The 60,948-nt window shown below is 36.8% G+C and overlaps 4 protein-coding genes, 2 long non-coding RNA genes and 1 other non-coding gene across 8 annotated transcripts in view; 3 read left to right on the forward strand and 4 right to left on the reverse strand.

Moving 5' to 3' along the window:
* The window catches only part of LOC131322709 (leucine-rich repeat receptor-like tyrosine-protein kinase PXC3), a 4,454-nt gene extending 3,204 nt beyond the window's left edge, over positions 1-1,250 (reverse strand). Inside the window, exon 1 of the mRNA XM_058354130.1 lies at positions 1-1,250. This exon is cut by the window's left edge and continues 1,897 nt beyond it. Within this exon, the coding sequence (XP_058210113.1) occupies positions 1-444 (444 nt within the window). The 5' untranslated portion in view covers positions 445-1,250.
* Positions 1,251-19,193: 17,943 nt separating this feature from the next.
* LOC131322712 (transcription factor JUNGBRUNNEN 1-like) lies at positions 19,194-23,873 on the reverse strand. Its single transcript, XM_058354134.1, has 3 exons — positions 23,270-23,873; positions 21,719-22,008; positions 19,194-19,817 (listed from the first exon to the last, which is right to left on the reverse strand). Exons 1-3 carry the CDS (start codon positions 23,541-23,543, stop codon positions 19,248-19,250), a joined length of 1,134 nt encoding a protein of 377 aa, XP_058210117.1. The 5' UTR covers positions 23,544-23,873; the 3' UTR covers positions 19,194-19,247.
* A 7,976-nt stretch (positions 23,874-31,849) lies between these two features.
* Positions 31,850-37,096, reverse strand: LOC131322682 (uncharacterized). Of its 2 annotated transcripts, XR_009198916.1 has the most exons (5): positions 36,987-37,096; positions 34,181-34,276; positions 33,999-34,094; positions 33,765-33,908; positions 31,850-31,984 (listed from the first exon to the last, which is right to left on the reverse strand). It is a non-coding gene; the product is annotated as an uncharacterized LOC131322682 (long non-coding RNA). The 2 variants fall into 2 exon arrangements; XR_009198917.1 differs by lacking the exons at positions 34,181-34,276; positions 36,987-37,096 and adding an exon at positions 34,888-34,964.
* Positions 37,097-47,570: 10,474 nt separating this feature from the next.
* Positions 47,571-50,865, forward strand: LOC131322849 (protein DUF642 L-GALACTONO-1,4-LACTONE-RESPONSIVE GENE 2-like). Its single transcript, XM_058354383.1, has 3 exons — positions 47,571-47,768; positions 48,519-49,016; positions 50,038-50,865. The coding sequence occupies exons 1-3, from the start codon at positions 47,681-47,683 to the stop codon at positions 50,556-50,558; spliced, it is 1,107 nt and encodes a 368-aa protein (XP_058210366.1). The 5' UTR covers positions 47,571-47,680; the 3' UTR covers positions 50,559-50,865.
* A 102-nt stretch (positions 50,866-50,967) lies between these two features.
* Positions 50,968-57,734, reverse strand: LOC131322843 (magnesium-chelatase subunit ChlH, chloroplastic). Its single transcript, XM_058354360.1, has 5 exons — positions 56,327-57,734; positions 55,844-55,926; positions 53,123-54,925; positions 51,971-52,447; positions 50,968-51,554 (listed from the first exon to the last, which is right to left on the reverse strand). Exons 1-5 carry the CDS (start codon positions 57,732-57,734, stop codon positions 51,177-51,179), a joined length of 4,149 nt encoding a protein of 1,382 aa, XP_058210343.1. The 3' UTR covers positions 50,968-51,176.
* Positions 54,935-57,971, forward strand: LOC131322851 (uncharacterized). Its single transcript, XR_009198976.1, has 2 exons — positions 54,935-55,917; positions 56,318-57,971. It is a non-coding gene; the product is annotated as an uncharacterized LOC131322851 (long non-coding RNA).
* A 2,578-nt stretch (positions 57,972-60,549) lies between these two features.
* LOC131324997 (U6 spliceosomal RNA) lies at positions 60,550-60,648 on the forward strand. The gene has a single exon (XR_009199570.1). It is a non-coding gene; the product is annotated as a U6 spliceosomal RNA (small nuclear RNA).
* The last annotated feature ends 300 nt before the right edge of the window (positions 60,649-60,948 follow it).

Consider the following 60,948-nt stretch of genomic DNA (forward strand, 5'->3'; position numbering starts at 1 on the left):
TACCAGAAAATTATTAGACAAGTTCAATGATCTAAGGTTTGTGAGCCTCCCCAAATCAGCAGGGATTAAGCTTCCAAATCTATTATACGACAAATCAAGAAACTCAAGCTTAGATAGATTCCCAAGAGCTGGTGGGATTGATCCTTGGAAGTTATTGTATGAAAGGTCAAGCCACTTCAGTGCATTGAGCTCAGAGATCAGAGTGAAATTACCTTGAAGTCCCCCGTGAGAGAGATCCAGCTTTACAACCGTGGAATCGTTGGAGCTACACCGAATCCCTTCCCAAGAACAGTAATGTGAGCTGTTAAGACCCCAAGAAGTTAGTCCAAGCTCTTTGCCAATGGCCACCAATGTGGTTTCTTCCTCGGGGAGCTGAGCAAACACAAGTTTAGAGCTTGATAGGATCCCAAACAGGAAGAGAGAGAAAAAGGGCAGAAATGCCATTTTAGGGATTTCTTCAGTGAAACAAAAAACCCTTCTGTTTCTCTGAAAACCCCAAAACAGCAATCAAGAGCGCATTAAATCAAGAGATTCCAACATCAACTTCTCTCTATTTTTTCTTTAAACACAAGGGCTACTGATGAAAACCCACTTCATTCTCCAGAGATTGATACTACTAAAAAGTTTATTCCTCCAACACTAGAAGGGACTGACCCAGAAAAGCCCTGCCCAAATAATTCTTCAGCAACCCAAAGTTTTCCACTTTTTGAAGATGACCCATTTTTAGAAATCTTGGTATTAAAGTAGTAATTCAGAGGACAGGGAAGCATTAATTTCTGGTGAGAAGCGTAAAATCAAGAAGGCTTTATGATCAAAACTCAAAAAACACAGATTGAGAAAAAAAACGGCTTTCAATCAAAGAGGACTTTCGAACAAAGGAAATAACTAAAAAGGGAATGTATGGTATTATATCATACGAAATGGGTTCATCTGCAATATCAAAAATTGGTTGGAAAGAAATTAAAAAACCAATCTTGACAATGACATCAAAGAGTACACTGCAAAACCAAACAACACAAATGGGTTGCAGAGAAGGAGGAGAAGGTTGAAAACTTCTGCAAGACGAAATAGTAGAGGAAAGTAGAGTTGTACAACGTTTAGTACGGGTCTCACGGGGCAGGTGTTTTTCTCTCTGTCCTAGGCTCCTCTAGAGAGAGAGAGAGAGAGAGAGAGAGAGAGAGATGGGTATTGATGATGGAGGGAAGAAGAAGTGCTGCACAAAGTCCAGTCCTCTCATATAGCGTCACGAGAAATGAACAGCCTAGGAGTCAATGTAGAGTCCGACTGTAAAGGACCATTGGGTTCTTTTATACAGTATAATTTGATTTTTTAATATTTTTATGGAATCCCATGGAAGTAGACAAATTACCAGTATTTTTTTTCTTCTCTCAAGCTATTTTCATTCAACTAAAAAAAAACTGATTATTTTAGTTTCGTTGTTGCTCATAAAGTCAGAAAGCAAAAAACATTACTCCAGGACTAAAAAGAAATAAAAACTTTTACTCAGTTTGTCCGGATTTAATAATCTCTTGTTCAATTTTAACCGGATAAAAAATGAGTTATATCTTTAAAATGGTAATAATTTTATATCCAATATAAATCTTGTTTGATAGATCTCAATTAGTTATATAAGACAATGTTTTCAAAATTATACAAAATATTATAAATTACAAGATATAATCGATTGAAAAATAGTACGAACTCTCAAATAGGAGTATTAAATCCGAATAGAAGGAGTATTTTATTTCAAACAGGTGGAAACTACTCTTGAGAACAAAACAGAGACCTCGTTCGTTTTGAGATTTTGGATTTATAGGTAATGAGTGTAAAAGAAATACAGTAATGATTGAAAATACGAGTAATAATTGAGAAGAGATAAAAAGAAAAATGAAAATAATGATTGAAAAAAAATATGATAATGATTAAAATTCAAAATTCAAAACCCTTAACCGAACAAGGTCATAGAATCATCTTTATTGAGCAAGGTTCGAACTCAAGACATTTATAAGGAAGTCTGAGATCTCACCACTTGTGTTAGAGATGGTCTCTATTAACAGAGCTGTGCCGGTTTAAGATTAACTTGATTCTTATTTATGTTCCGTTCTCCTAAAATTCTTAAAAATTATTTATTTTTTGTTTTATAAAATAGATCATTTTTTTTTACAATACATCACCGTTAATTTAAAAAAGAAGAAGAAGAAGTCATGGATGCCTCTCACGAAAGAGACAACCCTATACACCGATAAATAAATATTTGGGTTTGATTTTCCTTTCGACTGTTATTCTCTCATTGTAAAATAGAAATACAAGATGGGATTGTGATGGGCATCTAGTTTTTCGTATTCGTTTTTTGAAAAGCACTTTCTGGAGAGTTATTTTTTTGTTTTTGTCACGTACTAATAATCTTTCATCTCATTAAAGAAACAAAGAAAAGAAAACTAAAGTTTTTTTTTTTTTTCTTTTGGGACAGTAATGAAACATAAATTTTCTACGAATCTTAATGGTCTACGGAATGCCTACTCTACATAGATATCAATCTCTTCAACAAAATACGAGTCCTTGGAACAAAAACCTTCCCATAAAAATAAAAGATAAACATTTTACCAATAAATTTGGACCTTTTTAAAATTTCAACAAATTTGGAATTCAGGATTGACAATAACACCACCTTCAAGAATCAAAATCACATTTTTAAGAAAAGAGAAGATGATAGTGAAAAAAGTTTTTTTTTTTTTGTTAATGCTAAAACTTTAGCTTATAAAAGCGTTGTACATTCACATGGTATAAGTGTTTTATGTCTTATTGATTTTTGACATTAACAAAAATAATTTTGGTATTATCAACACCCAAAAAGATTAAACAAAATCATGTTGGGGTGTTGCCAAGAAAATTCACTACTCTATCCACTTTGCATGTTTCCAAGGTTGAGCTCCTCTCCAGTTCATGAAAATAGACTAAACTGTCCAGTTTGCCCATTTGTGGGCATTTTTGGACTCATTTTGATGATCAAAACCGTTCACATTTTAAAACTTGTCGAGAACATCAAATCACGCCAAAAATCAAGTTGATCGAATCTCATTTGATATTTCAGAAGATATTTGTCTTAAGAACATAACAAGAATTGAACCCGAATCGGAACCCATTTATCGTAAGATAAATGCATTCCAAAATTATATCAAACCGTAATCCACAATCTCCTCTCTCTCTCTCTCTCTCTCTCTCTCTCTTTAACCCTAGCCGTCGCACCTCTTTGTTTCTCCCTCCCCCTAGGGTTTCCACCCTAAAATGGGTGTGTGTGTGTGTGGGGGGGGGGGGGATCTCCCCTATGGAGTTTTTTCTCCGACGGCCTCCGATTGGAATCTAGCTCTTTTTCCCTCTTTTCATCACTCTCCACCCTCATCCTCCCCTCACGCCTCCCGACGCCTTGACCTCCCCGATTCCTCTACCACCGGACCTCCTCTATCATATTCGTCGTTCGCTGGCGACTCGTCTCTGATTGTGCGGTTCAAATGTGCAGCTGTGGGTGCGGAGCTTTTGTGCATAATTGGGTCGCCGGAGTTGGAGATCTATGTTGGTGGATGGTGATGACGAGGTTTTTTTTTTTTCATTTTCTTGTTGGTTTGCGATCCTTTGCTTATTCTTCTTTCTTTTGTGGATGTTTTCTCTCCGGTTTCTTACCGTGAGTTTTTCTCTCGACTGGTTTCTTTCAGTTGGGTTGTTTCTTGTTTTTGCAGGGAAAATATTTAATTGGTTTGGAGTATAGTCTATGGGATGAATCCCCTCTGTCGTGGTTAGTTGATCCTTTGTCTAAGGATGAGTTTTCATTTTAATGTACTCTTTAGTTGGAGTTATAATATCATCTGTTATCATTTGGCAAAAAAGAAAAAATTCTATCAAACCATAATCGATCAACCTGATTTTCTTGGCTTCATTTTTTTCATCTTAATCGGTACATTTATCTTAATCCAAACCGTTCAAATTAACTTTTTGGCTTCAATTTCTATAACTTTAAAACATTCTCAAGAAATCAAGCCAAAAAAAGATTGTCATCAAGAATCCATGCACAAACCTAGGATTCCTTCCAAGTGGGGCTATTTTATGAAAAACAAGAGCCGTATGTCCGTCTCAATAATATTGGACATATCAATCTAGCTTCCTATTTCACTCATTTTCCCCCAATTTGGTTTAAGCTTGTGTCCATATTTTGGAGTGAACTGTGTGGTTTAACTTGGGCCCACAGACGAGTCTATTATGCATATGTATTGACAAAAAGTCATCCCTTTTGATGATATGATAAATAATAAAAGCTTTCAATCTCAACTTTTTTGCACCCAAAAGTAATAAATAAGTCTCATTTCTTACCAAAACATTTTTATCAACGAGTAAAAAATAAATCGCTTTTAATAAATTTTATCCTTGTTGATCAAAATAGCTCTTTCAATGGCTAAAACAAAGTCATTTTGATTCAAATTGATTGTGATAGTTGATAAATTTTTAATACTTGTTATTATCCGAAAGGGTGAATTTGTCCATATAGGCTACTTTTGGCTGATTTCATTATGTGTTTGATTGAACAATGGTGGGTTGGGGTGTCGGTTGAATTAATGAACGTTGAAACCCCAGGGGGTTTATAGTCATTTCTAGGGCTGCTCAAAAAATCTGATGAACTGTGAAACTGGTCCGGACCGAACCGATTCGTACCTTTTGGATTTTGTTTGTAGATTAATGGTCCGGACACGGATTGAAAATTTAGAAAACCGTGACTCGCGGTTCGGTCTACGGATTTTCATTACGAAACCGTGGATTAACCGAACCGGACTGTGAGATATTTATTTTATATATAAATAATATATATGTGTGTATTTATATAATAAATTGTTAGTAATGTTAACACTTTTTTCCACCAATTTTAATATTTTATCTTAATAATGGGATATAGTATAGATGTACATTAAATATAAGGAGTAAATCGTAGTTTTTTCGTAAAAATTACGGGTAACCTTAGTTGAGTTTCAGTAGTTCGTTTCTTTTCTGGTTCTTTTATGTTATGAAATGTACTATAATGATACAATCCTACTAGTGTTTTAGATTCTTTTGAATTTGATTTCTGAAATAAGCCTTCGGTAGTTTATGTAACAAGTACTTTCTGGTGGTGTTAAACTTAATTCTGAATGTAACATTCTTCCCTTTTATTGTGGGATATATGCTGAGCTTTATTTTTGCTAAAATCCGTGGACAAAACCGTAACCGATCTGTGAGTCACGGATCGGATCAGAACCGAACCGTAAGACTTTTGGTCCAGACACGGATTTCATTTTGTAAAAACCGTGACTAGCGGTTCGGTCCTCGAATTCCTAAAAATCCGAACCGAACCGGACCGCGAGCAGCCCTAGTCATTCTCATACGTGAATGGGGTATCTGTAATTAATGGAAATCTCAAGTGGTGTTAGTGGAATTTACCCTAAAAGAAATGCTGCTAAGATTTTTTGGCTTTGTTCGTTTGCCATTTTAGTTTAGTTTTAGTTTTGTTTTTCAATCATTACCCTACTTCTTTCTTCAATCATTACCTTATTTTTTCAATTATTACTTTCACATCTCTCTCTATCTCTCTCCAATCATTACCCCTATCTTCAATCATTACTCTATTTCTCTCTCCACCTACTACCAAAACTAAACTAAACTAAACTCTCAACCAAACACAATCTTTGTTGTTTCATCTCATTGCTTTCGGATTAAAATATATATATATATCATTGCTTTTGACCAACTAACTATAAGTTTTATAATATAAAATTACCCCCCACTACAGCTGATTTTTTTTATGGAAAAATGTAGTGGATAGTATTTTAATCAACATAGGTCCTCCCTGAAAATGATTGAGCCCAAGGAGTGATGAACAATCCATTGCTCAATAATTAAATAAATAGCCCATCATATGAAAAGGTGTTTAAATTTCTTTCAATTTATTTACAAACTAGAAGACCTATAATAATACCACGGCACAATTTCTTAGTTCCCCACAAAAACAAGGTGTATTGCAAAAAGCGCAAAAATACATTTATTAGCGTAAGCTTTACATAGACTTTTCTATTTTCATCTGACTTTGTCGGTTAACTTGGTTTCCAGAATTACCACCCTCTTTCTCACAGCACGGTTCGTAATAAGTTTTCTCTCAGATTATTACGTACTTTTATTTCTCTATCTATCTCTCGCTACTCATTACCCAAAAACTTCCCTCAAAATCTAAATCAAACAAAGTACTTATATTAATGGCATCTTTTCAAGACAATCACAGAAGAATTCTAAACACCAGCAACGACATACTAATTGTTTTAGAAAAACGTTCTACAAGGGTGATTATGAAAACAGCAACCATACCATGACATTAAAGTTTCCAAGTCAAGTGGCAATTACTCCACGGGGTTTTGCCGTTGGTTTAGACTAGAGACTTAAGGGTTTGTTCTATCATAAGTTTTAGGTTCGAAATTTTTTATTTGGTGTCAACTCGTACGGGATCAGTCCATCTAGAGCTTTTCTAGGACTATAATTGAGTCCCTTGCTAATGAACAGTAAGAATGTTTCCTCATAGATTAGTCGTGATAGGCGTAAGTTAACCCGGACACCCTGAGTTATAAAAAAAAAAGCTTCCACGTGACAATTTTATTTGGACTTCAATTTGATCAGCTAGCTGTTTGATTAGCTTCTCTTTCTAGAACAGTTGATGGGAGGAAAAATCTGGCCGTGGTGTTGAAATTTCTGATTCTTGTTGGTCCTTTTGAAACAATTAACATAACTATGTTTTGATACCCCACCTAGTAAAAGAACAAAGAAGGGAACATCTTTGTGAAAAAAGACAAAATATAAGTGACAAATTTTATGAATAAAGGATTGCATTGAACGATCGAATAACAATTTTCTAGGATTAATTGCAACATCGCATGGAGAATATTGTTGAGAAATTAATTAGGCATAAATTACTTAGGGGTTTGGATTCTCTCCGGTACAAGTTTAGAATTGGATGGGACAGTCGAAATTTCGACCATACATTGGTTAATCAATGGTTCGGATTTGCTGAGAGTCTTTGAGGAAATCCGAGATTTGGAATGTCCTGTCCAGTCCAAATTAAGAATTGGAGAGGATCCAATTCTTAAACTTAATTTTATGATGACAATTTTTAATTATTGACATTCTCCTCAGTAAATGTAAACTTAATTTGTTCCTTGTTTCTTTTTCTACTTTTGCCACTAATGCATGGATCTCAAATTTAGCATGGGGCCGATAAATAAAAAAAATAAAATTACGTATAAATTTTCATTTATTTTTAAATCTGCTCATTTCTAGTAAATTTGTTCTAACCCAACCAAACCAGAAAAATATACTCATAGCTATGAATGTTCCTTACATGCCAAAAGTTTTTGAGAGATTTTCATTTCAAACAAGAGAAGATAACAAAGTTCCCTTCCTTAATTATGGGCAATCAAATGCATCCCAATAAAGTTATAGTACAATACTATTTTTTTTATAGCTAACAAAATTTTATTAGAAACTTAACAAAGGTACATCGAGGAAGGCCAAATATTGATCACAGAGATTGAAGGACCATAAGAGGCCTACGAGAAAAGAGAAAAGAGAAAAAAATTACATGTAATAAAGATTGAATAAACCCAAAGTTACAATGGCTCGTAGTACCACTCCAATAAACTCTTCCTGAAAATTCCACAATGGCCATGATCACCACTTCACACGGTCCTATGTAGGTTGATAAAGTCACAACTTGAAGCAAATTGGCAGAAGCATCCATATCAGCATCAATATTCCAACAGCATATGTGTTTGGACGGTCTAAATTTTTAAAAAACTCTTCCAAAAAAAAATTTTAAATTTTTCCAGAAAGAATTTGAGCGAATCCCAATAATTTATTTCGACAATGAACGAATAAAGATTAACTGTATTTTGTGTTTTAACACAATTATTGTATGTGTAGCATTTTTCATTTTAAAGCACCACCAATCCTATTAGCCCCCCTAATCTTAGGAGTTGAAAAGAGGTATGACAATGAATAACCCACAGCTTTTGAAGCAATAAAAAAGCTGAGGGGTATATTTCACTGACCTCCTCTGAGGTTTCTGAAATTTCAATGACCTCCCTTACTTTGTTGACATTACTAAAAGTCCCCCTTCTATTACCAGTCATTACATATGCTAACAGAAGTTGCTGATGATGTCATATTATGTGCTCTGAACTGTCAAAAATGCCCTTTGACCCCTCTTGTTCTTCTAAACTCATGTGTGCTTCCACCCATATTACAATCCAGATTCTAATTTTGCCACAATGAGCACTTATTTGGATATTAGATAGAAAGCATATGAATCTATCAATTATTCTATTTCAAATGCAAATATTTAATTGAAAATATTGATAATAATGACTATATTAATAAGCTCAACAAAGAAAAATAACAAATCATTTAGTTACTTTGTAAAATAAACCAAGGAGTGACTTGGCATAATAATTCTTTTGGATTTTTTTGGGTCTTTGTTCAAATTTTTTTTTTGCCTTAGTTGTTTTGCTTCAATTTTTGATGAATTTTGATTCGTTTCGACAAGAGAAACATAAAATGTAAAAAATTATGATCAAAACCTTCTAAAACTAGATGACTAAGGACATAAACAATACAAAATACTTTTTATCACGCTTTGTCATTCTAATTCTTTTAATTTTTGTTCCTATTTTTAAATTTTTTTTTATTTCTTTGATCTATATAAATTAACAATCTAAAAAAATTGAATGCAAAACTAAAATGTTTTAAACCCCAAGGGGTTAGCCTGGTGGTCAAGACTTGAGACTTAGGAGTTTGCTCCTTCCTAGAGTCTCAAGTTTGAAATCTTTCAAGTGTTATCAACTACTTTCAAACCACCCATTTCTGCCTTTAGTTGGGCTCTCTGCAAAAGGACGGTGGGATTCGGCCCCCAAAATTATTCGAGGTGCGCTTAAGCTAGCCCGAACACCTGAGTTATTTAAAAAAACCTAAAATGTCTTAAATAAGAAATTCTAGAAGAATATGAACTTGCTGTATTGAGCAAATCTATCCATTTTTCTTGTTCAATACAGAAAATGAATTCTCAAAACCTCTAACCCAGCCTAAATTGTAAACCTCCAGAAATCTCTTCCATCACGTTATCACCACCCAATGCCTCATCGTCAAAATTGCCCAAAACCACCGCACCCAATTTCACCACAACGCACCTAATTTTTACCCTTATTTTACCAATTTCGCATGCTGCTCACTCCATTTGCTAAAAAAGAATAATTCTCTCGATTATACAAAAATATGTGTATGTTTATTTTACTCAAGCAGTAATTACGTATACTAAATAAGAGCACAATTGGATCAAAAAGTCGGAGTAACTTTTCTTTTTCTCTATTCAAATATTTTTTACATTTATTAGTTTTGCGTCAAACTTGTAGATGGAAGTCTCAGAAAAGTAAATTTTTTTTACTTTTACCCAAGTATTTTAAAAATAACCATTTTTTAGCGCAAAAAGTGACTTTTCTTGCTAAAAAGTGGTTATTTCTCGAAATACTTGGGTAAAAGTTAAAAAAATTTACTTTTCCGACTCCTCTCATCAAGACGAATCAATAACGTACAAAAGTTTAGCGCAAAACTAGCAAATGCGAAAAAATTTCAAATAATAACAATTTTCAGATTTAAGTTAAGTTTAAAAGAACGGAGCCTAAGTGAGGTTTAATTATTTCTCTCCCTTGTGTTCTTTGCTTATGCCGGCATCCAAATCGGTAATTTCCATTGGGTTTCGCTGCAAATGGGGAGAATTATTCAGTAGAGGGCAAATGGAGATACAAGTAGAGGGCATATATGTCATTTTATCACAATAGTTAACGTTGTTTAAGGTTAAATTAACGGAATGGGAAATCTTGACAATGTCAGCAAAAGTAAGAAAGATCAGTGATATTTCAGAAACCTCAGAGGAGATTTCTGTTTGTGTCAGAAACCTCAGGTGAGGTAAGTGAAATTTAGCAGCATATATAGTACAATAATAGTCCAACTCTGCTTTTGTTACTTTGTGAATCATTGATGAATCCATATGGATCGATTGCACCTTTCTTCCAAACAAAAACAAAACAAATAAAAAGGGAGGGAAACAATTCTTTATTGTGTGCTTAAAATGAAAGTCTAGGTACAGTACTCAGTCACCTTAATTTGCCGAGAAATAATATTGTTCAATCACACCACACCATGCTTTGCAGGAGATTTCACTGCCACCTATACATTGAGACCATGTCTTAAGATCTTACAACGGGCGGACGGTGTAAAAAGTTTGTTTAGCGCCGATACATGACTATAAAAACTTGGGTCTCGTCCAATCCGAGGGAACCAACCCTGAAATGGATTGCTCGTGTAGCCCTATGGGGAGTGGGGACCAGCAACAATGGGAAAAGTAGGAGTGGGACTGGCAGCAATGAGAAAGGGTGTGGTACCTTTAGACAAGTTGGGGCAATACCTCCTTTATGTTTTGTTGGGGGAAAAAGGTGGGCTATATTTACATTTCTCTTTTTCAAAACTCTTCTTCCTCTTTCATATTAGAGCATTAACATAAAAAAAGAAGAAGAGAGAGTACAGGTATAAACAGAAGAGATTTTGTATACATCTTCATGCGGAATTATGTCACATGTGTTTCGATATATTTTATTTCAAACTAAAATACGAACTATTGTTGCTTACAATTTCAAAAATAGAACTGTCAATCTGCTGCTTACCCTAAATTTGCAATGGATATTTTTTGCACATTTTTTTTCTTCTTCTAGTAAACATATTGTCTATAGGAAAATACTGTATGTTCTAGCTTGCAAGACTATTTGCTTATAACAACCTCGTAGTGGTAGCATATGTATGATCATACCCAACTTTTCCTGGAGGGCATGATGGTCATTAGGGCTGTTCAAGAAAAATCGAGAACCGTGAAACTGGTCCAGACCGAATCAATCCGTGTCTTTTGGATTTTGTTCGTGGATTAATGGTTCGGACACGGATTCAAAAATTAAAAAAACCGTGAGATACGGATTAAGATTGGATTTTCATTTCAAAACCGTGGATTAACCAGACCGTGAGATATTTAATATGTGTGTGTGTGTGTAATAATTATAACTTTACTAATTGTTATGAATTTTTTTTAACAATTTTACATTAATGTGACAATATTATAAACTTAAGGTAATCTTTACCAAAATTTGCATATTTTGTTGGTAGAATTTGGACAATTCTTAGCCTTTATTTGGTCCCTACCTATTTGGTCGCTGTCTTGAAAGATTCTGGACTAAAACAGTGGAACTAACTTGCTATCTGAAACTTGAAACCAGCAAGGCTGCAAACACTTATTAGTTGTTACATTCCATAACACTAATAAGTGTTTGCACTTTGCATTTTTAGTCGGCAGTAGCATCATTTTATTTTTATGGAAGGAAATCTGTGGATAAAATCGGGACAGAACTGTGACTCGCGGTTCGGATTGGAACCGAACCGTGAGACTTTTGGATTAGTATTGGATTGCATTTTCTAAAAACCGTGAGATACGGATTAGGATTAGATTCATAGGAATCCAATCCAATTTATGACCAATCCAATCCAGACGGTGGACAGCCCTAATGGTCATACCTCAGGGGAGTTCTCTGCATCTGTCAAAAACTTCAGGGGATTTCCGTGAAATTTGCCCATAATTTTAGGATAAATAAATACTTTGCCATTGTGTTGAATGACAGTAGAAGCACTAATGGGATTGGGAGCATTTAAAGAAATTGTTTTCTATAGCTTTTAAGTGCCAAAGATGAAAGAAAACATCATAAGATGCTCTTAATTTCCTCCTCCTTTAATTTTCACAAGAATAGGGTGAAAGGAAATTGATACAGTATAAAAATGGGATATTAAATTCGAAAACAAGATGCACAAAACCCAATTAAGTTCTAAGACTAAGGCCCCGTTCCGGAACGATAAATAAGTACTTATTTTTTAAGAAGGCAATTTGAAGCTCAAAAATCATGTGCTTACGCAAATAATTTTCCTATCATTATGGATCTTGTTTGATAGATCTCATTGAGATCTTTAATATGGTGCAAAAAAAATTGAAAAATTATTTTTCATTTATATTATTTTTGAGTTTGAAAATGTGAAATAAGTATTTATTTTTTAAGAATGTGTTCTGGAACGGAGCCTAAACTATGCTATAAATTAACCTGGCTAATAATCATGCATCATGATTGTTGTTGAATACTTGAGGCTAGCTAGCCTTCTGATCAGCTTAATAACCACTTTTAGTAGGATCGAGTATTCAACATATGATTATTAACGATGATTTAGGCGAGAATTAGGCAGGAAATCTGGGATTTTGCACGACACGTGGAATACAACTACATTATCACGTGAATTCAATGGGGGAGCCTGGATTGAAACTTGGAGGAGACACCCAAAAGTAATACTTATGAAAAAGGGAAATGATTTTGCCACTTTCTCTTTTGTTAACGCCACTCTCATGCAAGTGTAATACACTTGCAAGGGAGTGACGTTGACAAAAGAAGAAGTGGCAAAATCAGCAACCGATGAAAAATACACTATTCAACTCAAAAGAATGTTCGATCAATATGCAAATCGATAACTTTTAAATAACATACATATTTTTAGGGAATTGATTTTGCTACTCCCCTTTTGTTAATGTTACTCCATTTCTCTCACAAAATAAATCATCTAATCAAGACACAAAATGAGAGTAACATTAACAAAAAAAGAAATGGCAAAATCACTCCCCTATTTTTATAAATTAATTATCCATCAACAATAAATAAACAAAACAGTGACTTTTTGGTGGAAGGTTGAGGGCAGGGTGCCCCGTGACACCCCGCCACTTAAAGGCTCCGCCCCTGCACATGATTAAGTGATAGAATGATTTCATTCCATATAATTGGCATGGTCTAGCCATTGGTGTCAAGAAATTCAAAAGCTTAATTAGAACTTTAGAAGAATGACTCACATATAGATATACATATCACATATGATCAGTGTGTGTCCTCTATGTATGTATGTATATCAAGGAGATAGATTTATTCGTGGAATCGCGGTATTTCGGTCATTCGTTTTTGCTTTGGACGGTCCAGATTTAAATAAAATTTTTTCGGGGAAGAGTTTAAAAGAGAGTTCAACTCTTGTTCGAAAAAGTTTCATTAACATCCGAAACGTCCAAAACACTCTTAGACGGTCACGAATCAGTTCCGGAACCCTTCTTTAAAAAGATTTTCTCGTATATCAAGACCACCCAAATAAAGCTAGCTCAATGCACTCATTGAACTGTGAGCAACAACTTTGTTTATTCAGCGGTTGAAAGATTTCCAATGATCATTGCTTTTCTTTTTCTTCAAATATGTCTCACAACACGATTTTGTTTAGATTTTTCACATTGTTGTGGCCACTCTAGTTCTCTCGAAGTTTGGATTGTACAATCGGGTTCAATTGTGACTCGACTATAGAGCTGTTCCTCGGTTATCAAAAAAAAAAAAATCCCATTAATCGACTCATTCAAGTTAAGAATGGTAGTTTCGATTGACTATGTAACGATCAGGATTTTTGACCCAATTTTTTTTAATACAAATTTATATTTTTAAATTTCTAATTCAATAATTAATTAGATTGAATAATTAAAATATATTATTATGTGTATAATTGATATTATTTGCATTATTGTATAAGATATGTATTTAAACTTTAGATATACAGGGAATCAGTGATTCATATTCATCTCTTATCTTTTCTATCTAAACCCTAAGTAGAACTCTATTCAAACTAACTCTCCACTTCTCTATCTCTCATCCTATACATAAAAGCGTCCAGATACATTCTCACTATGTACATATATGCGTCCACATACATTTGAATTGAAAACCCCCCAAATGTGGCACTTGTCACCCATCTTTTTATCATTATCAGTATCACTCTCCTTCCTCATTCCACCACTTCTACACTTATCATCTCACATTCTCACTACTTTATTCTCTCTCATTATACATACCCACATAATCCGAAAATTGAACACCAGTATATTATTTCACTCCCAATTTTATTGTTGAGTCTAGAATAGAGAGAGAGAGAGAGAGAGAGAGAGAGTTGTGGCCGTAGGTGCGTGCACACCGCTGCTGCGGGCCCTGTCGGAGTGCCGCTGAACGCTGCCTCGAGATTTCAAAACCACCATAGCGATCTACGGACACCGCATAACACTTATCCGAACTTAGAATCGCGTTTGAGGTAGTTTTCCGAAAATCCAAAACCTTTATCTGCATTTTAATGGAGTTACTTAGATTTAAAGTTTATTGAAGATGATGATCTGCTGTTAAATTGTTAATTTATTTTTAGTCCTGTTTATATTAAAATTTAGTCTGGTTGTGCTGTAATGATTAGTGTTATACCCTGTGAAAATTTATGATCGTTTAACAAATGTTTGATTGTGAAATTATTATTGATGATACATTGTTAATTTGTATTTGAGTGGACGTTTACGTGTTTAATAAATTATTGGGGTAGATAAATATTTATGAAATATTAACAAGAATATTTTATTAGTAAAAATTTATTTAGATTGTAAACAAGAAATATTTTAGATTATATATTAGTTAATCTTTAACTTTAATAAATATTAACTAGAATAGCCTCTCATAATTTTGTTGTTATAAAAATCTCATATTAATATTTAATATAGTTAATAAATACTAAATTTTGCAATAAGTATTTTTTTTCAATAAAAAAAATTAGTTTGTAAAATCTATAAATAGTATGAGAGTTAAAGAAAATGTTTAAATAGTAAAAATGTTTTATAAAATTTCTAAATGAGAGAAATAAACTTAATTTTAAGTGTAGTAATTAATTGTTTGACTGAATATTATTTTGTTACTCGCATGATTAATTCTATGACAGGATTAATTTTATCGCATGGTTATGTGTTGTTAGTACTTTTAGTTGAAATGTTGAACCGTGTGATATTTTGTTGTGGCTGTAGATTGGACAAATAGGTTCCCTGGGTGGTTACGAGTAGTGACTCATGTAGACGATGTTAAGTAAATGAAAATTGATAAAGTGTTGGAAGTGTGATTGTGTGGATTGTGATTTGAGCCATGGTGATGGCAAGGGTAACCTATGGGGCCCTGTGTTGAAATGGATTACCTGAGGGGCCCGGTGTTGTGACACTAACGTATGATACGTCATGGAAAGTTTCTCTTCGAGGAAGAGAATGGGTCCCATGAGACGATTATAGTTAGTGAGACGTTAATGTATGATACGTCATGGAAAGTTTCTCTTTGAAAAAGAGAATGGGTCCCATGAGACGGTTATAGTTAGCGTGGGGTAGTGGATGTCCGACCCTAATGTACGATACGTCATGGGATGACTCGATCCTCCTGTTATGGTCTTAAGTGAGAACATACTCGGTACATAACTTAGATGCGCTCACCTAGGACCCTGGTGCAGGACAAGCAAGAGGAATGGTGGACCCATGAGACGATTGTAGTTAGTGGATGTGGGAGGAAAGGATCTCGCGGAGAGAATCCTTAGATTACATGTAAGATGATGGATAGTAAAGAAAAAGACGATGTGTTATTATTTTGTACTTTCGATGTATTATGAATTATTATATTGTTGATCTGCATATTGTGGTATTGGGTTTTAGGATTTCTACTTAGTGAATTATCACTCAGGATACGTTTGTATCCTGGCAAATCGTTTGCTTCGGCGTTCAATTTGCCAGAGTGTGCAGAATTCCACAGTGGAGCAGTTGATACAGATGGGACCCCTGAAACGGAGTCTGGGCCAACAACATTGCTTGAAATTTCATGTCAAAACTAGAGTCGCTCTGGAGTTGCTTTTGTTAAGTAAATGTACGTAGATTTTTGTATTATTTTGAAATTGTAATTTTTGTATAAGGATATACAGGGGCCTAATAGTTTGTAAAATTTAATGTATTTTTGGGTTAATACTTTCGAAATTCTTTGAAAAATCGGGGCGTTACAGACTAGGTAGGCCACATGTTACATACACATTCAAGTTAAGAATGACACGTAATTTGATCCATCCCTATTTATTAGTCTCTTCTCGTTATCCTAAAAAATTGTTCCCGTTCAACAGTAACTAGCTAAAGTTGATCATTTACTCTTTCTTTTCAAAATTGATTACTAGCAACAATAAGAGATAACGACAAATGTTTCTAAAAGTCTTGAAGGATAAAAAGAAAAAAATAAACATAGGAAAAGCGCAATGATGATACTTTACTTATAAGTTGGAAGTTGGAACCCTAAAATGATCCAAGGAATGGAGATGGAGGGAGTACTTCAGCGAGAAAGAATGTAAATGAAAGGTTGATGTTTCAAGGATCTTTGATGGAGCACGTAAAACCTTAGCTGAACCTTCAAATTTTTAGTTTGATATTTGATATTGCATATACGCCAACTGCTGTTAAAATCTCATTTATACGAACTATTAACGTGGTATATGAGAATACTTGTATATTATTTCCTGAAGCCTCATCCGCTATCTACTAATTCTATGAATCTCAAAATTTGAGAATACCTACAATTAGTTGATTTTTCTATCATTTTTGTGCAATTGAACGGGACCTTACCCTTACAAGAGAGTGATTTTGGAGCCGTTTTTGTTAATGTGCAAAACATAAAGATTAAAACTCTATTTCCTCGTATTAGTTAACACGATTCTTGATGGAGAGAATTCGAACAGGAGGGGGAGAATGATTCATATGTTTTGGGTGGTAAAAATTAAAGCGTTTATGTAATTTGTTCCAAAACGACACCGTTTCTTGGCGCTGTCAGTTGCGGCGGATCCTACTTACTACCGGGACCCGGAGTCCTACATAGACTATTCTTCCCTCACCTTTGCCAACTGGATAAAACATATATGCATTTCAAGAAAATATAGTGAATTTTTTTTTTTTAAACCCTCAAGAAAATACAGTGATCACATCAACAAAATCCTCCCTTGTACGATACAAACACTACTAAAACAGATTGAATTTCCTTATTTCCCCTTGGCCGGCCCCTCTCCAACTCTTTTTTCCCACTTTTTAGAAAGACAAGACACCACTCCATACCTTCCACCAATGGCATGTGCATGGGTTATGGGGGTTGGGAACACTTTAGTTTGATTCAACTACTGTAGAATCTCTAGTGATTGAGATTGGGCTCTCTCTTTACCAGACATGCATCATGACCCTTGTATCATGTATTGTCTCACCTATCTTATGCATTAAGGGTCCCCTCCCTCCCTCTCTCTCTCTCTCTCTCAATGCAGAGCTAAGTCTACATGTTGGTGTTTATCAAACGGTTTGGTGTATTTTCAAAAATAACAAGTGACAATATTGATAAACAGAGTTGGTACCTTTGACGCATCTCAGATTCAAATCATTAGATTAAATTTATTCCAATTTTTCAAGCATAACACATGGCTTGAGCGATTAAGCAAATTTTGACAAGGCCAAAATTGATCACTTGGCTCGACTGATGTTAGTAGATTTGGCAAAGTCAAAATTGATCTGTACTTGGCTTGGCTGTCGTACCAGATTTGGCAAAGTCAAAGTTACCAAGAATGACTTTGCCATCTTTGACAATGATTCTCAAAGCTATATGACTTTTGGTGGACTTTCTCCATTTGGACTATTTGTTGACCAGCCCAGTAGCCCACTGCCCATTCAGCCCAGTCCTCTATCAAGGACTTGAGATTAATATTCAAGCCTGTAGGGCTAGCTGGCTGTGTAGAATTTTAAGGCCCGTTTGCAAAATGAGAGGGGTTTGAAATAGTCATTCAAGCCACCTGACAATGGTCCGTGTAGTTCGATCTTTGTGTTACTTTAGTTCCTACTCTTTTCAATTGACTCATTTTTAAGGGAAAATGACGGCTTGATAATTAATATCCGCCAAAGACATTTTAAGCATTAACAAATGTTCTCAGTATGTCATTGGAGGGTATTAATTATCAAAACAAGTCATTGACTATCATTTTCCCCGATTTTAATCCTGCAATTTCGATTCCGTGCCAATTAGGGACAATGGATATCTTCCCTCAGCTCCCCCATTAATGGAACGGACTGGAAAAGTTTCACTTGACCCCATACAGTTTGGGCTTTGTGCAAATTGACCCTTTATTAAAGTCAACATCATCCATATGTGATAACAGGAAGCGCGGGGGCCGCTGCCCCTTGGGGCAGCAGCGTGCTGCTGTGCCCTGTTTGTGGGTCCACTCCAGTCTCGCTCCGATGATCGGAAGCATTCACTTTGTAGAGCTCATTGAGTAGAACAACTATGCAAAAAATCAGCTTAATTGGATATTATTAAGTGCCTGATCGAAACCTTTTTAACTTGAAGAGAATGGATCCGAAATACTGGATCAAATCCACTGTAACCCATAGACCGAGAGTTATATGGGCTCAGATCATACACTTAATGATATCCAATTAAGCTGATTTTTTGCATTAATCTACTCGATGAGCTCTACAAAGTGAACGCTTTCGATCATCGGAGCGAGATCGGGGTGGGCCCATAAACGGGGCACAGCAGCACACTGTTGCCCCCTTGGGCAGCAGCCCCCCGCTCCCTGTGATAACAGTATTTAATATTCGTCCACCCAATATTAAAGTCGTGATTCCGTCCTTGCTTGACCTTCGAACCAAAAGTAGTACCTGCCTATACTAGGCTAGCAAATAATTCTTCCCCGTTTGATTTTCCAAAAATCCAACATACTGTTTCAAATCTCTTATGAAGTTCTGATCATTCTTTCTGATTCATTTCGAATTGGCGAAATCAAAAGAAATATAGAAACACAACCAAATCATATTAAATACACCACACTAAAAACCAAAAGATATTGAACCCCAAAATTTCCAGTCTTCTGTGTCTTTTTGTGGATTGTTTGTATCCACATGGGACCAATATTCTTTCTTTCCAAGTTTCTCAAGCTAAGATAAACTCAAACTAAAAATGAAAAACTCATTAATAAAGAACCAAGAAAACGTACATGAAATTTTAAACGTCTCCGAAAATTAAGAGTGAGTATTTTATGCTCCTGGAGCATTACTCTTCAAGGCATCTGAACCACCACACAAATATGTGCTGCAAGGCCCCTGTGGAGCAATGCTCCAGGAGCATAAAATAATTTCTCCAAAATCAGGGAGATCTCCTTTAGTCTGTACACTTTGATCAAGGGAAAAGATCATAATCGAAGCTGTCAAACTGAACAGGAGCAAGCAGGTAATCAAGCGGCTGCATATAGTCAACTGAGCCATTGAAGCAAACATCATAAGATCTAGGATTATCTTGATCATAACAATTGTAGTAGTCCAGTGTATCGGGAAATGGCAGCAGCCGAGGAGATTCATGGTGACTCATGTTGTGATGTGGCTGTGGATCACCTGCATTTGGAAACTCTTCCTCAGCTACAGCAACTTCCGTCCCTTGATAATCCTGATACTGCTGAATGTTCCCTGGATTTTTCGCGTTTTGCAGCAGCTCTTCATTTTGAGTTGCAGTTTGCATCCCTTGGGCATAACAGTACTGCTGGATGTCTCTTGGATTTTCTGCATTTGGCAGCATCTCTTCAACTCCTTTATGTGAACATTGTTGGTTCTTGTCAAGGCATTCTGTATTTGGCCACTCTTCATTGGGAGTTGGAACTTGCATCTCTTCATCCTCTTGATCCTCGTCGTTGTTTTCTGGATTTGCTTTCGCTTTTCTCGTTTTGTATATCTTACATAGGACGCAGTCATCCAGCTGCAAGAAAATAGATGTTCTTGGAGTTGTTCGTAATGATATTTGATGATCAATCAAAATGACTTATAATGGGATTCTTCTACAAAAAAATACGTCAAAACTTGGAGTGCCATTGGTTAAAGTAACCCATAAAGCAATGACTAAGATTCGATAGTATGTTGTCATATGTATATGCGTGTAAAAGTATGTGGAAGTGCACTGCAACGTATCAAAAAGGATTGAGTATGTTCTAATTTCTGTGGCATTAAATTTGGGAGCAGATTTTCGGGAGATCGATCTTCCCTTGACGCTATACATAATAGGGAAGGAGTTGAGACGGTCGAGAAGGAAGATTAAAAAGAAGAAATTTCTTATGGAGCTTGGGGTTAAGGCCGACTAATTAAATCACAAAAATAGGAAGGTCCCAACTTCTTCCTTATCTTCTGATGACATTCGGAATAGGAGTTCCATTCTTTTTAAGAAAGCTCGTAAGACGTTGGATTTTGGTCCCACGTTGGGTATTGAAGTTAGAGGAGGGAGGAATTATATTTTAATAAAATTTGTTGAGATGCAAGAGAAATAATTTGAGAAAAGGATACATGCTCTCGATAACTTGAAGGAAGAACGAGGCTGAACCGACCAAAAATCTGTACACGAAATTTTTTGGTCTTTGATTTGGTTCGGATTTGGCAAAGAACGAGGCTGAACTGACCTATTGCCATTCCCAATATTACGTGACATTAAGACCTTGGTTTTTGACTTTCTCTCAGCGCACGGTTCCTAATAAAATTTCTCTCAATCATTACTCTTATTTATCTCTCTATCTCTTTCTACTCAAAATCCAAAATCTAAATACCAAAATGAACAAGGTCTTAAGAGTGCATCTCGTACACATCTAATGTCATATACCTAGGGCTCTTTTCTTGCCAAATTATTGTTTTCCGTATTTGTGTTCGTATTTGTTCTAATTTTTTGTTAGGATTGGGTCAATTTTTTTGGATTAATCATTCATTTTGATGAGAGAATTCTAAAAAGTAAATTTTTACTAGCAAAAACAAAAAAAGTTCTCTAAGGATGGAAAAAGTTCAAAATAACTATGCTTTTTTCTTTTTTTTACTTTTAGTGGTATGTTATTTGCACTCTTTTCATCTTTACTTTATTTGTTTATACTTTTCTAATTTCTCTCGCTATGATGAATTGTTGCTCTTAAATTTTTTGACAAAAACTAAACAAGAAAATCAGTAAAAGAAGTAAATAATGTTGACCACCTTTAAAACAAAATAGTTTTAAAAGAACAGGGCCTAAGTTTGTGTATTGTGTTGTGTACATCATTATGCACCAATTCATATACACAAATAAACATCTATCTATCTATCTATACTATAATATAAAAAAAATGTAGTTGAGGCCAAAAACCTATCAAACCCTCAATTCTAAATTCCTAGAATTTTGAGGTTTTTATTTTAAAAAAATTGAGAAAGAGAGAGGAACGTGGGGGGAGGGAGGAGAGAAGGGGGAGAGAGAGAGAATATAGGGAGGGGTCTTAATGTGAGGGAGTGATTTTAGGGGGAGAAGTTGAGTTTTAGTTCTGCAAGACCCACATGATGTTTTTTTCTAATCTATATGTTTTAATTATCAATCAAAGTTGTGTCCGTTTGACGCATGAGACAAACCTATATCGATGAGTTTTTTAAATTACCTTTTCTATCGATCAAAATTGTGTTCATTCGACGCACGAGACAATAAAAAATTCACATTGATGTTTTTTTTTTCCTATCAACTAGTTGCGTGCCCGTTTGATACACAGGAACGAAAAGGAAAAAAAACAATATGAATTTTTTTTTCCCGTGCATCGAACGGGCACACCACTAGTTGAAATCTAACAAAGTGGAGACTGGAGAGTATACATTGAAGTTACGTACCTTCATGTCACCAGGTTGGCCCCTAGAAGTGGATGGAGTGTCATGGTTGGCAAGCCTATACTCTTGCATTTTCCAATCAGTCTTGACACCACATCTTGCCGGCCCTTCGTAGTATACTAGTGCCTTCTTGTACCCAACGATGCTACCACCATTGCTAACTTGGCTATCGGCTCCGCTAGCCTTCCAGAAGCCGTTACCTGTGGCTCTGTTCGGCCTCTTTCCTTTAGGGTACTTCTTGTTTCTCGACGTGAAAAAGTACCATTCCTCTTCTCGTTTTAGCTCGTACATCTCTGTTATTGTTCATTTCGAAAGAAAGATAAACCCAGGTGAGTATATGGATTTTCAGTTTTTGGAATGTCAATGCAGAAGAAACCGATTCAAATAACTTGAAATGGTCTAAAACGAAGTATATAGTCTTGTACGCATTAATTTGACATGAAACCTTTTTTTTTTCGTACAATCGTACGCAATCCACACAAATGTGTGTTGGAAATAGGGAGTGGGGCAAGACACTGTCCTTGACTAAATGATCTCTCCCTCCTCTAACCCAGAGGTTATTTAGTGCTCATGGGTGAATGTTCTGCACTAGTCTTGTAACAACTTCAAGATTAATGAAATTTTCTTTTGCCGTTAAAAAAAAAAGTGTAACCATCCTGGCCTTGAGTGGCCTATGATCATCGAGTGTAGGATGCCAATTTTGTTGGGATGTTATTATCTCGTTGTGATGTTGTTGCTCTTGTTTCTTTTAATCGTTGTATCCTGTACGATTGATTAATAAAGTCTCTCTGTTAAAAAAATTTTTATCAGCAAATACTATATAAGTATACTTTGAATAGGAAGCCGTTCAACAAGAAATTTAGCCGTTCACCAAAAAAAATATATATATACTTTAGAATAGAAATAACAAAGGGAAGTGTTTATATCTAGTTCAAGGTTTCGGGTTTAAGACTCATCTTCAGTCGATATGTCGACTACTATTTTATATATTTTGTGTTTCTGTTTTTTTTTTCTCACTCGAAACAATTACTCAAAACTCAAAAGTGTTCTACAAAATCTTCTTGGAAATTGCAACCAAAATACAATCTAATTCACAAAAAACAAGAAAAAAAAAAAAAGCTACTATAAACTTTAGGGTTTTGGTGTATGTATGTATATTAAAAAAACTGTTAGGAGATCCCAACTTTCTTGTAGTGTTTTGTGCCTCTTTTCACAATTCTTTTTATTGGCAAAGAGCCTATTTTCACATATTACTCAACATAAAATACGGGTGCAAATGCCTGCACAAATTTAGATACGGATGTTTTTGGAACCAATGTTTAACGTGTGTTGCCTCCATGTTTATTATGTAAAACGCACATGCTTAGACGATTCCAAAACTAACTGTCTTTGAATCTGTACACGAAAGGGACTGTATGATTGCTTGTATATTACTCAAAAGCATTGTAGATAACATTCTTGAAAATCTACAATCTACTCGACAAAAAACAACAGAGAAAACCAAAAACAAGAAAGATAAAGAAAAATATAGAGCTAGAGAGAGAGAGAGATGACCGGAGAGTTGTCGAGGGCTGCAGGAGTAAAGGTCGACGTCCATTATCCTGTTTAACGGCAAACGCTTTCTCCCGACCTTCTCCCTCAAGTACTCAACCACCAATTCTTGATCCGTGGGGCAGAATCGATAACCCGGTGGAAACGAATCGATTACGCTATCGACATGATTGATCCTTTCTTTCTTACCACCCACATAATCACTATTTGGGCAATTGATTATCTCCTGAATAATTCCTTTTCCCTTGTCAATGTGCTTCACCTCAAGTCCGCGCATCCTTTTCTCAATCGTATCCTTGTTTGGAGCGATTACGAGGGAGAGAGAGAAAATAACGGAGAGAGAACAAAAGAATGTGGACAAGAGAGAGGAAAAGTAGGATGAGAGAGAGAGATATTTATTAATTAAGGATTAGCACAAGTGCAGGTGGGAGGAAATCAGAATTCAATCCGAATAGCCATAGAAATTATCGAGGTTTCCCTCTGATATTTGGAGTACCGAGTTGTCACTTATCACTTATCAAGTTCTCTTGGGAGGGTAGAGCCGCTGGACTAAATTTATGGTAATTTTTTTTTTATAACAGACAATTTCATTACTCAAGAAAGGACAGAAAACTGCCCGCATGAAGCTACACAGACCTCAACGACCGGGTTATCCAAGGACAAATCCCCAAGGCAAAGGGTGGACACTCACAGATGCACATGAAAATAAGTTCCACACAAGGATAATACGCTACAGAAAATGAGGACGATAACGGAGATTTGACCAGCCTCACCATCATCCCCTTCATGCAACTCACTAGGGGAACAGAAACACCCACAAAGGGTGGGATAGGTTTCATGCAGGGAACAAACCACTCCGAAACCAGAGGGAGACAAGAAACGACATAAACTAAAAACAGGAAATAAATCCTTCGAGCATAGCAGATGCCACTGAAACTGCCGCCAGGAATCCAACAACTTATTCGTCGGAGGAGAAGCCGAGCCACCCAAACTACACCACAACATTTCAAGAATTTTCCTCTCAATTAAATTCATGATCAAAATACAATTAAAGGAATTTCTCTATTCAGTTATTGGTGATAGATTTATTTTTATTGTGAGAATTGTTTTAATTCGTATTGAGTCTTATTTATTTGTGGTTAGCTTTGGTTATTGCCCTTTGCATCTAATTTGTGAAATTTTCTATGTTCTTATTTCGATCAGACTTCAAAAGATAGAAAAGCATGGCTCGCAGTGACGAAGTTCATCATTTCAATTACTTATAGAACAAAAAGGGTTCATCTATCTTAATATGATGGTTTGTTATTGAACATAAAACGCTAGACGTATACATCCATATCTGGTCCTAACCAAACCAACCGTACATTATGGTTCGGATTAATGGTTGGGTTCCAGTTGCATAAATTTGAACACCATATAGGGTTCTGTCCATTGTTTTTTGACATGGAACTATTGATTAACCAAATCGGATTGTTCATATATATACGGGACGGTTCAAGGGACACCAAAAAAAACACCTAAAAAAACACCCCAAATCTCAATCTCATAGTTTCCGATCAAAATTTTATGATCCGAACCGTTCAATGTGTGCAGAATATGATTTTAAAAGTGCGAGCGAGAAATCAGCAAAAAAAAAAGACCGGAAAAGGCTTGATTTGAGCATTTTTTATTTGAACCGTTCAATAAAAAACTATTTGAAACTGTTCGGATCAAACTCTTTCCGGTCATAATAGTTGTAACATTGTCCTTTAATTTGTCAAAAAAAAAACAAACCCAATCATGAAAATACAATACCCCAAAAAAGTGTGGATATAGAAATGGGGAGTGTCAAAATTGTCGCCCAATATTTGACACCACCATCAGAAGGATTAGAATCATTGATGTAGAAACGAGGTTTATCCTTCAATGAGGGAAATCTTCTTCTTCTTCTTTCTTTTTTTTTTTCGTTATAGATATAGATAATAAGTGATTCTCAATGAAATTTCAAGTGTAATGCATGCATAAGATAATATAAGTTGCACATCAAATTAGTAATTTTCAAAGATGAATGATAAATTGCTTGTGCAGTTCATATATAGTTGCAAAAAGAAATTTTCAATTTTCAAAAGTCTATGTGGTCAATTGCATGAAGGTTTTTTTTCCAAAAAAGAATACTAATAGTTGCATAAAATTATATACTAATTCGCCTAATTTGTAGTCCATGTGTCAATTTCTTATATGTTTTCAAAATTAATTCAAAAAATGAAGAAAAATTCGCTTAATTTGTTGGTAGTGCTTCACCTTGATCTTCCTTCTCCCCCTTTTCCATGCTATTAATACCCACAGTTCTTAAAAACCTACGATACACGATACATATCCTACGATTTGTATCGTCTAGCTCTTTCGAAGAACGATACCTATCTCACCCTGTATCCTTTTTGTATAGAAATCCTATGATACGACCGCGTATCCTACGATTTATACGTGTATCCCAATTCGGTATGTATCCTATGATTACTTATTAGGAAAAAGTCGGACCTTATTTCTGAAAGTGGAACCCCAAATGTATTAATCTAAGTCATTTGATCTAATTATGACATCTTTCAAACCATTTGATAAAATTCAACCTTAATGTAGGCTTGTATAGAAGAAAAAACTGTAGTTCGATTGTGTTTTGTTGCCAGACCTTTCTTTCCCTAGCAAAGGGAACATGAAATATTAATGTAGTAGGCTCTAGTTGAGAGACTTAAAATTTTGCTTCTTAAATTTTTTTTTTTAAAAGTAACATAGTTTGTTGGTGTTATTAGGTGTATCAACTTTTTAATGTATTTTTATATTAATTATGATTAATGTTGTTGAAGCATAAACTAAATTTAGTATTTTGACACAAAAAGTTAAGTCCAAACAAGTCCAATTGACAAAATCCAAAAATGAAAGATATTATTGAAGAAAAAATAAATATCTAGTCTTTAGGAACACGCACTAAAATATCTATCTCTATAAGCTCTAGAATATCCTTGCGAAATGTCTAGAGCTTTTTTGTGAGAATTAATCACATGTGTAATTCTAGAATTATCTCAAAGTTTATCTTGTATAAAAATATCTTTGTACTAGAGCCTTCTATGGAGTACTATAAATAGGGATAGGTCTAGCTATTTTCTACCAAGCCAAAAAAAACTTTGAGTTCCAGTGTAATATAAATAGTCTCATTCCCCACTCTTGTCTTTAGTGTTTTGCTCTTCCGAAAATCTTGTCCAACTAAATAACAGAAACTCACGTATCATACGTTAGGGGTGTTCAAGAAAATCGCCCGAACCGTAAAACCGGTCCAATCCGGACCGAACCGTCATATTTGGTTCAGTTCTGCGGTACTATGGTCAGGTTATGGTTCAAAAAAATAAGAACCGTTAATTTTGGTTTGATTACTGGTTCTCAATTAATAAACCGTGGTTAGAACCAAACCGGACCGTTTAAAACTAAGATAAATATAGATATACATATGTGTGTAATTAGATAAATATATATATTTGAATTTGGTAAGTTAATCTTTTTCTTGCTAAACTTAATTTATTTAGAGATGAAATTTCATTTATTAGGAAAGTTTTTATTTTCTTCTTTCCTTTCCTATTCTGGCAGATTATCTTCTTATTTTTTAATTTTATGAGTTCATATTTTGTGAATAAGTGTTTGGATGCTTATTGGATAGAACCGAAACCGAACCAAAACCAGGCGGGTCTTGTGATTTGGATCAAGTTAGATTCCATGCATATATTAGTTAGGTTCTGGTTCCAATTTTCTAGAACCGTTTGAAATGGTCCGGTTACTGAATTTCTAGAGAACCGGACCAATTCGGACAGTGTACACCCCTATCATACGTGATATGTATTCCGATACAATGTATACAACTGAAAAAACGATATAAGATACATATCCCGATTTGAAAATATTGTTAGCACTGCACCTTATGCTACTAGTCTGCAGGCCCACACGATTCCAAATTGGATGAATTAATCAAGTACTTATCGACGGTTGATGAGCACCCAATAGTATAGATATTTGATGCTACTAATCCCATTTTATGTTGTTTTATCTTGCGTTTATTTATCTTTTATAGTAATATTGCACGTAAGGTGTATTTTTAGTGTTTTCAGATAAAACGTGCAAATAAGGTGCATTTCAACGCCATGCATGGCTCAAGTGCTTCCAAGGAAGACCCTATCGGACCCTTAAAATCTGTCTAAATATGAAAAAATGACTTTATGGAAAAGTATCGATTTTCGATATTAAAAATGGTGGTAATTGATCCTTGAATTTTTCTAAGAGTACCTACAAAGTTGCAAGGTTTTATTTGAAGAGTAAGGTCATGTTTTGAGCCATTTCCTCTAGAGAAAAATGTGTAGTTTTCTATTTTACACTAAAAGTGGGGGTTGACATTTTGATATAATTGGAATATTGAAATTCTGGTAATGGCATCATTGTTTCTAAAAGGTAAAATAAATGTTTAAAATGTAGTCTTTACTTAAATTTAGAGAATAAAAATAAGATGCTGAGGAGCTGTGAAGTTGCTGAGAGCTATTTGCTGAAGCTGAAGCCTCAGTCTGAAATCTGCAGTTTTGCAGATTGTTATCGATAACTTCCACAATGGTATCGATAACTTTTTGTTCCATTTTAGTCCAGAAGTTGTCCAGACGTAAGGGTATCGATAACTATTAATAAAGGGTATCGATAACTATTAATAAAGGGTATCGATACCTATGACTTCCAGGCAGATTTTTGTAGTTTTTCAATCTCCTATTTATGGAAAGTTTCCATTAGAAGTATACTTTTGGGATATTTGTGTAGAGAGAGGATGTTTTTGTATAAATACTCATCTCTCTCTCTCTCTCTCTCTCTCTCTCTCTCTCTTTACAAGGATCCTACTTTATTTTCTAGTTTTAGTTCTCTCTGTAGGAGAGATCTCTATTATTGTTCAAGCTTAATTTCTTAAGAACTCAAATAAGTATTTGCCTTGTGTTAATTTCTCGTTTATTAATGTTGTAGCTACGATTTGGATCTTTGCATAAATCAAGTTTATTTTCGTTTTCTTCGGTTAAATCTTTTGCTTTATTTTTTTACCATATCTAGTCTTTTAGCTATGGTTGAGTAATCTTTTAGCTAAGTCTTGGGCTAATCTATCCCAATGACTTAGGTGGTTAGTTGGTTCTCAAACCCTTGGACTTAAAATCATAGTTTTCATAATTGAATTAACCTAGCCATTTTGGTCTAAGCGAGGGGTGTTAACTCCTTGATATGTTGTTTAGTCAAGCAGTCTTGGCAAACGACACATTGAGGGCTCATGGCCTCCTACATGTTAGATACATTAGCGAAAATAGGATGGTTTAGCTCGTTAGATCTCATCTTTCGATAAACGTAGTCGCTAAAGTTAAATCTTCCGGGCGTGAGTACGCGGTCGTGACTCTCGCTTGAGTTATATTGAGAACCGGTAACGGCCTTTGTCAAGGGTTAGACTATCCTTAGACTTGCCTCTTTTAGTTTTTAAAGCAAATTTCTAGTCTTTTCCCTCAGTTTTCCACCATTTCAAGCAAAACCAAGTTGGCCGTCTTAAACGCCGAAATCCACCGTATAAAACCTACAATCCGATTAAGCTATTTTCAATTCTCCGTGGGTACGATCCCGGTCTTACCGGTGATTATGCTATCAACGACCTAGCCCTACGCTTAGGATTTTCAACCTTATATTTGAAGGCGAGATTGTGGTGTTAAATTAAGGCGGCCTAACCTAGCCCTACGATTGAATTTATTTTTCACAAGAATGCTTTATAAATTAATTGTTCTATGCAAAATCAAGGGTTGTGATTATTTGGATGGGACTCTAGGACCTGAAATGAACCCAAATGTCTGTTTGATTCAAAATCTATACTCCTTAGTCGGCACTCACAGCATAATTGTTGGCCCAAGGATTTTTTGAAGGGAAAAAAAATAATGTGGACAAGAGAGAGGAAAAGTAGGATGAGAGAGAGAGAGAGAGAGAGAGAGAGAGAGAGAGAGAGATATTAAGGATTAGCACAAGTGCAGGTACGAGGAAATCCAGAATTTAATCCGAATAGCCATAGAAATTATCGGGGTTTCCCTCTGATATTTGGAGATATTAAGGATTAGCACAAGTGCAGGTAGGAGGAAATCCAGAATTTAATCCGAATAGCCATAGAAATTATCGGGGTTTCCCTCTAATATTTGGAGTACTGAGTTGTCACTTATCACTTATCAAGTTCTCTTGGGAGGGTAGAGCTGTTAGACTAAATTTATGGCTTTTTTTTTATAACAAACAATTTCATTGTTCAAGAAAGAACAGAAAACTGCCGTGAGGCTACAGACTCCTAGAGACTAGTGTTCGTTGTCTGGTACACAGACCTCAACGATCGAGTTATTCAAGGATGAATCCCCAAGGCGAAGGGTGGATACTCACAAATACACATGAAAATAAGCTCCACACAGGGATAATACGCTACAAGTAATGAGGACGGCAACGGTAATTTGACCAACCTCACCGTCATCCCCTTCGCACAACTCACTGAGGGAACAGAAACACCCATAGAAGGTGGGATAGGTTCCACGCAGGGAACAAACCACTCTGAAACCGGAGGGAGACAGGAAACAACATAAACTAAACACAGGAAATAAATCCTCCGGGCACAGCAAATGCCACCGAAACTGCCACTAGGATCCAACAACATATTCGCCAGAGGAGAAGCCGGGCCACTCAAGCTACACCACATCATTCACTACGACAATAAAGCATAACAATCACAGCTATTGGCCGTGATTGTTAGTCTTCCATCACACTCCCGCTACTGTGATAGATCTGGGAGTGATTGTAAGTCACTCTTTTTTATCACTGTTATAAACCGTGATTGAAAGATAGAAATAATCACGGCCAAAAGGCGTAATCGTTTCTAGGCAAAACCGAGATGGAAACTCATTTTGTGTGTTCTTTCCTGGGTTTTTATCACGCTTTTCCTGAAAAACCATGATTATATATAGATAACAATCACCACCAAACACCGTGATCTTTCATGTCTAAAAAATGAGATGGAAAATAGTTATGCTTGATCTTTTCTAGTTTTTAGATCACGATTTCGTCTAAAAGCGTGGTTAAATGTTCTTATCATTACAGTCTAGAAATGTGATTGAAAGATGCATCTCTTTTTTTCTTTTTCTTTTTGCATTTAAAAAATACCCGAATCTCTAACCAATAATAAATACACGTAAAATATATATTCGGCCCGTAGCTATCTTCTCCAAAACAAAAGACATAGCAATACGAAATATACATAACTGATACTGCATCTTGCACAAAACATGTCATAGATAGAAACATCATGTCAGAAAGCCTACTTTCAATCTAAGATCAATCAAATTTCTAAAAATGCATAAAAAATATAGAACAAAAGCTTCAACAAGAATAAGGACAAAGAAAACTTGAACCACAAGCATAGAGTTATGTCCTAATTAAGCTACAACAAATAGCACTTTGTCATTCTCTGAAGCCAATTTCAAGCACTTCATCATTCTCAGAGCATGCCTAAATCCAACAGAAATCTTTAGAACCAAACTCAGGCATATATAAGATCAAGAACTCCAAGCAAAAAGTAGCAGCATCAAGAGAAGTAGAAACAGCAGCAAGCAAATAGAGCACTTCACATCAACATCATGGCAACAGCAAAATTAACATAAGAAAAAAGTCTTCTCCTTTTTCAGAGAATGTGTAAGCACCCTATAGAATAGAGGGGGAGGCGCATTTCCTAGCCTAGTTTTAAGCAGAGCAGCACCATCCTAGTCCAGAGCAATACCTCTCTCTTCTCTAAAGGGCTCGAGGCAAGACCATGCTTACTCAGAAAATGAGAGAATTGGTTGAGTATCTCGGGTGAGCGGTTCTCCCTGAAGCGATTACTGAATCGCTTACATTGTGGGCATTTTATGGTGATGGCTTGCAGAGTTACAGCCATTCTTTGTGTATAGAACAACTTTGATATTTTGTGTGAGACCCCAAAGTGGGTCCCAGAAACCCCTCTATGGAAAATCTATGCACAAATGAATGGTTCGGATAGTTATTAGACGGATAGGAAGACAGAGAGAAGAAAAGGAAGTTGGTTATGTTTTCAGTGTTGTCTACTAGGTTTGGAAATAACTGCTGTGCACAAATGAATGGTTTGGATAGCTGTTTTGAAGCATGTCATTGTCTGACCACTTTCAGAGCAAACTGTTGGAATAGTAATGTGATTGTGAATCTGCAATAAATTAGGGCTCTCACTTACTAGTTTTTCTTTCAGAAGACTCTCAGTTGAATCTCTCGTCACTATCTATAGAGAACCATCTATATCTATATTATATACTATAGCAAAATGACTTTTCGTGAAGAGGAACATGGATGCGACAAGTGACACGCAATTTTTACACTTTAAACTTTGTAAATTCCAAAAATGCCATTATTGAATCGCTTCTTTTAACTTTGTAACTCTGTATGGCCTTTTCAGGTTTGGTTTGGCATTTTCTAAGAGGGAGAAGTTGACCTCGTCTTTTGGTTCTTTAGAACCACCACATAAACTACGTGAAACTCCAATGAATAAGTTAATAGCCACACCACCATCTAGTAGCAGCCCCCCCAAAACTGATCATCTAAGACTCTCCAAAGCTTGAAACTAATCTCAACACTCCCAATGCAACACAATTAACAAGCTTGCTTAGCCAATAACCTTACCTTCAAAAAAGGTTGAAAACCCCAAGCTTAGGGCTAGATCGTCGATAGCATAATAACTAGTAAGACCAGGATCGTACCCACAGGGAATCGGTAACAGCTTATTCAGAATGTAGATTTTATATGGTGGATTGTGGCGTTTAAGACGGCCAACTTGGTTTTACTTTGAAAGTGGAAATACTAAGGAAAAAAGACTAAAAATGTGCTTTATGAACTAAAAAAAGGCAAGCCTAAGGATCATCCATCCCGTAACTAAGGCCGTTATCGGTTCTTGATTATAACTCAAGTGAGAGTCACAACCACGCGCTCACACTCGAAAGATTTAGCTTTAAAAACTACGTTTATCAAAAAATGTGATTTATCAGAATCAAACCGACTTGTTTTACTAATGAATCTAACACGTAGGAGGCCACGAGCCCTCGGTATGTCGTTCACCAAGACCGTTTGACTAAACATCATATCAAGGAGTTAACACCCCTCGTTTAGACCGTATGGCTAGGTTAATCCAATTCTGAAAACCATGATTTTAAACCCAAGAGTTCGAGAACCAACCAATGAACTAAGTCTTTAAGATATATTAACCCAAGATTTAGCCAAAAAACTACTCACACATATGTAAAGAACTAAGCATAGCATAAAAATGAGACATGCTATTTAACTGATAAAAACGAAAACAAACTTGATATTCAGGAGAATCTAGTCCGTAGATACAACATTAATACACGACAAAGTAAATGAAACCAAATACTTACTTGAGTTCTAAGGAAAATAAGCTTGAAAACTTGAGCAACAACAATGGAGAACCTAAAAAACTAACCTAAACTAACTACGTACCTACAAGTGAGAGAGAGAAAGGTATTTATACAAGAGACCTTCTATCTCCACGCAAAATATCCTAAAAGGTATCTACTAATGGAAAGTTGAAAATTGTCAAAAAGCTGTCAGATAGCCTCCCGTATCGATACAAGAACTTTTGTATCGATACCGAGCAGTTTTGGCTGCAATCCAAAGTTTCCTGTAGTGAACCCGTATCGATACAAAAGTTCCCGTATCGAGATGCTGAAGCCTGGCTTACTCTCCGTTTCATTATGGCCGGTCAAAAGTCCTTGTATCGATACCGAGCAACTTCCTCAGCATCTGCATCTTAGCCTCAGCTTTAGCAGGCAGCTCCCAGCAGCTTCACAGCTCCTCAGCATTGTATTTTCTTTCTCTAAACTTAAGTAAAGACTATATTTTAAACCTTTCTTTTACCTTTTCTTTACTTTAATTTATTTAATGAAAATAAGAAAGTACCACCCATTTGGAAACGTGGCATTACCAGAATTTCAAGATTTCAATTAAATTAAAATGTCAACCCCTCACTTTTGGTACAAAACATAAAACTGCACATTTTTCACAGGAGGAAATGCCTCAAAACATGACCTTGCTCTTCAAATAAAACCTTGCAATTTTGTAGTTACTCTTAGAAAAATTCAAGGATAAATTACCGCCAGTTTTTAATCTAGAAAATCGATACTTTTCCGAAAAGTCATTGTTCCAAACTTAGATAGATTTTAAAGGGCCGACAGGGTCTTCGGGTACTTAGAAGTACTTGGGTTATCCATGGTGTTGAAATGCGCCTTATTTGCACGTTTTATCTGAAAACACTAAAAATACACTTGACGTGCAATATCATTATAAAAGCTAAATAAACGCAAGTTAAAACAACATAAAATGGGACCAGTCGCACCAAATATCTACAATATTGGGTGCTCATCAAAGCTACAACCTACATTCTTGATCAAAGCCAGCTAAACAAACGAAGAGCTAACTTACATGTATAAGCTGATTATACTTCGTTCATGGACTTTATCCACTCGGCTTGCACTTCATCAATTTCGACTTTCGTGTAAGTTTTTTTTCCATTGAACTGCAATAGATTGAAAAAAAAAATACTTACAAGTTAGCAGTTCTATTCATAAAGCAATATAAAGAAATACAGGTTAAAAATAAGTCTCACATTTCCTCTGCTTAAGATCCTCTCATCTCTAATCAAATCTTTCATGTATTTCATTACATAGAAACCATATTCTATGTTTGTAGGTTGTTTCGGGCACTGTAGACAAATACGATAATTTCAATCAGAAAAAACAAAAAAAACAAATCCAAAAAAACCCAAAAAGAGGGAGATTCCATTGATACCTCGATTGTTTTCCAATTAATAATTCAACTACTTTGTATTTCCTTACTGTTGTCGTAGATTTTGAATGCACTTCAAGGAGGCAATACTTGTAAGTACTATCAACATAATATGGTTAAGAAAAGGGCTCAAACAATAATGCTCAAAGTCCAAAAAATCTCGAGTGTTTACACTTTGTGATGCCCTACCGGTGACTGGTTCTCCATGCCATATCCATGTACTATAACTTCTATCAATACCATTGACAAACAAATGATTTCTTATCTCTGGAATAGGTTGTCTTATCAAGTTCCCACATTGTATACATGGACACCGAATAGATTCAAGATCATTTGCATGAATGGTAGCAAAGTTTAGAAATTGTTGAACTCCATCTTCATAGTCTTTTGAACTTCGGTCCTTAGAGCATCCAAGATCTATCCATCTTGGATGGATTTTTCTATCCCAATATATACGGTCCTTAGAGCATCCAAGATCTATCCATCTTGGATGGATTTTTCTATCCCAATATATAACTACAAAAGAGAAACACATTTAGGAATATCTCGTACAAAAATCGTAAGAAAAACTATCATGTTGGGAAACACAGACACAATTGAATCAATACACTAGGAAGGCCTCGTACAAAAATTGTCATGTAGGAAACCAAATTGGAAAAGAACACACAATGTAGGGAACCAAATTGAAAAAGAACACATAGTGAGCTTACCAAGGTCTTTGGAATGAATGGAGCTCTTTGGCGACAATCACTTTGTTGTTTGATGCACAATTCTGTAGTTCACAGTCCCTGAATGTAGAAAAACGTATAGTTGGTTAAGTGCTTCAATTCAAAAACTTGACTGCAAGGCACAATGTTGTACTCCATCTTCTACATTTGCAAATTAGTTGACACTTGGATATTTCAAAGCAAGAATACAAGGCCTGTCACATTTGGAAACCAATCCAATGTTGTTGACTATACATATCATGATATAGGTTCTAAGGCATACTAGAACGAGCACCAATTGCCAATGTAAGCATATTCTGCGAATTACAAAAGGCATGACAAACATTAAAGATGTTTTGTTCTACAGCTTTAAGAAAAGAAAATTCAGTTGAACAAAGGATGAGCATTGGGTCTACTGTCCTATTTAGTGGCAGCCCAATTTGGAATTTAAGATAGGAGTAAATTTAAGAAAAAAATGCTGGGTTCAAATGTTTCAAACAACAGAAATCTTGACTAATTAAATTTATAGTGGGGCAAATGGGACCGTATAAAAAATATTGTTCAGCAATCAGTATTAAACTCCCTCGTAGTATTATTTAACATCGTTCTTCCAAATACCCCTACTGAACACACATCTTTCAACAAGCTATGAAAACAGTGAACGAGATGATGCATGCCCACACAAGGCCAAAGCTTTTAATATTAAACTCCCTCGTAGTATTGTTCAGCAATCAATATTAAACTCCCTCGTAGTATTATTTAACATCGTTCTTCCAAATACCCCTACCGAACACACATCTTTCAACAAGCTATGAAAATAGTGAACAAGATGATGCATGCCCACACAAGGCCAAAGCTTTTAATATTAAACTCTCTCGTAGTATTGTTCAGCAATCAGTATTAAACTCCCTCGTAGTATTATTTAACATCGTTCTTCCAAATACCCCTACTGAATACACATCTTTCAACAAGCTATGAGAACAGTGAACGAGATGATGCATGCCCACACAAGGCCAAAGCTTTTAATAGTCGGATTTCCGAAAGAGAAGTCAACGACGGAAGCCCAGCTCTGTACTATAGGATAATCTTGAGAAAAGATATATGATCAAGGTAGGCGCTAAACTCCCTCATTAAGATAGGATTTGTTTAGTGAGCCGAAAACCATACTGAAAACAAAATCTCCAAGGAGGAAATTCCCACATAAGATAGATATACATTTGATGTTTGACTGGAGTGAGGATACCTTAACTTCCGATTTGAACTTTAAATCTAAAATATAGAATTAAAAACTCACATGCAAAAAAAAAAGAAAAAAGGAACCATTGATGCATCACATCCCTATTCACTGAAAAAAATAGTTTTTTGGTTTTGCAAACCAAAGGGAATGCTGATCTTGCACTTCTAGAGTCTCATATTTAGTAAAAGCAATTCCCGAACTCTTTCTTCTGTATCGAGGATCATCAAAATAAGTAATAATACGCCCAATGCAAAAAAAAAAAAATGCATGTTGGGAATGGATAGAGCCCTATGGCTTCAATTTTTCTAGGTAAGAAAAAGAAACGAGCTTTAGTTCTTAATTTGAATGATTTCCCGCGATCTAGTAGACGGTGGAGTAAATGATTTGATCAATAAATATGCAATTTTTTATTCAATGACAAATAAAAAGCCAAATCTTAAAGAGTTGATCTCTTTTTTCCCTAGGCCCTGTCTGTTAGAGTGCAACAACAGTGAATGAGCAACAGTGAAGGGGTAAAACCAGAGGCCTCGTTTAGAAAAAACAAAAGCTATTAATGCAAGGGAAGACTAATTAAACTACAAGGCTTTGCATGGCCATGCAGCCCATTCCATGAGGAGATCTAGGAATAACGATTCCATTCCTTCTCTAGGAAACTAAAAACTACCTAAGTCATGTCGGTAAATTCCATAGCAACAACATGTGAGTCTACTGAATGTGTAAAGTACGAAAGGTTGACTACATTAATGAATAAAAATACATGAAAATCTTCATCTCCCATGCGATTTTCCATGCCAGTGATTAAATCAAAAGACATTTTGGAGAAGGATAATGGACGAATACAAGAAATCACAGAGAGGGAGCGCACCGTTTCTTCCTTCACAGTGGTGGTGGAGAGAGAAGAGGCGGCAGCGGCGGCGTGTGAGGATGGGAGCGAAGAGGCAGCAGCAGCGTGTGAGGATGAAGATGAAATGTGTATCGAAGAGGCCAAGAGAATGAGTGAGCTTCAACGTGTGAGTGGAGAGTGTAATTAGGGCTTATTTTGGGCTAACGTGAAATGACGTCGTTTTGAGCACATAACCTTTAAATTACTTTTCCAAGCACGCCTGAATGAGCACAAAAATTTAGAAGTTCTCGGTTTTTATCATAATCTTTTTTCTCGCTACAAGAGCGATATCTTTTATCTCGCCATTTTTTGGGCCAAAATCTTTTATCACGCCGCAAGGGTACTGAGGTCTTTTTTTTTTTATCTCACCGCACGAGCGAGGTCCTTATCTCTCTCTTTTCCGCGCTAAAGTCTTCTATCATATGGTAAGGGTGAAGTCTTTTTTCCTTTATCTCGTCGCAAGAGGAAGATCTATTATCTTGCTTTTTTCGTGACTAAGTACCACTTTTTATCTCAGCTTTTGATTTAAACTGAGATTAAAAAGTTAGCCTACAATTTTTTATCACGCTTTCACTAAAATCCGTGATCTTTGTGAATCTCTTTAATGTGGTATTTATCTATTATTATAGTAGTGATTTCAAGAACTTTTCACTCAATTAAATTCATGATCAAAATACAATAAAAGGAATTTCTCTATTCGGATATTGGTGACAGATTTATTTTTATTGCGAGAATAATTTTAATTTGTATTGGGTCTTATTTATTTGTGCTTAGCTTTGGTTATTGCCCTTTGCATCTAATTTGTGAAATTTTCTATGTTCTTATTTCGATCAGAGTTCAAAAGGTAGAAAAGCATGGCTCGCAGCCATGAAGTTCATCATTTTAATTACTTATAGAACAAAAAGGGTTCATCTATCTCAATATGATGGTTTGTTATTGAACATAAAATGCAAGGCGTATACATCTATTTCCGGTCCTAACCAAACCAATAGTACGTTATGGTCCGGCCGGATTAATGGTTGGGTCCCAGTTGCATAAATTTGAACACCATATAGAGTTCTGTTCATTGTTTTTTGGCATGGAACCATTGATTAACCAAATCGGACTGTTCATATGTACATTTATATATATAATTTGTGTACTCATATTTACATAGATATATCATTTAGTCTGTTGTCAAAATATTCGTAACATTGTCCTTTAATTTGTCAAAAAAAAAAAAAAAAACCAATCATGAAAATACAATACCCAAAAAAAAGTGTGGATATAGAAATGGGGAGTGTCAAAATTGCCGCCCAATATTTGACACCAACATTGGAAGGATTAGAATCATTGGTGTGGAAACGAGGTTTATCCTTCAATGAGGGAAATCTTCTTCTTCTTTTTTTCGTTATAGATATAGATAATAAGCGATTCTCAATGAAATTTCAAGTGTAATGCATGCATAAGATAATATAAGTTGCACATCAAATTAGTAATTTTCAAAGAAGAATGATAAATTTCTTGTGCAGTTCATATATAGTTGCCAAAAGAAATTTCAATTATCAAAAGTCTATGTGGTCAATTGCATGAAGGTTTTTTCCAAAAAAAAGGCTTTTTGACTTTTTTGGTCCCCAATCTATTTTCGCAGTGCTATTTTGGTCCCCAATATACCAATTGCTAACATTGTATTCCCAAAGTATCAATTTTGTGTTTAAATGGTCTCTGGGGCTCACACCGTTTCTTCCCTCCGTCAAAACCAAGGGCAAGCTTGGTATTTCACCTCTCCCATCATCACACATGAATATCGCGTGCGTTGAAGCATGCACCTCTTTTCCAGTTGCAATATACATACATATGTATACGCATACTTTGAACGAGATCCCAAAAGTCAAGTACAGAGTGAAACTTTTGATCACCCTTGATAGAGACGATGGCCTTTGACGACTGGAATGCATCACTGAAAGGTATGAATCTAAACTGGATCATCTCAATTTCAGGGCTTAAAGTTGATTTGTTTTTTATCCGAGGGCTTAAAGTTGATTGGCTTTAGTAAATGAAGACATGCATGAGCTTTTTAGTCCATGTGGTTAAATATATATAGAATATGTATAATATATAGATGTATACGTATATACATATGCAGATGGACTGAGTGGAGGTATTTTAGGGTTATTTACTGTATAAAAGCATCTTTATAATGGGTAGAGTATTAAAGTATGGTTTTTTTGGGTAGTTGTTGCTATTCTTGTTGTTTTTCTTTGCATAAAAGCAAAGTTTGTGGTCCCATATTTGTTTGACCGTATATGGTCATGGATTCATGTAAGTATGAATTTTTTTTTTGGGTGCTTTTTACGCAGGAGCCCCTATTTACCCTACTAACTTTTCCATTGAAGTGCATCATGGTGGTGCATTTACTCTTAAGCCCAGGAAAGTGTACAATGGGGGTAAGATAGACACAGTAAATGGATTGAACTCAGATTATTTGTCAATGCTTGAGTTGGATGGCCTGATCCAACAACTTGGGAATGCTCCTAATGTCTTATTTTACAGTAAGAAGCCCAATTGAAGTTTGGATAATGGGCTTGTACCTATTAGGTGTGATAAAGATGCATATGAGATGTTGGATTTTTTGCACAAGGATAGGACTATTGTACTTTACTTAGAACATGTAGGAGGATTGGACCCAATTGAGAGTCAAGTGGGCAGTTCAAAGATTAGTGTAACCCAGGCCCAGGTAATTGAGATTCAGGTGGGCAGTTCAAAGAATAGTGTAGCCCAAGTTGATTTGAATGCAGAGCCCCAAGTTGACCTTCGGCCAACTTTGGAATCCCATGTTCAAGTGTGTGATTTGGATGTAGAACCCTACATTGATTTAGGGCCTATTAATTTAGAATCTGGGTTTGTGTTTCAAGAGGGTAATAATATGGAATAGGGTAATGGATTGGATGATGTGAACATAGAGGATGTGAACCAAGTACACATGGGAGATGCCAACTCTGAGTCTTCCAGTGACAGTGTGTATTATAGTGACCATTCTTACCAAGAGAGTGATGATGATAGATTATATGACATATTTGTAGATGAGAATGAAGAGTTTGTTGGATTCCTTGACATTGATGAGAGAAACCCACATGTTAAACCTGTTGATGATCAGGGGCAGTTGAGTGATGGTGATCCAAAGTATGATTCAGACTATAGTTTTATAGTTCATCTGATGAAGAAACTGATAGGGAAACCAAGCCACCCTTTAAGACTTTCAAGCCTGAGACTGATATGGAAGATCCTAGATTTATGAAAAGCCAGTATTTTTATTCAGCCAAGGAGTTTAAGGAAGCTGTTAAGCAACATGCCATTAAGCATCAAAGGAATGTAAAACTTGTGAAAAATAACAAGAGAAGAGTGAGGGCAAAGTGTGAATCTCCTTGTGAATGGCTGGTATATGCTGCTAAAGTCCTAGCAGATTCAAAATATCAGGTGAGGACCTATAAGAGTAAACCCACATGTACCATAACTTACTCCAATAGGAATGTAACTTCCCACATGATAGCAAAGAGGTACATGGAGGATCTCAGGACCAATCCAAGGATTCCATTGCAATCATTCAAAGACAGGGTAAGGAAAGAAATGAAGGTGGATGTTTCTAGGACTCAGATCTACAGAGCAAAGAGAAAGGCAGCTGAATTGATTTAGGTTCTGATCTTGAACAGTATGGTAGGCTTTGGAATTATTATGCAGAGTTGAGGAGGCCAAATCCAGGTTCAACAGTGGTCATGGATGCACCAATTGACTGAGAAAGTGGGCAACCCAGATTCAATAGGCTTTACATATTTTTAAGTGCTCCCAAGACTAGATTTCTAAGTGGTTGTAGGAAGATTATTGTAGTGGATGGCTGCCATCTCAAAGGTCAATATAGTGGCCAGTTGCTAATAGCAGTAGGTGTGGATCCAAACAATGCTTCTTACCCTATGGCTTATTGTGTGATGGAGATAGAGAGCAAAGACACATGTAAGTGGTTTTTTACCCTTTTGAAGATGGATTGCAACATTACAGATGCAAATGAGCTTGAGTGGACATTTATCAATGATAGACAAAATGTCATGTTTTGTTAATGCATGTTGAATTAATTTTGGTTTACTAACATGGTTTAACATTGTTAAATGTTTTTTTGGGGCGGTGGAAGGACTATTGTGAAGGCAAGAGGTGGTGGTTAGACTGGTGTCTAGGTAGTGGGTGGTGCAACTAGGGGGCAAGGAAGGGGTGCATCTAGGGGGTAAGCCAAGGGTGGTGGTGCACAACAAAGAATGGTTGCAGCTGGACAAGGCAGGGGTGCAGCTGGACAAGGCAGGGTTGTTACAATCAGAGGTGGTGGTGTGTTTAGACGTAGTGCAACTTTAAGATCAAATTAGGTACACATTATGATAAATCATTTACTTATTCCAAAGCCTAACATACTGAATAAATAAAAATATGTAAAGCCTATTGAATAAATAAAATATGTAAAGCCTACATCTGCAAGTAAATCATTTACTTATTCTTGTGTATTACATTTGCAGCTCAATATTTCAACAAACTATGATCAAGCAACACAGGCCTCTAAACATCAACTGTGACAGCAGTAAGGAATGACAAGAGGATGGCTACAATTGCTACATTGTATGGAAACAAGCCATAGGAGGTTTGGAGATTCAGTTTTTTGTAAATGGTGCACAAAATAGTTTGCCAATTTCTGCACATTTAGGTCCACTTTTTGGTATTGTTATGTTCAAGTAAATAACTTATGTTGAACTGGTATATTTTGGTTGGTTGAACTGGTATCTTTTTGTATAGATTTGATGCAACATTGTTGGGTACTTGTGCCAATGAACTGCTATAATATTTGGTGCTATGTACAAGTAAATACCAAATGCTGTTAATGGTGGGTATAATAGTCTGGTGCTATGTTTTTGTAAACACCAAATGATGTTAATGGTGGCAATGGTGAATAGATGGACATGTTTTTGGCAGTCTTCCATGTTGGTCCTCTGTTTTTGTTGTTTGTATGCTACATGTTATTGCACAATTCTATTACATGTTTCATGTACATGGGCAGTTCAATTAGGCACACAAGTATGCAAAAGTGGGGATTTCATTACATGGGGGAGTCTACATTACATATCACATGTGGTTTTTCCATTTGTTTTTTCATCCATACTCATGCCACATTCAACCCCTCATTACCCAAAAACCTGCAACATAACCCTACTTCACCATATTGGAGCAAAATGAAACCCTTCTTTATCACCCCAAAACCTAAACCCTACAAGATTTAACCTCACAATACTACCCCATTGCTAATGCAGAGACACAAGCTCACTTGTACAGTAACACCCAAGCCAGGACACAGATCCATAGAACCCAGCTAGTGATAAGGGCCAGTCCCAGAAGCTGCTTCATCTTGTTCTGCCTCTTTAGCTGACCTTCAAGCCTCCCAATAGACTTGATGAATCCTAGAATCACCACTCTTGATCTAGCACACATAGGGGGGTCAACCCATACGAAGTAGCCACATGCACCAGCTTTTTGCATTTTTCATCCACATAGTTTTGTAAGAGAGAGTGAGTGAGTGAACTGCTTACCCCATAGCTCTCACAACCAATTAACCTCCTTCTTGGGTTGGAGTTTGTCTAAGAGGTTGTGGTCTTCCCGACCTTCCCACAGTAGCAGAACTGGCCCTCCATCTCTTCTTCTTCGTGGTTTTTCTCTCCGTTTTGGTGTGCTCTATTTTTTTACCTTTCCAATGGCAGGTTATGTACTTATATTTCAGGGCAGAGAGCTGGTTTGGCGGGAGTTTTCCCTCCATGGTGATAGAGGGTAGTGAAATACCAAGCTTGCCCTTGGTTTTGACAGAGGGAAGAAACGGCGTGAGCCCCAGAGACCATTTAAACACAAAATCGATATTTTTAGGATGCAATGTTAGCAATTGGTATATTGGAGACCAAAATGACACTGCGAAAATAGATTGGAAACCAAAAAAGTCAAAAAGCCAAAAAAAGAATACTAATAGTTGCATAAAATTATATACTAATTCGCCTAATTTGTAGTCCATGTGTCAATTTCTTTTTCTTTTTTTCAAAATTAATTCAAAAAACCAAGAAAAATTCACCTAATTTGTTGGTAGTGCTTCACTTTGATCTTCCTTCTCCCCCTTTTCGATGCTTCTAATACCTATAGTTGTTAAAAACTTACGATACACGATACGTATGTATCCTACGATTTGTATCGTCTCATTCAGAGAACGATACGTATCCCACCCTATATCCTTTTTGTATAGAAATTCTATGATACAACCGTGTATCCTACGATTTATACGCGTATCCCAATTCAGTACGTATCCTATGATTACTTATTGGGAAAAAAGTCGGACCTTATTTCTGGAAACGAAACCCCAAATGCATTAATCTAAGCCATTTGATCTAATTATGGCATCTTCAAACCATTTGATAAAATTCAACCTCAATGTATGGCTTGTATAGAAGAAAGAACCGTATTTCAATTGTGTTTTGTTGCCTAACTTTTCTTTCCCTAGCAAAGGGAACATGAAGTCTTAATGTAGTAGGCTTTAGTTGAGAAACTTGAAATTTTGCTTCTTAAAAATATTTTTTTTTAAAGTAAACATAGTTTGTTGGTGTTATTAGGTGTATCAACTTTTTAATTGTATTTTCATATTAATTATGATTAACGTTATTGAAGCATAAACTAAATTTAGTATTTTGGCACAGGAAATTTAAGTCCAAGCAAGTCCAATTAACAAAATCCAAAGATGGAAGATATTATTGAAGGAAATATAAATATCTAGTCTTTAGGAACAATTCCTAAAATATCTATCTCTAGAAGCTCTAGAATATCCATACGAAATATTTAGAGTTTTTTGTGAGAATTAGTTACATGTGTAATTCTAGAATTACCTCAAAGTTTATCTTGTATGAAAATATCTTTGTACTAGAGCCTTCTATGGAGTAGCATAAATAGCGATGAGTCTAACTATTTTCTACCAAGCCAAAAAAAGCTTTGAGTTCCAGTGTAATACAAATAGTCCCATTCTCCACTTTGTCTTTAGTGTTTTACTCTTCCAAAAACCTTATCCAACTAAACAATAAAAACTCATTTATCTTAATATACATGATACGCATCCCGATATGATGTATACAATTGAAAAAACGATACAAGATACGTATATCTCGATTTGAAAACATTGCTAGTATCGCCCCTTGTGCTACTAGTCTGCGGACCCACACGATTCCAAATTGGATAAATTAATCAAGTGCTTATCGACGGTCAATTGAATTTATTTTTCACAAGAATGCTTTATAAATTAATTGTTCTCTGCAAAATCAAGGGTTGTGATTATTTGGATGGGACCCTAGGACTTGAAATGAACCCCAATATCTGTTTGATTCAAAATATGTACTCCTTAGTTGGCTCCCAAGGCATAACTGTTGGCCCAAGGATTTTTTGAAGGGGAAAAAAAAATTGGGACCTTTACAATTATTGGTATCGAGAAAAAAAGGGTTGCTAAGTGTTTGAGTCCCTTTGGACTCCAAACTTGATAAGCTACAATTCATATCTTAGATCAACGACTACTAACTAAGGGGCAATAAGCCAAACTAGGTCGCTTTTGGGATTGTAAAACTTATATGCGTTGTTTCACTTTGTTGAGAATATAAATAATAAAGTTGTCTCTCTCTCTAACAGTTTAAGTTTTTAGATAAATTGGTGGTTAATAATCTAATATGGTATCAGAGTAGGCAATTGATCCTGTGTTCGAACCTCACCGCTAACCTAACAAAAAAAATTTACACGTATTTAATCTATTTATGGAGGAGAGCCTAGCTACACATGTGGTTGTTAACAATCTAATACATGCACTTTATGGATAACACTAACTAATTAAGCTATCTTGGATAACATTTAGAACTTATAAATAAAGCTACTCCCTCTCGTTTCTTTTTAAGTGTCCTACTTCATAACTCCAACTTATTAAAAAGACATCATCATTATACCTTTCATATCAACTTTTTCCTCCACTTTCTCTACTTACTCATCATCATTACACTTTTACTCATTTACTTTTCAAAATGGAATCTACTTTTAGGGATAAAATAGACAATACATCAATTTTTACCCAGTAATTTTATAAAATGGACACTTATTAAGGGATGTGGAAACTTTATATCCATTTCAAAACCAATTGGCAATAAGTGGAGAAGTCCCAAATGTTATTAAGTGATCACCCATTCCACTCCCAAGCAATGTGAGATTCATTTTCTCAACATCCCCCCTCACGTGCAGCCGCGTTTGAGGTCTGTCACATGTGGCCACTTTTGGGTCCTATCATCGTGCAGCCTTTTTACTGGTCTGTCATCGTGGGGTGTGGATTGTGAATTTTATAAAATGTGGGGTGGAACGGGCCCCGCTTTGATATCATGTGAAAACTTTGTATCCATCTCAAAACCAATTGGCAATGAGTGGAGAGGTCCCAAATATTATTAAGTGATCACTCATTCCACTCCCAAGCAATGTGCGAAACTTTATATCCATCTCAAAATCAATTGACAATGAGTGGAGAGATCCCAAATATTATTAAGTGCTCACCCATTCCACTCGCAAGCAATGTGGGATTCATTTCCTCAACATCCCCCTCACGTGTAGCCGCGTTTGAGGTCTGTCATGTGTGGCCACTTTTCGGTCCTATCATCGTGCAACCTTTTTTGCTGGTCTGTCATCGTAGGGTGTAGATTGTGAATTTTATAAAATATGGGGTGGAACGGGCCCCGCTCTGATACCATATGAAAACTTTATATCCATCTCAAAACCAAATGGCAATGAGTGGAGAGGTCTCAAATGTTATTAAGTGATCACCCATTACACTCCCAAGTAATGTGGGACTCTATTTCCTTAACATCCCCCTCACGTGCAGCCGCGTTTGAGGTCTGTCACGTGTGGCCACTTTTGGGTCCTATCATCGTGCAGCCTTTTCGCTGGTCCGTCATCGCAGAGTGTGGATTGTGAATTTTATAAAATATGGGGTGGAATAGGCCCTGCTCTAATACCATGTGGAAACTTTATATCCATCTCAAAACCAATTGGCAATGAGTGAAGAGGTCCCAAATGTTATTAAGTGATCACCCATTCCACTCCCAAGCAATGTGGGATTCATTTCCTCAACAAGGGACAGCCCAAAATGAAATACTAGACTCCAAATAAGGGACGGAGGGAGTATTTTGGAAAAATTAAACTATGGGTACACCATTTGGTGTACACCAAATGCACACCAGTCACTAGATTGCGTGGAACCCATTTCCGGCTTCCACACAAATGATCGGAACCGTTTATTTTGTTTAAAACATATTTTTATGAGTTTGGATATAGACAAGGGTTTCATCTACTTTTGTCCCTGAATTCGTAAGTACAAAAATTGAATAATTTGATCAAACTTTTATCAATATTCGAATGAGTTGATATTTTGCAGCAACCCTTAAAAAATAATGTTCTAAACAAATTGAATGACTCTGATCATTAGAGTTAGACCTCAAAATGAATCTTGCGTAATCTGGTGTACACCAATGGTGTATACCCATAGTTAAGACTGAAATCACATGGAACCCATACAAATTCCCTCTCAAAGGCGACAAAAACGAACCCTCTATATATATTAGCAATAACCAAAGGCAAACAATCCCTTGCTCATTTGGTTTTTAAACCTACATGTGACAAGCCAAATAGATGTAAATTGTTACTAATTAGTAATTATTTATTGCCTAGGAAAATCTTGATTAGATTGTCATTGTCAGGTGAGAAGGTTTGTCTTCAGTTATCAAAAATTCAAAATGAAAGAGCAGGTTCATGGAAATAAAGAACCAAGGAACAGAGCAAATCACGGCAATTAACGATTTCATGGGAGGGCCTAGTGATCACCACTGGGGACCATTATACGATTTGATTAATATCCTATGTTATGGTAGTTCCATGCTTGTTTTTTTTTTTTTTTTTGTCCTTTACTTTTTCTATTGACTGGTTGATCATTTTCAAATAAAGTAGTAAAATTCAAAGTCCCGTATGGAAGAACCTTAGTGCGGTTTTGTGTATAAAAATAGATTGTATGGCGAACTCTATAGAACCATGGGTGGTCCGACTATCCACGTTTATGGTTCTCCTCTGGTCCTCACGAAAAATAAGCCTAAAATTTGAGCTCGCGGCTCTTTTATTAAACGAGCTTAAAACTCGAGTTCGGCTCATTTATGAATGAGTTGACTGAGCCAAGCCCTTAACGGGTCGAGCCTCTCGGTTTGTTTGCAGCCCAAACCATGGATGAGTGGTTGTGACCAAAAGTTCTTTAGTTGTCCCCGGGGCACGAGATATAAAATTCCAAAGAGAAGCTCCACATGGTTGTGTAGAAAAATGGGTCTCGAATTGGAAGAAAAAGAGAGACAAACACCAACACATCTCCCGGCTAATTTGGTGGAAACTTTAGCATGGTTGTCCTTTTTCTTTCTTTTCATCCAACTTTACTGTATAAATATACTCCTGGGACATCTCTCTTCTTCCACATCTACCAGATCAAGGTTTTCTTTACTCTCTCTCTCTCTCTCTCTTCTCTCTCTCTCTCTCTCAGACACACAAACACTGACACATTTTCCCTCATTCCTTGCAGAAGAATGGGCTCTCTTCTCTCTCTTTGTTTTGTCTTCATCTTGTCTCTCTACACCATGTCTACTTCTGCAGCTATTCCTCCATTTCTTGATGGTGAGCTCCCCAAACCTTTTAATTACCTGCATTTTACTCTCATTTGTTTCTGTTTTAAAGTTATAGCATGCCATTGCCAAATATATACTATACATACAAGGAAAAAATTGTTGGAAACGAAAGCACGTCCAACAGACTCGTCAAATGTCAAATATCAAAAAACATTAAGATTTTTTTTTCCATTTTCGACAGATATCTCAAACGTTATCTTACCGTAAAATTTGAAAGATGAGTAGCATCCTTCATAGATTAAATCCTACTACAAATGTTTATTTGATATTTGAAGAACCTGTTAATGTACACAATATATATTAATCTAACAAACACAAAAAAAAACATAATGTAGTACTATGGAAGATAACTTTGAAGAGTTTGGTTGAATTTAACATCAAATTTTATTTTCCATTTATAAATTGAGGTTACAAAGTACGTACATGTTCGGTCTTGCTATTGTCAGCCCACTGAACTGACGATAAGCACACTAAAAAGTAAGGAAAATATATATTTCTGTTTATTTTTTACACCATTTAATACACATTCACACATCTACGATTGCCGGCCCATTAGGCTGAATTTAAAATTTTTCATATTGCCGGCCCATTAGGCTGAATTTAAAATTTTTCATATTGAGAAATGGGCATCATTTTTATCACCAATTTGTCATTTTGATCTTTAATTAGTTCTCTCTCTCTCTCTCTCTCTCTCTCTCTCTCTCTCTCTCTGTCTGTGTGTGTGTGTGTGTGTGTGTAGGACTTCTTGCAAATGGTGACTTTGAGGAAGAGCCCAAGGCATCCAACCTCAACAAGACAGTGATCAAAGGGAAGCACTCCTTACCCAAGTGGGAGATCAAGGGCCTGGTCGAATACGTGTCGAGCGGGCCCCAGCCAGGCGGCTTCTTCCTCATCATACCGCGTGGCGTCCACGCGGTGAGGCTGGGAAACGACGCTTCCATCTCCCAAAACGCTATCGTCACTCCGGGCGAGACCTACTCCCTCACCTTTGGTGCTACCAGGACTTGTGCCCAGGATGAGGTGCTCAGGGTCTCTGCCTCCGGGCACTCTTCTGATCTCCCCATCCAGACCCTCTACAGCAGCAATGGTGGGGACACTTATGGGTGGGCTTTTAAGGCAACTTCCAAGGTTGTCAAGATCACATTCCATAACCCTGGGGTCCAAGAGGACCCCACTTGTGGGCCACTCTTGGATGCCATTGCAATCAAGCAGATGATCCCTCTCAAGTATGCCAAAGGTTAGTAAGTAAGGTCCTTTGTGAAAAATGTTTTTCAGTTTTTGGTTGATTTTTTTGTTTTTGTTTCTGGGTGTTTTAAATTTGATTTGTTGTTGCGTACTAGCATAACAGGGATCCAGAGGTGCTGTTGTGCACCCCGTGTAATGCGGCACGCGGACCGTCGATTTCGTCCATTAACGGTTGAGATATGTTTTTTTTAATTTTGACGGTAATAAATATCTTTTACCAGTAAAAATTTGTTTTTAAGCTAGACCATTGATTGATGAGATCGACGGTCGTGAGTTGCCCAACACGCGCACTACACAGGGGTGCACTTCAGCACCCTTGGATCCGTATAACAGGATTCGTAAGAGGAATTTTTCAGTGCCGAGTGGGCACCACGTGGTACCCGTTTGGCGAATCCGGTTTCGCCGAGCAAGCATCGCGTTAGCCGTACCCACCCGGCATTAAAAAATTTCTCGGATTAGTAACTAGGTTGATGAAGTCTTGAGCTTGACATTTTTTTTGAGCGGTGGCGCTGGATCGATTGCAATTATTTCGTGTAATCATAACTTTTTGTATATAATGAAGAGCGAAAAATGACTTAAATAAGTTATAGTAAAAAGTTAAATACTGAAAAGTCAAGGAGGAGCTTCGAAACTATGTAATACTTGTAATTTGGCCAAGAGGCTATTGGTTCAATGGCATCAGCGCGATAGTGTTACTCCTTTTCCAAGGTGGTAATTTAATTATTCTAACAAAAATTGACTTTTGCCAATCAAAAAAGATCATGCTTTGCTACTTTCAGTTAGCTGATATACTTATGCATGAAAATTTGAGGAAGTCCAGTAATTGGAGCAATAATGCAGAGGAAATTGATATCTGCGCTCCACTTTTTATTGATGCCGCTCCACTTTGTTTATGAACGTTAAAATTGGAACGCCATCAGTAAAAAGTTGAGCGCAAAAATCAGTTTCCTAATGATAATGGTCATGGTTTGAATGCTTTTGTTTTCACTTCTTTTCCTTTGCACCAAATGCAGGTGACCTGGTGAAAAATGGTGGTTTTGAAAATGGTCCTCATATGTTCAAGAACTTCTCAACAGGGGTCCTCCTCCTCCCCAAAAACCGAGACCTCGTCTCACCACTCCCAAGGTGGATAATTGAGTCCCTAAAACCAGTCAAGTACATCGACTCAACCCACTTCTCGGTCCCCTCTGGACTAGCCGCAATCGAACTGGTCGGAGGGAGAGAAAGCGCGATCGCCCAAGTCATTAGGACAATTCCCAACAGATTCTACAGCCTCAGTTTCACCATCGGAGATGCCAAGAACGGTTGCCACGGATCGATGACAGTCGAGGCGTTCGCCGCCAAGGAAACGCTCAAAGTTCCCTACGTGTCTCGGGGAAAGGGTGGGTTCAAGAATGGAAGCCTCAAGTTCCAAGCAGTTTCAGCCAGAACAAGGCTCACATTCTACAGTGCATTTTACCATACTAAATTGCATGACTATGGTCACCTCTGTGGCCCTGTCTTGGATAACGTTCGAGTTGTTCCAGTTAATTAATTAGTCATTTAAGTGCCTTTTTTCAGATGAACTGCTGAAAGGGTTATGGGTAATTTGAGCAGAAGTTATGCAGTACTAATACTGTAATACTATAGAATACATAGATGAAGAGCTCTGTAATAGTTTTGTGTGCAACAACAATGCCGGTAGCCATGGAGATGGCAAAGTCCTCTTATCAGCTCGCGGATGTTATCATTTGGTAGGCGAGTCACTTTTGCGGTTATCATGCGTATTCTGATCAAGATAGTCCAGGGTTATTTTGTCTGAGATTTCATTGTTTGTTTTCGGCAATTTGTTCCCCTGTTCATGATGTCCTGATCTCTATAATTCAAATATACTATTTAATGACAATGGCTATGACTTAGAACCTCAAAAAAAATTCAAAATTTTTGGATCAGCATCTCATAAGTTTAGGCAATTTTGTACTCTGAATTAGGATTTTCTCATAAGTTGTATTGGATACAGACCCCAAAAAGGAAGCTAAAATTACAATGGGGAACAAGTATCCAATCCAGATTTGATAATCCTGGAAGATGCATCTACCCAGAAGAAAGAGAGAGAATGAACAATTTTATTTCCAATGAAAGTTCATTTCTTCACAATGGGGTTTTCGAAAAATTACCGGTCAATCCCTTCAATCTTGTCCTCAACTTCAGAGTATAACTGTCTCAATTTCTCAACATTATCCTCTGAAGTCTCCCAGTACCCGCGCCCGTTGGCCTCTAAGAATGTCTGAACCAACTTTCTGAAGGAATTCGGGTTCGTCTTCATGAGCTTGTTCAACATCTCCTCGTCTTGAATGAATGTAGTGTTGGCCTCCTCGTACACCCAGTTGTCGACTTGGCCTGAGGTCGCGCTCCAACCGACCGTATTAGTGAGTCGCTTTTCAATTTCTCGTACACCCTCATACCCGGTAGACAGCATTCCCTCGTACCACTTGGGGTTCAACAACTTCGTCCGTGCATCAAGTCGCACAGTCTCAGAGAGCGTCCTCACCTGAACCAGGATGGAACCGATGATGTTAAAAATGAAATGAACAGTAAAACTAGGCATAAACTATAAAATCATTGCAGAAAAATGGAACAAGATGCTCTTGTTGCATCTTGTTCCGTTGTTCGTTGCTATTTCCAGAACCAACTTTGCACAAAACAACATTTTAGAAACTGACGTTCAAAACAAATGAGTAATTGTTTCCATGTCTTATTCATTCTCATAAAAAATGGTTTTGAAAATTTTTGAAATCATCTCAGTTTCTTCCCAAACAAAAGTAACCAGAAAACAAGTTCCAAAAAATCACCAACGAGACAAACTGGCCCTAAGTTTACAGAAATTTAACCACCACATAATCTGGTCATGTTTTCTGTTTAAAGATTCTATGTGAACAGAAGTGATAACTACATCAAAGTGCTCACCTGTGCATTAGCTGTAGTGGTATCAGCAATGTATGCACTGGGCTTCTTCCCATCTTTCCTGAGGTTCTGTACAAGGTTAGTCGGATCCGAATCAAAGTAGTGACTCACATCCGTAAGAGAAATCTCTGATGAGTCCAAGTTTTGGAATGTGGCGTCAGCTGTACTCAGAGCCATCTCGAAAACTTGGCGTTTCTCAGTCATGCCAACCCCAGGAGCATCACTGTCAAACGCAAAGGATTTCCGGCTCAAGTACATGTCTTGGAGTTGCTTCTCGTCATTCCATGAGGAATTCTCAACAGCAAGATTTATGTTAGAGGAGTAGGAGCCGGAGGCGTTGGAGAAGACTCTAGTGGCAGCTTCTCTCACCTCAATGCCAAGGGCTTGTGCTTGTTCTATTGCATGTTTTCTCACGTAGTTTTGCTCTTCTGGCTCGTCTAGCTCGGCTACCATCTTCACTGCCCTGTCGAGGAGATTCATCTGCAAAAACATTGGAAGTTCCAGGGAAAATGGTCAGAAATGGTTTTTGCTTTCTTAGCTTTTCATTCTTTTTGTTATTTTGGAAACGAAAGCAATACGAAGTTCAGAAAAATAAGTAAGTACCGACACTTGTAAGAAGGTGTGACATGTTGTGTCGTCCTATTTCATTAGACCATGTGTGATTTAGGATGGATGGAGTTATGGACTCATTTCTTCTTGACTGATGCATGGTTCATTTTGTCAATTTGGAAGGAAGTATGAACACGATATATTGGTTTCCAAATTACGAAATCCCTGGTTTTTTAGTTTCAATAAACGTTTGGTCGTATATTCAAAATCAGATAGAAGCAACATATATAAATCTATAAAATTGACATGTTCAATGTGCTCTCGGCTTGGCCTGCCTTCCTTTTTTTTTTTTCACAATCTTTGTCCATGTGTCGTGTCGTGTCGTGTCGTGTATTGTGTGCGTCCCACAAGTCAAAAAGATTCATCAATTTAATTTTTGGGGAAAGTAACTTCCGAAATGTACTCAAAACTGTTTCAAAAGCAGGTTGTTAAACAAGTTTTGTATGATTTGCTGGAAGTGAAAACAGAAAAACAACACAAAACAAAACAGGCATAAACAGCATAACCCTCACAAGTTGATACTATAAAGATGGGAAAGAATTATACCTGATTGATGAAAAGGTCTCTGAACACACCAGAGCAATTGACAACAACATCGATCCTCGGCCTTCCCAGTTCTTCGAGACTTACAGGTTCCACTCGGTTGACTCGGCCAAACGCATCAGCAACCGGAAGCACTCCTATCATCCACAAAACTTGAGCCAGTGACTCACCATAGGTCTTAATATTATCAGTTCCCCACAGCACAAGAGCAACTGTCTCAGGATACTTTCCCCCATTATCAACCTTCTGCCTCTCAAGCAACCTTTCCACCACCACCTTAGCACTCTGCATTGCTGCTGTCGTAGGAATCGATTGTGGGTCCAGCGCGTGGATATTCTTCCCAGTTGGCAACACCTTCGGGTTCCTAATCGGATCCCCACCTGGACCCGGTTCAACGTATTTCCCCTCCAGAGCCTGTTTCAAACTCCCCAGTTCATTATCCGCCACAATGAGCTTCAAGCAATTTCCTAAGAACGCAAACAAAGTTCGAAGCTTGTCCCTATCAGCCCTATAAAACTTGGTGTTTGACAAATACTGCACCCACGGTTCATTCACGCCAAAACCAAGGATTGAGGTCAACTTATTGGCCACATCGACGACTTGACCCTTACTATTGGTTGTCTGCTCCACGAAAGCAGAAATGGATCCCCTTGATGCGTCCGTGATCTGACGGAGCAATTCGACATCTTTCAATATCCCCTTGTCACTTCCCCTGTAGATTTCCTCAATCCCTCTCCCAGCCGTCTCAGCAAGTATCGACGGGAGGGAGTAAATGTCCTCTTCGGGTCGGTCCAACGCTGCAATGTTAACCAATGTGGCCACTGCTTCCATGGCAGATGGAGGCTCGCCAATTATGTGGAGCCCACAAGGCAAAAGCCTTGATTCGATCTCCATAATCTTGGAATACACCTTCCCAACCACTAGATCGCGGTCTTTGGCCGAGATTTCCACGCCTTCTTCCGGAAGATCCACGTCCTTGTCTAGATTGCATTGTCTGGCTGTGCTGATAATGGAGCTCACTATCTGTTGCCCCCGGCCGGTGTCTTTTAACGATTGGTACGATGAGATCAACTCGCTTAGCTGCTTGAGTCCCTTATAGAGACCGGCATTTTCAGCCGGGGGAGTCAAGTAGCTTATGGTATTGGCATAGCTTCTACGTTTGGCTACAGTGGCTTCTGACGGATTATTGGCAGCGTAATAGTACACATTGGGAATGTTCCCAATCAGACTATCGGGGTAACAAACATCACTCATTCCCACTTGTTTTCCCGGCATGAATTCCAAGGAACCATGAGTTCCAAAGTGAAGAACCGCATCCGCTTTGAAAATTTTCTCCACAAACGAGTAATAAGCAGCAAATCCATGGTGTGGACTTGCTGATTTAGAGAACAGTAGGCGCATAGGATCGCCCTCGTAGCCAAATGTGGGCTGGACTCCAATGAAAACGTTTCCAAACTGTTTTCCATAGACCAACAGATTCTCTCCATCAGAATTCAAATTCCCGGGGGGTTTTCCCCAGTTTTCCTCCAGTGCTGTGGCGTAGGGAGTTAGTTGCTGGTACTCCCTCACACCCATTTTGTAAACAACGTTGAGATTCGGGCTGCTGAATTGGGCTTCTTTGTCATGGAGGATTTCTTCGATTAGTGCTTCGGAAGATTCCGGGAGACCATCAACATTGTAACCATCTCGTTGGAGCTCCTTCAAGACGGAGAAAATGGACGCGAACACGTTGAGGTACGCTGCGGTTCCAACATTTCCTTTGTCTGGAGGGAAACTGAAAACAGTTATCGCAAGCTTCTTTTCAGCCTGCATATTTCATGATAAACAGGACTGGTTAACTATATTCCTGAAGTTATAGAATGAGGGGGTTCACATAAGGTTGTAAATAGAAGTGAGCGCAACAATTGCATATGAATAAGGTTTTGTTCTAATTTTCTTTCATCTTTTTGTGTTTTTTTTCCTTTTTTCCTTTCTACAAGTTTTAGGAAGTATTCTACAGCACGTAACAGTACAGAGAAAAATGAACAAGAAACTGGCAGAAGCTCAAGAATTGTAGTAGGTACTATGTTACAACTTGCAACCATCAACATCAATGAAGCAGCTCAGCTTATTCAGTCCAAGGGGTTAAGGAACCAGATGAAAGCTTATAAAAGGCCTTTTAATCCTCATCGTTGATGTCTACATCTTACTTAATAATTATATTTTCTCAAGAATACACTAAAGTTTACTGAGTAAACCATAGTGCTTCAACTCAAGATTATACTTATAGTCAAATCTTCTCCTCCACTTCTCTGAGAAATGGGTCCAAAATGGAAAAAACAAGGGAGGGAAAGTAGGAGAGAAATCATATGGAAATGTTTTTCATTCGTTTCTTGATAATATGAAAGCGAAAGGAAAGTACAAAAGAAATTAGAAAAGAAAAGAAAGGAAAGTAACACATAAAAGAAAGTCACTTTCCACTTCTATTTCTTTGATATTTCTTCCTTTTCTCTTTCCAACCTAGGAATCAAACAAGCAGGAGAGAGAATTTTTATTTTGTCCAAACAAAACCTTTGCTTTTAATTTCCTGGATCCACGTCATAGAGGGAAGAAAAGATTAAGGGGTGAAGACGCAAAAGTCAGGCCAATAGACATGAAAAAGTTTGAATAAACTTGCACAAAGCCATTAAGGAATGAAGATATGTTCATATAACAATTTGAGGATATAGCACAAAAGCCACATACCTTCGATTTCCTTTTCAGTTCAGCCCATCTGATTGCCCTGGTGCAGAGTTGCTCCACCCTTTTATGAAGAGCGTGTGATTTCCCTGCAATAAAATCGCGTTCCAAAGATTAGCTCATGATCTCACTGTCAAAAAAACAAAAGTGTGATTTGTTGTTTCAGGATCAGTTTCTCAACACACTATTTTCGCAATAAAAAAGTCGTTTTTGTATCCCAATTATTCATCTTTTAAGAAGGTTTACGAGAATTTGAAAACTTCATTCTGGTGGATTATTACAGATAAGTTTATCTCAAACACGTTTCAAAAGCCAGCAAGCAAATGAGTTTTTTTAAGATGTATTGAAGAACTGATTCTGAAAACTCTAACCAAGCAAAAAGGACAGTTCGAATTCATGATATGAAAAAACATAATCAACAGGTATTAGTAATTGAAATGGAAAGAAATAAAAGGCCTAAATAAAGAATAAGAAAAGAAGTTCACTTGCCTGTTCTGGGATCCCTCCCGGCGAAAACAATGGGCTCCATGCCACCATCAAGTTCAGGGAGAGCAACTTGTAAAGCCACCTGAATTGGGTGCAACCCCAAAGTGCTATTCAACCACTCCTCTGTGGTCTGAAACACCAAAGGCAATGCAACAATGTAAGGCACATCAAGCTTCATCAACGCCTCGATAGCCTTTGGATGGTCCTGCCTAGCCGGGCCCCCAACAAGCGCAAAACCAGTAAGTGAAATCACTGAGTTCACAAACGGCTTTTTGGTGATCGGGTTGATGAAAAACTTCTCAACAGGCCCGGAAAAATCAAGCCCACCAGCAAAAATTGGTATGACTTTTGCCCCCTTTGCCTCCAATTCCATAATCACAGCCACATAGTGACTCTCATCCCCAGTGACAATATGACTCCTTTGTAGAATCAATCCAATTATAGGTGCATTTGGACCCTTTAGCTTCTCATTGGCATCCCTTCTCGTTCCATACCAATTCAAGTACTCCTTCACATCATCATACATACAAGGGGCCAAAGGGTGCCAAATCCCAGTATCCAAGTACAGAACCGGGTCCGAATACTCGATTTTCATCCCTTTCAAAGCAGGAACATAGGACCCAGAAACCATTTTCAAGAAATTCACCAAATTATCAGGTGACCCACCAAGCCAAAACTGCAGACTAAGAATATAAAGCCTAGCATCTTGAGCCTTGTCGCTTGGCAAGTACTTCAAGACCTTAGGCAATGTCCTAACAAGCTTCAACATACTATCAGCAAACCCTGCTGATTGCTTCTTCCTCTTGAATAATTGGAAAAAGGGACTCTTTGACTGCCCCAATTGGGCCATACTAAATGAGCCCAATTTGTTGAGTCTCATCACCTCAGGCATTGAAGGGAACACAAGGACCGCATCAAGCCTGTCCCTTTCTTTCTCGACTGCAGTTTTTATCTTTAAAGCAAGCTCCTCAACAAAGATCAACGAGCCTATGAATATATTAGCATCCTCAAGGTCTTTGCAGAAAGTCTTGTATGCATTCACATCCCTAAGCTCTTCAACTAAGTAACCCACAACCTCAAAAGAGGCAAATTTGCCATTCTTGTTGAGGGTTTGGACCGCAGCGGATAGGGACGATTGGTATTGGGCTTCTAGGACCACGTAGACCACCTTGACTGTGGGGAGATTGTGAATATTTTCGGGCACGATTCGACGGACTTCTTGGGTTGTTTGGGTGAAGAGGCCATTGCCAACTGCAGCACATTTCATCAGCCTCAGGGGTGATTTGGGGGTGTTTTGGTTGGTCTTTTTGGGGAGGAAAGAGTGGAGAAAGTAATGCTTTTGGGAAATTGAGCATAGTTGGTCTACTTTTGAGGTGGGTAACGTGAATGGTGAAGAAACAAGAGAAGCCATTGTGCAGGCTTTGTAATTCAAGAAAGAAACTCACTCCCTGTTTCTTGATTACAGAGAGAGAGAGAGAGAGAGAGAGAGAAAACTATGTGAATTTGTACCTTTCTCTCTGTACTGCTTGTGATTTAGTGTTGTTTCTTCTTTCTTCTTCCTCCTCTTATTTTTGGAGAAATGAGAGGTTGTGACTTGTGAGTTTATATTTTTTAGTGGAGAGTAGCAATGAAGGTATTTGAGAATTGATTGAAAAAGTAGTTTGCTTTCAGTTAGTGGTGTGATTGGAGGACACGTGGTACTTGGTTTTGACAACAGTGCAAGGTTTCATTTATGAGGTTGGCTTTTGTCTGAGGATTGCAGGAGAGAGAGAGAGAGAGGAGAGAGGAGAGAGAGAGAGTAGGAGGGAGGAACTGGGATTGCACTAATCTGTTGGGTATTTGATGATGAAGTTTCTTGACTTCCCATTGGTTGGTTTGGATTCCCAAAAGAAGGCACGAAGGATGAGAGGAGCATGGATGATATGGAAGAGAGAGAGAAGAGGGGTGGGGGTGGGAGGGTGACAGATTTTTTTTGGTCAGACAGTAAGAATATCCGTGTCAGCTTATATGTATCCCATTTCAGAACCTTAAATAAGTATTTATTTTTTAAAAAGATAATTTTAAATTAAAAAATAATATATTTATGTAAATAATTTTTCTATCAATATAAATCTTGTTTAATAGATCTCATCAAGATCTTTTATACGGTACAAAAAAATAAAAATAAAAAATTTTATTTATATTATTTTTGAGTTTAAAAATGTAAAATAAGTTGTTTATTTTTTTTAAAAAGTTTAGGGAAAATTTCACTCAGACCCCCTGAGGTATCTGACAATGACAAAAAAGTACCCCTCAATTTTCAAAAATGACAGAAACCTCATCTATTTCACAGTTTGGGTTTCATTCCGTTAGTTCCGTTAATGAAATGGACGGAAAACGTACGGAAAATGAAATTTTCAATTTTATTTAGTTCTACAGCTATCTTAGGGCTCTTATTGAACGTCCTAGAGCAAAAAATTAATTATGACCCTTTTGGATAAAATGATCAGAAAAATAAGATCTTCGCACCGATTCAAACGAATTAAAAATTGAAGCACTTAAGTATCTTCTCTTCATTTGGTTCTATGGCTCTCTCAGGGCTCTCATTGAAAGCCTTGGGGCCAAAAATTAACTATAACCATTTAGGATAAAATGATAAAAAAAATAAAAATCTTTACACCGATTCAAACGAATTAAAAGTGGGAGCACTTAAGTATCTCCTCTTCTTTTAGTTCTACGGCTATCTTAAGGCTCTCATTGAAAATCTTAGAACTAAAAATTAATTATTGCACTTTAGAATAAAAAATTATCAGAAAATAAAATTTTCGCACCAATTCAAATGGATTGAAAATTGGAGCACTTTAAGTATTTGCTTTTCATTGAAAGCCCTAAAATCAAATAAAGAGCAAAATTTTAAATGATCCAAATTTTAGTTCGTTTGAATCGGTACGAAGATTTTATTCTTTTAATTATTTTATCCTAAATGGTCATAATTAATTTTTGGCTCTAAGACTTTCAATGAGAGCCCTAAGATAGCTGTAGAACTAAATAAAATTGAAGATTTCATTTTCTGTACATTTTCTGTCCACTTTACTAACGAAACTAACGGAATAAAACCCAAACTGTGAAATAGGGGAGGTTTCTGTCATTTTTGAAAACTGAGGGGTACTTTCTGTCATTGTCAGATACCTCAAGGGGTCTGAGTGAAATTTGCCCAAAAGTTTATGGAACGGGGACTAAGAAATTACATTATTTTTTAACTGATCTCCTCATCAATCCGATCAAAGGCAAATTCATCCACGTCGGGATTAAGAAATTCACAATAAATTATTTTCTTCTCGTCTGATTGCAAGTATCGAGCACTGATTAATTATGTGAGGGGCAAACCCACCCACAAAATGAATAACGCCAGAGTGACAAATTTTTGAGTCAGGACAATCATGACTTTTTTGCTTCTACATATTCTTATTTCTATTTCCTCTGTCTTATTATTATTGTCTATTATTCTGTTTGTCTTTTTTATGTCTTTTATCTATATATTTTGTGTGAATCTCAAAAAAAATATGCAATATGAATCTTGTTTGATAAATTTCGATTAGTTCTAGGAGTATAATATAAAGTTTTTAAAATTATAAAAAATATTATAAATTAAAAATATAAGTAATTAAAAAATGAACAATGAAAATGAAACGGATGAAAGATTTTTTAAGCTTTGTGTCTCTTAGCGAAATGGAATTGATATTTCATTATATGTGACACCAAATGGATCCAAGTATCTTAGTCCTATGCCACCAAGTGATGTACTAGCCTTCCGTGCGTGACGTCTTCCTCTGTGTACAATCATGCATTTCATTTGAGGAAAAAACAAAAAAGAGATTGCCTTATTTTTGGCTGTGCAGTAAACAAGTTGTTTACAGCATCAATCAATCTCAGCCGTCTATTCGTATAATCAATGGCTTAGATTCGTTTTCAATTATGACCGGTCACAATTAACTTTTCCCCAGAAAAGTTTCATTAAAATCCAGACCGTCCAGAACACTTTTGAACGGTAACGATTGAGTGCTGTAAACAAGTGTTTACAACACAGTCGGAAACAAGTTTTTTTTCTATATGACATTACTAGTACTATTTTAGTTAGGATGGTGGTTTTTTTTTTTTTCTTTTTTCCATACGGTAAGATGTTATGGGTTAGCTGTTAGTAGTTCCAACGGAAGTTAAGCACCTCCTAGCATTGGAAACTATGTTTTGTCCCTTCGGAGACATTCGATAAAATTGAAACGATACATAGAAGATTAGTATGGCCTCTGTGTAAGGATGACATGCATAAATCGATTTAGGATGGTGTTTGGGGGATGCTGGGAGCGTGCTGCACAGCTACGTGCTGTGCAGCGTGCTGCACGGCCGCGGGTGCCACTTTTCCTGCATCGGCCCGACGATTGGAGACGTCCACTACGTAGAGCTCGTCGAGTACTACAAGTGTACCAAAAATCAACCCGATCAAATATCGTTAAGCGTCTCATCGGAACACATATGATTCGAAAAGAATGGATTCAGAGGTTTTGATCTAGTGTTTTGTATCCATTAGGATTCATTTTTTTTCAAGTTATATGTATTCCGATGAAGTATTTAACGATATTTTATTGGGT

The sequence above is a fragment of the Rhododendron vialii genome, chromosome 4a (genome assembly GCF_030253575.1).
Source record: "Rhododendron vialii isolate Sample 1 chromosome 4a, ASM3025357v1".
NCBI lineage: Eukaryota > Viridiplantae > Streptophyta > Magnoliopsida > Ericales > Ericaceae > Rhododendron > Rhododendron vialii.

What these genes read in the sequence shown, in the direction of transcription:
- LOC131322843 (XM_058354360.1), bottom strand. Translation starts at nt 57,734, where the DNA reads ATGGCTTCTCTTGTTTCTTCACCATTCACGTTACCCACCTCAAAAGTA. An exon ending in CGGGAGGGATCCCAGAACAG is followed by an intron (nt 55,927 to 56,326) that starts GCAAGTGAACTT and finishes ATTTTATTGCAG; the next exon opens with GGAAATCACACGCTCTTCAT. An exon ending in CCACTACAGCTAATGCACAG is followed by an intron (nt 51,555 to 51,970) that starts GTGAGCACTTTG and finishes ATCCTGGTTCAG; the next exon opens with GTGAGGACGCTCTCTGAGAC.
- LOC131322849 (XM_058354383.1), top strand. Translation starts at nt 47,681, where the DNA reads ATGGGCTCTCTTCTCTCTCTTTGTTTTGTCTTCATCTTGTCTCTCTAC. An exon ending in TATTCCTCCATTTCTTGATG is followed by an intron (nt 47,769 to 48,518) that starts GTGAGCTCCCCA and finishes GTGTGTGTGTAG; the next exon opens with GACTTCTTGCAAATGGTGAC. An exon ending in CCCTCTCAAGTATGCCAAAG is followed by an intron (nt 49,017 to 50,037) that starts GTTAGTAAGTAA and finishes CACCAAATGCAG; the next exon opens with GTGACCTGGTGAAAAATGGT.
- LOC131322712 (XM_058354134.1), bottom strand. Translation starts at nt 23,543, where the DNA reads ATGCGCGGACTTGAGGTGAAGCACATTGACAAGGGAAAAGGAATTATT. An exon ending in CAGCCCTCGACAACTCTCCG is followed by an intron (nt 22,009 to 23,269) that starts GTCATCTCTCTC and finishes GAACAATAACAG; the next exon opens with AGATGTACGAGCTAAAACGA. An exon ending in GCCAACCTGGTGACATGAAG is followed by an intron (nt 19,818 to 21,718) that starts GTACGTAACTTC and finishes ATTTTCTTGCAG; the next exon opens with CTGGATGACTGCGTCCTATG.